Source organism: Panthera leo, chromosome B4 (assembly GCF_018350215.1).
Source record: "Panthera leo isolate Ple1 chromosome B4, P.leo_Ple1_pat1.1, whole genome shotgun sequence".
In the NCBI taxonomy this organism is placed as follows: domain Eukaryota; kingdom Metazoa; phylum Chordata; class Mammalia; order Carnivora; family Felidae; genus Panthera; species Panthera leo.
Genome location: NC_056685.1, coordinates 4,669,159 through 4,740,414, shown reverse-complemented (window position 1 = coordinate 4,740,414; position 71,256 = coordinate 4,669,159). Strand labels below are relative to the sequence as shown.

Here is a 71,256-nt window from a genome sequence, read left to right as displayed (position 1 = left end):
AAAAAATCCCAGGTAAAAACAAAGAGAATTTGCCACTGGCAGTTTTGTCCAGAAATGTCAAAGGTGGTTCTTCAAACTGAAATGAAAAAAACACTAGACTATAATCCCAATCCAGATGAAGAATATGTATTAGTAAAGGCAACAACATAGGAATATATAAAATGTAGTAGAGGGGCACATGGATGCCTCAGTCGGTTAAGCCTCCAACTCTTGATCTTGGCTCAGGTCATGATCTCACATTTCAAGAGACTGAGTCCCACATCAGGCTCTGTGCTGGCAGCATGAAGCCTGTTTGAGATTCTCTCTCTGTCCCTCCCTCTCTCTCTCTCTCTCTCTCTCTTTCAAAATTAACAAACTTAAAAAAATAGTGGATATGTATTTTAGTTTTTAACTTTTTTCTACTATGTGATTTAAAATATCATTGCTCATATCAATACTTATAAAACTTTTAATGGGCATATGATGCATAAAGATACAATTTGCATCACAGAAACAGCAAACAAAAGGTGAGATAAGAAACTTTATTGGAGCAAAGTTTTTATACACTATTGCAATTAAGTTGGTATTAATCTGAACTAGATTGTCTTAAATTAAGATGTCAATTATAATCTCCACAGCAATACTAAAAAAAAAAACCTTCAAAAATATACTAAAATAAATAAAAAAGAATTTGAATGGTGCACTATAAAATATCTATTTAACATATAAAAAGGCAGTCATGCGAAAATAAAGGCTCAAAAAAGAAATAAACATATAGAAAATAGCCAGATGGCAAGCAAAAAGCCCACTTTATCAGTAATTACATGAACTATAATGGATTAAACATTAAAAAAGGCATAGATTGTCAGATGGATTAAGAAAACATTATACAATAATTATACAATAATTATACAATAATAAACTGTTTACAAGAGATACATCTAAGATTAAAAGACACAAATAGGTTTAAAGTAAAAGGATGGGAAAAGATATCCTATGCAAAAAGTAACCAAAAGTGAGATGGAGTGAATAGTATAACTAAGATCAGACAAAGTAAACTTTAAGAGAAAAATTGTTGCTAGAGACAAAGAAGGTCATTTTATAATGATAATAGTGTCATCTCATCAAGAATATATAACAACTGGGGGACCTGAATAGCTCAGTCGGTTAAGCATCTGACTTTGGCTCCGGTCATGATCTTGTGGTTCATGGGTTCAAGCTCCACCTCAGGCTCTGTGCTGACAGCTCTGAGCCTGGAGCCTGCTTCAGACTCTGTGTGTCCCTCCCTCTCTGTCCCTCCCCTGCTCATACTCTATCTCTCAAAAATAAATAAACATTAAAAAATATAACATATAACACCTGCAAACATATGCATCAAACAAGAGGGCACGAAAACAAATAAAGCAAAACCTGATAGAATTGAAGGGAAAGCAGACAAGTCAACAAATTCAAGAATGATAGTTGGAGGCTTCAACATCCTACTTTCAATAATGGATGGGACAGTTAGAAAATCGACAAGGGACTGGAAGACTTAACCAGCACTATTAATCAATTGTACCTAATAGACATCTAGGAAACAATTCACCCAAAGCCAGCAGAATACACATTCTTCTCAGGTGCTCCAGATAGATCATATGCTATGTGATAAAAGAAGGTTCAATAATTTTGAAAGGATTGAAATCATAGAAAGTATTTTCTGCAGTCACAATGGCAGGACCTTTGGGAAATACACAAACGTGTGGAAAATGAACATGAGGTTTTTTGCTTTTTGAACAACACATGGGTAAATAGCCAATTGGTCAAAAAAATAAATTATATCAGATATTATACAGGAGGCATAATTACTAACCTTATAAAAGTAAAGAAGATTATAAGGTAATACTATATAAGAAACCTACAGCAAGTGAAGAGATTAAATCAGTAATTAACTTTGCAGTAACAAAAGTGCAGACCCAGAAGTCCTCACTGACAGATTCTATCCAACATTTAGAGAAGAATTAACACCAAGATTTTACAAAATCTCCCCCCTAAAAATGTAAAACAAGGGAACACTTCCAACATCATTTTATAAGTTTCCTATCATCCTGATACCAGAGGTAGAAAACATAAGCAGAAGACTGAAGACCAACATCTCTCATAAATACAGATTCAAAAATATTCTATAAATTTTATATAGTCCCAATAGTTTATTTTTGCTTTTGTTTCTCTTGAAACCTCAGGAGACCTGAGGAGAAAGGAGGTCATGACCAATGTCGGAGAAATTACTGTTTTGCTCTCTTCTAGGATTTTCATGGCTTCAGGTCTCACATTTAGACACTTAATCTATTATGAATTTTTGTGTATGGTGTAAGAAAGCTGTCTAGTTTGATTCTTTTGCATGTAGTTGTCCAGTTTTCCCAGCACGATTAGTTGAGGAAACTGTCTTTTTCCCATTGCTTATTCTTGCCTCCTTTATCAAAGATTAATTGACTATCTAATCACACGTTTGTTTCTGGGCTCTCTATTCTGTTCCATTGATCTGTGTGTCTATTTATGTGCCAGTACCATGCTGTTTTGATTACTACAGCTTTGTAATATAGCTTGAAATCCAGAATCATGAAGCCTCGAGTTTTGCATTTTATTTGAGAGAGACAGAGACAGACACAGAAATAGAGAGAGAGAGAATCTAAGCAGGTTCCACTCTTACCATGGATCCCAATGTGAGGCTCAATCCCATGACCCTGGGGTCATGACCTGAGCCAAAAACAAGAGTCGGATGCTCAACCAACTGAGCCACCCAGATGCCCTTTGCTTTTCTTTTTTTAAGATTGCTTTGGCTATTTAGGGTCCTTTGTGGTTCTATACAAATTTTAGGATTGTTCTATTTCTGTGAAAAAATGCTGTTGGTATTTTGATTGCCTTGGGTATTGTGGGCATTTTAACAATATTTGTCCTCCCAATCCATGAGCATAGAATGTCTTTCCATTTATTTGTGTCCTCTTCAATTTCTTTCATCAATGTTTATGGTTTTCAGAGTATAGGTCTTTCACTTTGGTTAAGTTTACTCCTAGGTATTTTATTATTTTTGGTGCAAGCATAAATGGGATTTTTTTTCTTAATTTCTTTTTTTGCATCTTCATTATTGGTGTATAGAATGCAGTGAATTTCTGTATTTTGAATTTATATCCTGCAACCTTACTGTATTCATTTGATCATTTATACTGTTTTTTTTTTTTTTTTGGTTGAATCTTTCAGGTCTCCTACATATAGTATCATGTCATCTGAAGATAGTGAAAGTTATACCTCTTATTCACCAGTTTGAATATTAATGGAATAAAATACTAAAACTATATGAGAATCACAATAAGTACAAAAAAGTGACAAAATCCAACATACTTTCATGATAAAAGAATTTTTTAAAATTTGAACAGAAGGGAACATCTCCAATCTAATAGACAATATCTATAGAAATCCTTTCTAATATAATACCTACTAGTAAGAGACTATTTTACCACTACGATCAAGAATAAGACAGGATGTCTGTTCTCACCAATTCTCTTCAACATTGAACTGGAAGTTACAGCAAGGACAAATACACAAGTGAATGGGGGTGGGGGTGGGTAACACACCTATATTGAAAAGGAAGAGGTAAAAGCATGATCTTGTATGTAAAATTCCTAGAGAGTGCACGTCTGCACCAGAACTATTCAAACTGATCAATGAGTTCAGCAAGGATGCAGGATATAAGATCAATATACAAAAATCAATTGTATTTCTAAATGCTAGCAGTGAATAATCCCAGACAGACAGCTTTCACAAGGAGACCCCTCCAGGAACAAAGGAACTGGTGGGCACTATTTCTCTACCCTACCCTTCAGCATAAACATAGAGCCACTGGTGGGAACCAGCACAGAGCCAACCCTCACTACCTAACTTGCTTACAGCAAGCCTTGCCACCCCCATGCTCCAATGGAACAGCCCCTTCCAGTCACATTTCCCTCAACCCCAGAGCAGTGGGTCTCCTCCTCCAGAAGACTGACCCATACCTTGTCCACACCACCTTTCCTAGTGAAGGAGTTTTGCAGAGCCTCATTTGGTGGTGGTGGCAAAAGGTCTCCTTTCACAAACAGACCAGAGGACACCTAGTTATAATGCACCACATTCAGGCCAGGGACTAAACACTGCCCACAACAGGCAATGCAGATGACTGACCTGAATTATAAAACAGGTGGGACAAATCAGCAGAGCACACACAGCACATAGCAGAGACACTCCCTGTAGTGACAGGCCCTGGGGAACAAGGGAAACTACATAGCAGGGCACTATAGAACCTCTTCTTCATAAGGCCATTACCCTCAAGCACAGGAGATGTAGCTGAATTCCTAACACACAGCAACAAGCACAGAAACTTAGACAAAATGAGAAGACAGAGAAATTCATCCCAAATGAAAGAACAGGACAGGGCCACCACCAGAGATCTAAGAGAAACAGACCTAACTAACATGCATGCCTGATAGAGAATTTAAAGTAATGATCATAGGATATTCACCAGACTTGAGAAAAGAGTGGAAGACACAGGTGAGACACTTAACAGAGAGAGAGAGGGCTCAATAAATGAAATGAGAAACACACTAGATGGAATGAACAGCAGGCTGGAAGAAGCAGGGGAATGCATTAATACCCTAGAAGACAGAGTAATGGAAAGTCATCAAGCTGAACAAGAGATAAAAAATGAATTATGCGAAATGAAATTAGACTTAGGGAACTCATATTATAGGAGTCCCAGAAGAAGAAGAAGAGAGAAAGGGGGCAGAATATTTATTTGAAGAAATAATAGCTGGAAACTTCCCTAATCTGGGGAAGGAAACAGATATCCGGATCCAGGAGGCACAGAGAACCCCTAACAAAATCAACAAAAGCGGACCCACGCCAAGATACCTTGTCATTAAATTGGCAAAATGTAGGGATATGGAAAAACATTTTTTTATAGCAAGACAAAAGAAGACAGTGACTTACACAGGAAAACCCTTGAAGCTAGTGGGGGATTTTTTAGCAGAAACCTTCCAGGTCAGAAGGGAGTGGCATGATATATTCAAAATGCTGAATGAGAAAAAACTGCAGCCAAGAATACTCTATCTGGCAAGATATCATTCAGAATAGAAGAGAGGATAAAATGTTTCTTAGACAAGCAAAAACTAAAGACATTCATGACCACTAAACCAGCTCTGTAAGTAATAGTAAAGGGGGCTCTTTGAGTGGAAAGGGGAGACCAAAAGTGATAGTATAAAGGTAGGAAACTAAGTAAAAATGAATATTTCTGTAAAAAATGTAAAAATATTGTCAAAAAACTCACAAAATAAAAAGGTTATAAAATATAACAACATACACCTAAAACGTGGGGAGGAGAGCAGTAAAGAATGGGTTCAAACTTAAATGACCATCAACTGAATATAGACTGCTATATGCAGAACAGGTTGCATACAAACTTATCAGTAACCATATATCAAAAATTACTAATAAATATAAATAATAAAGAGAAATAAATCTAAATATATCAACCTCTAAATTCAGCAAACCATGAAAGACAGACAAGAAAGGATCAGAGAAAATCTTCAGAAACAACCACAAAACAACTAGTCAAATGACAGTAAATACATACCTATCAATAATTATTTTGAATCTAAATGGACTAAATGCTCCAATCAAAAGACATAAGATAGAATGGATAAAGAAAAAAAAAACCAAACCCAAGACCCATCTATATGCTTCCTACAAGAGATAATTTTACATCTAAAGACACCTGCAGATTGAAAGTGAGGGGATGGGGAAAAAAAAAAGAGCATGAGGGGAATGGAGAAACATCTACCATGCAAATGGTTGTCAAAAGAAGCTAGGGCAGCAATACTTATATCAGACAAAATAGACTTTAAAATAAAGACTATTAACAGAGACAAGGACTATATAATAATGAAGGGGGCCATGCAAGAAAGTATAAGAAGTATAAAATTTTATGCACTCAACATAGGAACACATAAATATATAAAAAAGTTAATAACAAATGTAAAGGCACTAATTTATAATATACAGTAATAGTAGGGGACTTGAATATCCCACTTACATCAATGGACAGGTCATCTAAACAGAAAATAAACAAAGAAAGAATGACTTTGAATGACACATTGCACCAGATGGATTTAACAAATATATTCAGAACATTCTATCCTAAACAGAATACACATTCTTTTCAAGTCCACATGAAACATTTTCCAGAATAGATTGCATATTAGCCCACAAAACAAGCCTCAATAATTTCAAGAAGATCGAAGTCACACCATGCATCTTTTCTGATCACAACACTATGAAACTGGAAATCAACCATAGGAAAAAATCTGGAAAGACCACAAGTACATGGAGATTAAATCACATGCTACTAAACAACGAATGGTTCAACCTGGAAATTAAAGAAGAAATAATGTGGGGTGCCTGGGTGGCTCAGTCGGTTAAGCATCTGACTCTTGATTTCAGCTCAGGTCATTTTCTCATGGTTCATGAGTTCAAGCCCCACATTGGGCTCTGTGCTGAGAGTGTAGACCCTGCTTTGAATTTTCTGTCTCCCTCTCTCTCTGCCTCTCCTCCACTAGCGTGCGCTCTCTCTCTCTCTCTCAAAATAAACTTAAAAAAATAAAGAAGAAATAAAGTACATGAAAACAAATGGAAATGAAAACACAATGGTCCAAATCCTTTGGTATACACCAAAAGCAGTTCTAAGAAGGAACTTTATAGCAATACAGGTCTACCTCCAGCAGCAAGAAAAATCTCAAACAACCTAAACTTACACCTAAAGGAGGTAGAAAAAAAAACATACAAAACCTAAAACCAGCAGAAGGAAGGAAACAATGAAGATTGGAGCAGAAATAAATGATATAGAAACTAAAAACCCAATAGAAGAGATCAATGAAACCAGGAGCCAGTTCTTCAAAAAAAATCAATAAAAGTGACAAACCTCTAGCCAGACTTACCAAGAGAAAGAAAGGACTCAATTAAAATCACAAATGACAGAGGAGAAATAACAACCAACACAACAGAAATACAAACAGTTATAAGAAGACATTACAAAAAACCATATGCCAACAAATTGGACAATGTAGAAGAAATGGATAAAATCCTAGAAACATGTAAACTACCAAAACTGAAACAGAAAGAAATAGAAAAGTTGAACAGACTGATAACCAGCAATAAAATTGAATCAGGAATCAAAAAAAACCTCCCCACAAACAAAAGTCCAGGACCAGATGGCTTCACAGGCAAATTCTACCAAACATTTAAAGAAGAGTTATTACCTAATGTTCTCAAACCATTCCAAAAAAAAATAGAAAAGAAAACCTCCAAATGTATTCTATGAAGCCAGCATTACTCTGATACCAAAGTCATATAAGGACACTACTAAAAAAGAACTACAGGCCAATACCCATGATGCACACAGATCCAAAAATCCTCAACAAAACACCACAGATCAAAGCCAACAATACATTTTAACAAGCATATACCGCAGTCAGTGGGATGCAAGTGTGGCTCAATATTTGCAGATCAATCAATGTAATATATCACATATTACAAGAAAGGAGAGGTACCATATGATCAGTTCAATAGATGCAGAAAATGCATTTGACAAAGTATAACATCTATTCATGATAAAAACCCTCAACCAAGTAGGTGTAGAAGAAACATACCTCAACATAATAAAGGCCATACATGAATAACCGACAGCTAATATCATCCTAAATGGTGAAAACCTGAGAGTTTTTTCCCTAAAGTTAGGAACAAAACAAGGATGCCCACTGTTTAAAAATTTTTTTTTAATGTTTATTTATTTTTGAGAGAGGAAGAGAGAGACAGAGTGTAAGCAGGGGAGGGGCAGAGAGAAAGGGAGACACATAATCCAAAGCAAGATCCAGGCTCTGAGCTGTCAGCACAGAGCCCAACTCAGGGCTCGAACTCATGAACTGTGAGATCATGACCAAAGCTGAAATCAGACATTTAACTGGCTGAGCCACCCAGGTGCCCCAAGGATGCCCACTCTTAACACTTTTATTCACCATAGTGCTGGAAGCCCTAGCCACAGCAATCAGAAAACAAAAAGAAGTAAGAGGCATCTAAATCAGTAAGGAAGAACTAAAACTTTCATTATTTACAGAACAAATGGTACTATATACAGAAAACCCAAAAGACTCCACCAAAAAACTCCCAGAACTGATAAATACAGTAAAGTCTCAGGATACAAAATCAACATACAGAAATCTGTTACAATTCTACACATCAATAATGAAGCCATAGAGGAGAAAATAAGGAATCAGCCCATCTACAATTGCACCAAAAATAATGACACGTAGGAGTAAACCTAACCAAAGAGGTGAAATATCTGTACTCTGAAAACTATAAAACATTATTGAAAGAAATAGAAGATGACACAAAGAAATGAAAAGACGTTCCATGCTCTTGGATGGGAGGGACAAGTATTGCTAAAATGTTTTCACGACCCAAAGCAATCTATACACTTGACGCAATCTCTGTCAAAATACCAGCAGCATTTTTCTCAGAATTAGAACAAACAATCCTAAAATTTGTTTGTAACTGCAAAAGTCCCCAGATAGCCAAAGCTATCTTGAAAAAGCAAAGCAAAGCTGGAGGCATCAGAATTCCCAGACTTCAAGTTCTATCGTAAATCTGTAGTAATCAAAACAGTATGGTACTGGCATAAAAAGAGAGACATAGATCAATGAAACAGAATAGAAAACCCAGAAAGGAACTTAGACCCATAAAGTCAATTAATGTTTTACAACTCGGACGAGAATATCCAATTGCAAAAAGACAGTTTCCTCAACAAATGAGGTTGGAAAAACTGAACAGCTACATGCAAAAGAATGAGACTAGACTACTCTCTTCCATTCTCTGCAAAAATAAACTCAAAATGGATTAACGACCTAAATGTGAACCATGAAATCTCTTCCTAGAAGAGAATACAGCCCGTAACTTCTTCGACATTAGCTGCAGCAACTTTTTTCTAGATATGTCTCCTGAGGCAAGGGAAATAAAAGCAAAAATAAGCTATTGGGACCCCATCAAAATAAAAAACTTCTGCACCGCCAAGGAAACAATAAAAAAAAAACAAAAAACACTAAAAGGCAACCTACTGAATAGGAGAAGGTATTTGCAAATGACATATCTCGTGAAGTGTCACTATCCAAAATGTATTATAAACGTATAAACTCAACAAAAACCAAATAATTAAAAATTGGGAAGACCACATGAACAGAAATTCCTCCAAAGAAAACATCGGGGCGAGCAAGAGACACACGAAAAGATGTTCAACATCACTCATCATCAGGGAAATGCATATCAAACCCACTATGAGATGGCACCTCGCACTTGTCAGGATGGCTAAAATCAACAACACAAGGAACAACAGGTGCTGGCGAGGATGTGGAGAAAGCAGTGTTGGTGGGAATGCAAACTGGTGCTGCCACTGTGGAGCGGAGTGAACAGGATGGAGTTAAAAATAGAACTACCTTATGATCCAGCAATCATACTACTAGGCATTCACCCAAATACAAAAATACTAATTCAAAGGGATACATGCACCCTTATGCTTATAACAGCAGTATTTACGATAGGCAAAATATGGAAGGACAGCAGAATAGAAGGAACTGGTTTCTGGAAACTTTTGGAGCAGAGCCACTTGCCAGCCAGACTGCCAGCCTGCCTCTTCCTGTCAGGGGGAGGGTAAAAAAAATAGTCTTGGGGTGATCGTGTTTTGGGGATTCTTCGTACTCTAATATATTTGGTAAATGTCTCCCTAGCCCAGAATGCCAGTGGGAAGTACGCTGTATTTCTATGCTACAGGCTCCAAGAACAAAGTATTTGTTAAATAGATGAGTCATAAGAAAACATAAGTCCATTCTCAGGAATTTAACCATGACTCAGAGGAAATGTATTCAGATGAAACCAAAGAATCCTACCTGGAGAAATAAAAGTGAATAAATGAAAAGGTATCACATTCATTCCTGAGTATCAGGTTAAATTCAGAGGGATGAAGTCATTCCTGCACTGGGCACCCTAAAGCAAGAGTCTTTTAAAGCTTTATGTGACTGCTGGCCCGACCCATTGCTTTTGCTTATGCAGAAAGGGAGGGGAAATCACTCCCTTAGGCTTTGTCGGGGATCTCTGATGCTTCAGGCTAACATGGTGTGAACTTTGCTCAGGTGGGTGCTCCTTCTCCTGGGTGGCAACATAATCCTAATATTTACCTGACACCCTTAACCCTTACCATTTGGAAGAATGAGCGAACGAGAGCGCTAACATCTTAAAAAGGAAAAGGTAGACTTACCCTACCAAGTTATAAAACCTACAATCTGCTGTATGGTTTTAAAAGTTATGAAGGTAGTATGTTTTATAGTCAACATGAAAAGCAGAGAAAAGTAGAAAGAACACATCGCCCCCTCAAAAACTATTCCCACCCGTTACTGTTAATAGGCTGGTTTGAGATTTTTTCCCCTATAATTTGGTATTATTTTAAAATACAGATGTAATCATATAATCTTCACATTTTTGGTTTTGATTTTTAACCTAATCTTATAATTTTTCAAGTTATTTTATATTGGCTCCAAACATTTTTAAAGATCCCTTAGTATAAATCACTTGCCCATTACTTTGTGTTGAAATGTAACAACTTTTTACTGTAATAATCATGCAGTGAATATCTTATTCTATATTTGCTATTTTTAAAGTTTGAGAAAGAAAGAAAGTGGGAAAGAGAGAGAGCATGGCGCATAGCAGGGGAGGGGCAGAGAGAGAGAGAGAGAGAGAGAGAGAGAGAGAGAGAGAGAGGGAGGGAGAGAGAATCCCAAGCAGGCTCTGTGCTGATGCAGAACCAGATGTGGGGCTCAAACTCACAAACCATGAGATCATGACCTGAGCCAAAATCAAGAGTCAGGTGTTTAACCAACTGAGCCATCCAGGTGTCCCTGGTATTTTTAGTAGATTCCCAGATATCAGACATTGGGTGTGAAGTTTCTAAAGACTCTCTTGATATGTAATGCCAAGTTGATTTTTAGAAGTTTCCTAATTTAGGGCACCTGGTTGGCACAGTCTAGAGCACGCAACTCTGGATCTTGGGGTCCTGAGTTCAAGCCCCACCTTGGTCATGGAGCTTACTTTAAAAGTTTCCTACTTTATACATCTGCCAGCAGAACTGTAAAGTGAAGGCTTCATAATAGGTTTCTCTAACTTTCTACTTAATATTAAATATTGTCATTTAATAGTTAAAATTAGAATTAAATTACCCTTCATTAGGATACATAATTTGTTAATTCTTGTGTTTGCTTCACGCAGTTGTGATTCTGAAGCGGGAATAGTCTGCGTACATTATGGCTGACTAATTTTGTAACCTCTTCAGTGAAGCTTCGTTAACTCCACCGAGGCTTTGGACCCAGACTAACCTGAGCTATAATCGCAGCTCTGACCCTTACTATGTGTGACCCTGGGAAAGTCAACATGTCAGAATCCTGCTGGGTAGGGTTTCATGAGTGTTAACAGCAGCGTTCGGAAAGCAATTAGCGCATAGTGAACATTCAATCCGTGTTTGATCCAGTACAACCACAACCCAACACCACAGTCTGTTTTAGGTTTACCATTTGTGAGTTTGTTCTTTAATTGTTTGCTACAGCTAATAATGTACTAAATAAACCAACCATTTATCTATTTTCTACACTTATTTTCTCAATTTTTTAGTTTTTATTTTGTTTTGGAAGCTGGGCAATTTAGCCTCTAGCTACTAATGGGACAGATATGTTTGGCCTAGACTTCTGTCAATACTTCATATTATACTTTCTATTTTTTTGGCATTTAAAAACACTTCATTCAGTATGCCTTACGTATTTCTTTGGCGAATTCGGGGACAAAGATGTTTATTTTTAATTGTGAAGTATTTCAAACATACAAAAATAGAAATATTGATATTTATGTACTTACATGAAGATTAAAAAGATGCTAATTTTATGTTGTATTTAAGATACCCCTCCATTCTTAGAACTAAAATTGTACAAAGTACTTCTCCTCTTCTAGGGAAACATTATCTTGAAATGGAGGGGTTATCATTCCTCTGCGTATTCCTGTTCTTTTGGGGCATACATGAAAGTGTGTTTTTACACAATGGCATCATACTGATAATATTCTTGTATTCTTGCCCGTCCCTTTTTTACTCAAACTTTAGAAGCAGTTTTGGGGTGCTTGGCTGGCTCAGTTGGTAGAGTCTGGGACTCTTGACCTCAGGGTTGTGTGTTCAAGCCCCACATTGGGTGTAGAGATTAAAAATAAAATGTTTTTTAAAATTTGAAAACATTTATGGGGCGCCTGGGTGGCTCAGTCAGTTAAGCGTCTGACTTCAGCTAAGGTCATGATCTCACGGTTCGTGGGTTCGAGCCCCGGGTCAGGCTATGTGCTGACAGCTCAGAGCCTGGAGCCTGCTTCGGATTCTGCGTCTCCCTCTCTCTCTGGTCCTCTCCCACCAGTGCTCTCTCTCTAAATAAATAAATACTTTTTAAAGACATTTAAACACTGTTAAAATATATATCCAGGTTGATGCATGTAAATGTTTGTTTTATTAATAAACTATTTTATTTATTTATTTTATTTATTTTATTTATATATTTATATATGTAAATATTTATATTTATATATTTATATTTATATATATTATATTATTTATTTTATTTATTAATAAAATAACACAATTCATTCGTTCCCTTACAATTAGATGGCTTCTAGATTTTCTGTTGAAAACAGTGCCACAGTGCAGATTTCTGCACATCTCTCACAGCACACTTGGCAGAGAGGCAGAAGTGCGTCACCATAGGGTGTGTATAGAGTGACCATATAATTTACCCTGTGGCCCAGGACACTCGGGAGATGAAAGGAAGGCTTACTAATAATTATTCCGGGACAAGAGGCTGAAGCCAGGAGTTTCCCCAAAGAGCCTTAGGTGTGTGCCTCTTCGATTTCCTAGGCTTTGTTAGAGTGGTGATACCATTTGGCCCTCCTACTAGTTATGTACAGGAGTTCGTGTTTCCTCACAGCCTCACTGACCCTCCTTATTGTCAGACTTTAAACTTTTAAACCCAGCCGAATGGGCATAAAGTGGCATCTCACTGGCATATCAAATGATTTCTTTCTCTGTGACTTGCCCATCCATATACTTGATTGGCTTATCTCTTTCTCCTGGATCTGTAGAACGTCATTATGTTATACCACGGATCAATCTTGTTGACTACATGGATTGCAACTATCTTCTTTCTAACTGTGGTTTACCTTCTCTGTTTATGGGGTCTTTTGTCATACAAAAGCTTTTTATTTGACTGCAATACGTTTCACGACCAATATTTTCCTTTAGGCTTTGTGCGTTTTGTGTCTTAAGAAATTCTTCCCGGGTGGCTCAGTCAGTTAGGTCGCCAACTTCAGCTCAGGTCATGATCTCATGGTTCATGAGTTCGAGCCCCGTGTCAGACTCTGTGCTGACAGCTCAGAGCCTGGAGCCTTCTTCAGAATCTGTGACTCCCCCTCTCTCTCTGTCCCCTCCCCAGCTCATGCTCTGTCTCTGTCTCTCAAAAAATAAACAAACATTAAAAAAAAAGAAATTCTTCCCTATCATAGTGTCAGGACAGTTTTTTTTTTTTTTTTCTATGTTATACTCACGTTGTTGTTTTTCACACTTGGCTTTTTAATCTGGAGTTAATTTTCATGTGTGATGTGATTTTATGTTTCTTCACATAGACATCTGACTCAATACAATTTATTAAATACGTCAGTCTTTCCCATGGATGCTCCCTCTACTGAACACCAGGTTCCCTCATGTAAGTGAATCTGTTTCTGGAAAGTTCTTTTACATTCCACATTATCATGCTGTTTTATTACCGACTTAATTGCCACTTCACAGAAAGTTATCTGGCAGGCAATCTAACTCTTTAAGGCTTCTTAGTTCATGATGTGTGAGAGTCCCTAATGCACCATTTTCCAAATAGCTGTCTTATTTCAAAGGAAAAAAGTTATGATCTTATAAAAGGACATTTATGTTAAAAATGTAGTGGTTAGTTTAAAAAATACCTACTTAAAAAAGAGGCGATCAGTAAATATTTGCTAAATGAATAGAACTTTTATTATATCATAGAGAGTCTTCCCATAGATTTGAAAGATAATCAGACACTCGTAATGAAGTGAGTATACAGGGAACATACCTCAACATAATGAAGGCCACATGTGACACGCCTACAGCTAACATATACTCAACACTGAAAAGCCAAAAGGTTTTTCTCTCAGATTAGAAACAAGGATGCTCATCTCTTGCCACTTTTATTTAAAGTAGTATTGGAAGTCCTAGCCAGAACGAATAGGCAAGAAAAGTAAAAGGCATTTTCAGATGACACGATACGAAAACCATAAAGTATTCCACAGAAAATCTGCTAGAATGCATCCAGTACAGTTTCAAGATACAAAATCATTCTACAGCAATCTGTTGCATTTCTATACACAAATGACAAACTATCAGAAAAAAAAACTAAACAATCCCATTTACAATTCCATCAAAAAGAATACCAAGGAATAAATTGAACTAAGGAGGTGAAAGACCTGTAGACCGAAAATTATGACACTTATGAGATAAGCTGAGAAAGAAAGACACAAATAGATGGAAAGGTATTTCATACTCATGGACTGAAGGATATCATCAGAATGTCCATCCTCCCCAAAGCAATCCATAGCTTCAGTGCAATTGCTATTAAAATTCCAGTGGCATCATTTCACAGAAATAGAACAAGCCTCATATGGGTCTGAAACCAAAAAAGGACCCTGAAGAGTCAATGCAGCCTTAAGGAACAACAACAAAGGGGGAGGTATCACACTTCCTGACTTCAAACTATATTACACAATCCGTGGTCATTAAAACGCTATAAAATTAGCATGAAGACAAACACGTAGAGGGATCGCTGGGAAGATGGCAGAGCAGGAGGACCCTGAGCTCACCTTGTTTCATGGATACAACTAGAGGACACTCACATTAGTGTGTATCACCCACAAAAGGACCCAAAGACTGGCAAACCAAACTCCACAACTAAATGTAGAGAAGGGTCCACATCAAGAGGGTAGGGAAGGGCAGGGATGGGTGGGGAGCTAGACAGACCCCAGGGACTATCCGTGGGAGGGAGGGCCCCACAGGTGCAGAGAAGGTGCACTGTCAAACTGGACTTAAAACATGGGATTTTAAAAATAAGCAGGCTGGATCAAGGCGAGCCCAGAGAGCAGGAGGCAACTGAGTGCCCACCCTTAAAGAGGCAGCACAACAAACACCCTGTAGAGATGTAGACAAGAAGCAGCAGTTTGAAAATTTCTTGGGGCATACAGAAGGGAGAGTTACTTACTAATCTCAGAGCAACTCCCAGAGAGGCAGAGATCCTTGGGGGATTCTCCAGGAACAAAGGAGCTGGCAGGAGCTCCCTCCTTCTCCCATCCCCCACAGCACCTCCTACCATAAACACACAGCCACCTATGGGACCCGGTGTTCCCTGCACTCACTATACAACTTGTTCACACCACGGGAAATGCACGCTTCGGCAGATCCAACCCTCCCACCCCCAGCCAGGCCTGTCTCATTCCCAGTGTAGCAGGGCCCCTCCTGCAGAGGACCAGTGGCGTGCAGTATGTCACAACACTGCCCTGCCAGCCCGTGCGTGTTGATGATCTGCCCTCTAAAACACTCTTGGCCAGAGGCCATCCAGGATGGCTCACAGGCCTGGCAGTGTGCGAAAGCTCCAACAAGGGCCAACACCACTATACCGTGATTCCTGCCCCGGGGAGAGGGAAAGGTGAACACACATAGCAGTCAGACTGGGGCCCAGCAGTGTGTTAATGGCAGACATCTGGTCTGACTAGAGGCCCCGCACACCAACGAAAGCTTCCCAGGGGACAACACAGGAAAAGCACCCTGGAGTTTAATGCCACTGCATCTCGGGCTAATGCCTGGTCTGACTCAACTCAAGCCCACGGCAGCCCCAGACTGACCCACTAACACCACAGGGACCAAACACTGCTCACAACAGGCAAAGAGAGCCACTGCAGACAACCAGGCTGGAGGAAAAAGTGGCCCAACCACAAGCAGGGTAACACAACACACCTAAGAGACACCCTAGAAGTACCAGGTCCTGGTGCACAGGGGATACTACACTTTAGGGGACCATAGCACCTCTTCTTCATAACGCCATTGCTTTCAAGAATAGGGAGATGTAACTGAATTTCCTGACATATAGAAACAGACATAAAGAGAAAGAGGAGACACAGCAACAAGTCCCAGATGCAAGAAAAAGAAAAATCACAGCAAGAGACCTAAGTGAAATGGAGACAAGTAATATGATAGAGACTTTGAAGTAATGGTCATAAAGATCCTCACTGGACTTGAGAAAAGCGTGGTGAACCTGATGAGACCCATAATAAAGAGATAAAAAGAACCAACCAGAGACAAAGAACACAATACATGAAATTAAAATTCACCAGGTGGAATAAACAGTAGACAAGAGGGAGCAGAATAATGAATCAGCGACCTGGAGGACAGAGTGATGGAAAATATTCAAGCTGAGCAAGTAAGAGAAAAAACATTATGCAAAGTGACAATAGACTTAGGGAACTCAGTGACACCATCAAACATGATAACATTCACATTATAGGGATCCCAGAAGAAGAAGAGAGAGTAAAGGGGACAGAAAAATTACTTGAAGAAATAACAGCTGAAAAGAGTACCAATATGGGGAAGGAAACAGAAATCCAGATCTAGGAGGCCCAGAGAGCCTGCAACATAATCAACCCAAAAAGGTCCACACCAAGACATATGGTACTTAAAATGGCAAAAAGTAGTAATAAAGAAATAAATCTTAAAAGCAGCAAGAGAAGGGCACCTGGGTGGCTCAGTCGGTTAGGCATCTGACTCCGGCTCAGGTCATGATCTCACAGTTCGTGGGTTTGAGCCCCACGTAGGGCTCTGTGCTGACAGCTCAAAGCCTGGAGTCTGCTTCAGATTCTGTGTCTCCCTCTGTCTCTCTGCCCCTACCCATCTTATACTCTCTCTCAAAAATAAATAAACACTAAAAAAAAATTTTTTTTAAAAAGCAGCAAGAGAAAAGATGACAGTTACATATGAAGGAAACCCTATAAGTCTATCAGTGGATCTTTCAACAGAAAGTTGGCAGGCCAGAAGGGAGTGGCATGATATATTTGAAGTGCCGAAAGGGAAAATCTGCGGCCAAGAATACTGTATCCAAAGGCTATCATTGAGCATAGAGGAAGAGATAAAGAGTTTCCCAGAAACACAAAAGTTAAAGGAATTTACCAACACTAAACCAGCTGTGCAAGAAATGTTAAAGGCGACTCTGAGTGGAAAGAACATAAACAGGAGTAAGAAAAGTAGGAAGGATCACGGCAGGAAAATTAAGTATATCCATAAGAATCAGTCAAGAGACTCACAAAATAAAAGGATGTAAAGTATGATGCCATATACTTAAAACATGGGGATGGGAGGGAGAACAGTAACGAATGGGTTCTCTTTTCTATAAGTTGTACCAAAACATCTACTTAACTTCTTTCATTTATACCATTCCTTTAAATTAAGGAATTTGGTACATCTCCCCAAAAAAGAACAGGTTCAAACTTAAGTGACCATCAACTTAATATATACTACTATATGCAGAAGATATTATATGCAAACCTAATGGTATCCCCAATTCAAAAACCAGAAATAGATGTGTAATAATAAAGAGGAAGGAAGCCAATTATATAACTAAAGGAAGCCACTTTATTATGAAACAAGAGAGCAAGGGAAGAAAGGGACAGAGAAGACCTTTGGAAACAAGTAACGAAAGGCAATAAATACATAGTTATCAAGAATTACTTTGAATGTTAATGGATTAAGTGCTCCAATCAAAAGACATAGGGTGATGGAATGGATAAAAAGTAAGATTCACACATATGCTGCCTACAAGTGACTCAATTCTGACCTAAACATCCATGCAGAGTGAAAGGGAAGTGATGGAGAAGCGTTTATCATGCATGGGATGTGAAAAGAATATGGGGTAGCAATACTTATACCAGACAAAATAGACTTTAAAACAAAGACTATAACCAAGAGACAAAGAAGGACACTCTCTATATAATCATCCAGGGAACAAGCCAACAGGAACACATAACAATTGTGAATATTTATGCACCCAACATGGAAGAACCCAAATACATAAAGCAGCTAGTGGCAAACATAAAGGAACTAATCTATAGTAATACAATACTAGTACTTGATGTTAACGTCCCATTTACATCAACGGACTGATCATCCAAACAGAAAAGCAACAAGGAAACCGTGGCTTTGAATGGCACATTGCACCAGATGGATTTAACAGATATATTCAGAACATGCCATCTTAAAAGAGGAGAATACGCATTCTTTCAAGTGCACATGAATAGTCTCTAGGGTAGACCATGTTAGGCCACAAAACAAGCCTCAACAGATTTCAAAAGACAAAAGTCATATTATGCGTCTTTTCTGACCATAGTGACCAACATTATGAAGCTAGAAATCAACCACAGGGAAAAAGTAATGGAAAGAGAATACATGGAAAATAAACAACGTGCTACTAACCAAAAAATGATACAACCAAGGAATCAAAGAAGAAATAAAAAATACATGGAAACAAATATAAATGAAAACACAACAGTTGAAAACTTTTGGGATACAGACAAAGTGGTTCTAAGAGGGAGATTTATAACAATGCAGGCCTACCTTAAGAAGCAAGAAAAATCTCAAACAACCTAACATTACATCCAAAGGAGCTAGAAAAAGAACAAACGGAACACAAAAGTAGCAGGATGAAGGAAATAATAAGGATTAGAGCAGAAATAAATGAAATGGAAACTAAAAAGACAAAAGAACAAATCAATGAAACCAGAAGCTGGTTTGTTGAATAGACCAACAAAATTGATAATCCTTTAGCCAGACTCGTAAAAAAAAAGAAAAGACTTAAATATACAACATCAGAAATGAAAGAGAATTAACAACCAATACCACAAAATACAAACGATTATAAGAGAATATCATAAAAAACTATTGACCAACAAATCAGACAACCTAGAAGAAATGGATAAATTCCTAGAAACATATAACCTGCCAAAATCGAAACAGGAAGAAAATTTGAACAGACTGATTACCAGCAATGAAATTGAATCAGTAATCAAAAAACTCCCGACAAACAAAGTCATGACAAGATGGCTTCACTGGAGAATTCTATCAAACATTCAATTAGTTAATTAATTAATTTTAAGAAAGTAGTTTCTTTTAAGTTTATTTATTTGGGGAGAGACAGAGACAGCTTGAGTGGGGGAGGGGCAGAGAGAGAGAGAGAGAGAATCCCAAGCAGCCTCTGCACTGCCAGCTCGGAGCCTGATGCATGGCTCAAACCCCTGAGATCATAACCTGAACCAAAGCCGAGAGCTGGATGCTCAACTGGCTGAGTCACCAAGGTGCCCCTCTATAAAACATTTAAAAGAAGAGTTATTACCTATTTTTGACACTATTCCAAATAATTGAAGAGGGAGGAAAACTTCCAAATTCAACCTATGAGGCCAGCATTACTCTGTTACCAAAACCAGATAAAGATACCACCAAAAAAAGAGAAGTAGAGGCTAATATCTGATGAACATTGATGTAAAAATCCTCAACAAAATACTAGCAAACCAAATCCATTAAAACACCCAGAAAGTCATTCACCACGATCATGTGGGATTTATTTCCAGGTGCCAAGTGGCTCAGTATGTGCAAATCAATCAACATGCTACATCACATCACATCAACAAGAGAAAAGATAAAAACCATATGACATTTCAATAGACGCTGAAAATGCACAACATTCATTCATGATGAAAACCCTCCACAAAGCAGGCTTAGAGGGAATATACCTCAATACAATAAAGGCCATGTTTGAAAAACTCACAGCTAATAATGTACTCAATGGTGAGAAACTGAGAGCTTTTCCCCTAAGGCCAGGGACAAGACAACGATACCCACTCAAAACATTTATTCACCATCATATTGGAAGTCCTAGCCACAGCAATCACACAAGAAAAAGAAATAAAAGGAATACAAATTGTAAGGAAGAAGTAAAATTTGCACTATTTGCAGATGGCATGAAAGTATATACAGAAAATTTTAAAGACTCCACCAAAACACCACTAGAACTGGTCAATGAATTCAGTAAAGTCTCAGGATACAAAATCAACGTACAGAAATCCATTACATTTTTATACATGATAGAATGAAGCTGCAGAAAGAGAAATTAAGAAAACAATCATATTCATAATAGCACCAAAAATAATAAAACACCTAGGAATAAACTCAAAGAGGTGAAAGACCTACCACTCTGAAAACTATAAAACACTGATGAGAGAAATTAAAGATGATGCAAAGAAATGGAAAGACATCCCACGCTCATAGGTTGGAGTAACAAATATCGTTTCGATGACTCTACCATCCAAAGCAATCTATAGATTCAACACAATCCCTATCAAAATATCAGCAGCATTTTTCACAGAGCTAGAACAAACAACCCTAAAACTTGTATGCAACCACCAAAGACTCTGAATATCCAAAGGCAAAGAAAAGCGAAGCTAGAGGTATCACAATTCCTGACTTCAAGTTTTATTACAAAGCTGTAGGAATCAAGACAGTATGGTAACTGGCATAAAAACAGCCATGTACATTAATACAGAGAATACAAAATCCAGAAATAATCCCATAACTATATGGTCAATTAATCTCCAACAAAGCAGGAAAGAATAACTGATGGAAAAAAGATAATTTTCAGTAAATGATGTTGGGAAAACTGGACAGCTAGCTACATGCAGAAGAATGAAACTGAATCACTTTCTTATACCATATACAAAAATAAATTCAAAATGGATAAAAAAAAAAAAAAAACCTAAACGTGATACCATAAAAATCATAGAAGAGAGCACAGGCAGCACACACAGCAATGTGTGTGACATTGGATGAAACAATATTTTTCTAGATTATGTCTCCTGCAGCATGGGAAATAAAAGCAAATATAAACTAATGGAACCACATCAAATAAACGCTTTTGCACTGCAAGGGAAACAAGCAATACAACTAAAAGGCAACCTACCGAATAGAAGATATTTGTAAATGACATATCTGATAATGGGTTAGTATACAAAACATATAAGAAACTGATACAACTCAACACCAAAAAAAAAAAAAAAATTCAATTAAAAATGGGCAGAAGTCATAAACATCCATTTTTCCAAAGAATACATGCAGATGGCCAACAGACACATGAAAAGATGCTCAACGTCACTCATCACCAGAGAAATGCAAATCAAAACCACTATGAGATATCACCTCACACCAATCAGAATGGCTAAAATAAAAAAACGCAATAAATAACAAATGTCCATCTGGAGAAATAGGAAGCCCTGTGCACGGTTGGTGGGAATGCAAACTGGTGCATTCACTGTGGAAAACAGTATGGAGATTTCTCAAAAAGTTAAAAATAGATGTACTCTATGATCCAGCAATCACATTACTGGGTACTTACCCCCCAAATACAAAAACACTAATTCAAAGGGATACATGTATCTGCATGCTTATAGTAGCATTGTTTACAACAGCCAAGTTATGGAAGCAGCCCAAGTATTTGTAGATAGATGAATCGATAAATATATGGTATATATACACAGTGGAATATTATTTAGCCATAAAACGAGTGAAATCTTGCCATTTTCAACAACATGAATGGGTTAGAGAGTATGATGCTAAACAAAATAAAAGAGAAAGGCAATATCATATGCTTTCACTTATATGCAGTATTTAAGAAACAAATGAACAAAGGAAATGAGAGAAAGACAAATCAAGAAACAGATTCTTAACTGCAGAGAACCAATGGTTGCCAGAGACGACTGGGTGGGGGATGGGTGAAATAGGCGAAGGGGATCAAGAGTACACTTATCGTGGTGAACACCGAGTAATGTACAGAACTGCTGAGTCACCGTATTCTACACCTGAGACTAGTATATCGCTGTATGTTAACTACACTGGAATTTAACAAAATAGACGCATAAATTGATGGAACAGAACGGCACGCCCAGAAATAAGTCCGTGAGTGTATATGGTGAATCAATTCACAAGAAATGAGCCGAGACCATACCATGGGCAACGGACAGTCTCTTGGACAAATGGTGTTGGGGAAACTGGATAACTACATGCAAAAGAATGAAACTGGACCACTCTTGTAAAATACACAAAAACCAACTCAAAATAGGTTAAAAACTTGGACCTAAGACCTGAAACATAAAACTGCTAGAAGAAAATGAGCGGTAAGTTCCTGGACATTGATTTTGGTGATTTCTTTTTTCTTTTTTTTTTTTGGATTTCACACCACAAGCAAAGGTAACAAAAGCAAAGACAAACAACTGGAACTACATCAAAGTAAAAAGCTTCTGGGGCGCCTGGGTGGCTCAGTCGGTTAAGTGTCCAAATCTTGGTTTTGCCTCGGGTTGTGATCTCATGGTTTTATGAGTTTGAGTCCTGCCATCAGGCTCTGCACTGACGGTGCAGAATCCCCACTGCTTGGGATTCTGTGTCTCCCTGTCTCTCTGCCCTTCTCCCACTTGCATTATCACTGTCTGTCTCAAAATAAATAAACTTTTTTTTAAAAAAAAGTAAAACTTCTGCACAGTAAAGGAAACCATCAGCAAAATAAAAAGCCAACCTATTGGATGAGAGAAAACTATTTGCAAATCATAGATCTGATAAGGAGTTAATACCCAAAATATATAAAGAACTCCTACAACTCAATAGCAAACAAATGAGCTGATTAAAACACGGGCAGAGGACCTGAACAGTCACTTTTCCAAAGGTGACATACAATTGGCCAACAGGTACACGAAAACATGCTCGACATCATTAATCATCAAAATCACAATGGGATATCACTCCACACCTGTTAGAATAGCTATTAACAAAAAACCCCAAGAAATAACAAGCATTGGTGAGGACGCAGAGGAAAGGGAACACCGCACTGTGGCACAGCCATCATGGGAAACAATATGGAGGTTCCTCAAAAAAATAAAAAATAGAACTACCACTTCTGGGTATTCATATGAAGAAAACGAAGACCCTAATTTGATGTGGTGGTTTCTTCCAACATGAGGCTGTTTTATCTACATTGATAAGCTGGCGTAGCCAACTTTGTTTTCTTTGCTAGATCTTCTGGACCTTGCTGCTTCACCACGCAGGTTTTTGTTCGGGAGACGGGCAACCCAGGTCTGCGAGTTTTTCTTCTGCGGCTTCCTCACCTCTCTGTGCGATTGAGGAGTCAGGGCCTTGCTCTGGATGAGGCTTTGGCTTAAGGGAATGTGTCTGGTTCACTCTTTCATCTAGACCAAACTTTGTATCAACAATAAGGCTGTTTGCTTTCTTATCATTCCTGTATTTGCTGGAGTAGCACTTTCAGTTTCCTTGAAGAAATTTTCCTGGGGTGCCTGGGTGGCTCAGTTGGTTGAGCGTCCGACTTAGGCTCAGGTCATGATCTCGCGGTCTGTGAGTTCAAGCCCTCGAGATGGGCTCTGTGCTGACAGCTTGGAGCCTGGAGTCTGCTTTGGATTCTGTGTCTCCCTCTCTCTGCCCCTCCCCCACGTGCACTCTCTCAGAAATAAACGTTAAAAAAAAAAAAAAAAAGAACAGAACTTTTCCTTTGCCTTCACAAGTTGGCTAATTGTTTGTTGCAAGAGGCCTAGCTTTCAGCCCGTCTTGGTTTTCGACATGCTTTCCCCACTAAGCTCACTCATGTCTAGCTTTTCATTTAAAGTGAGAGATGTGCGACTCTTCCTTTCACTTGAGCAGGTAGAGGCCATCGTAGGGATGTTGATTGGCCTGATGTCAACATTATTGCATCTGAGGGAATAGAGAGGCCCGAGATGGGGAGACTGAGGGAAACAGCCTGTCAGTGGAGCACACAGCATTTATCAAGTAAGTTTGAGGTCTTCCATGGGTGTGGTTCACGGAGCCTCCAAACAATACAACAGTAACATCGAGGATTATTGATCATAGATCACCATGATACTGAAAACATTTGAAATACTGCAAAAGTTACCAAAAAGTGACACTGAGACACAAAGTGAGCAAATGCTGTTGGAAAAATGGTGCTGATAGATGCTTGCCACAGGCTTGTCACAAATTCCAATTTGTTAAGAAAAAAAAAGGCAAGATTTGCAAAGTGCAATAAAGTGAAATGCAATAAAATGAGTATGCTTGTATGCAATAAAAGGAAATTAACACAAAGATAGATAAGTTACTATTTAATAATATTTTAAAGAAATTTATTTTAACTTGGAGGAAAATTAACTTAGATTCTAACCGCCGCAAAAAATTCCAGACTTAAATACTTACCAGCAGAACAGAACAAAAATAACATACCTGCTCTGGCCCTTGCCAGGGAAGTACATTCCGAATATGAAGAGGGAACACTCTCAGAGTATGTGTATCTGAATATATAAACACTTAAAGCTCTTCTGTAATACTGAAATCAAGCAACAGAAGGAAAAATTTACAAAATAAGCTAATGAGGAAATATCTGCTAACGTTTAACAAATAAGTAGTAGGTACGTACACAAACAAAAATATATGGTTTATAAATATATATGGCTTACACAAATATACAGTCTATACTAAGACCTAGAAGAGACTTTGCCAAGGAATAAAAGTCAAAGAAAATACAAACATACAAACAAGGCATCATCATAGGAAAAAACATAACATCCCGCAGCAAACAGATTTTTTAAACGTACGGTTAACACAGAATGCAAGAAACTGGCAAGAAAAATGCAAAAGCCTAATTATGGTACGCAAAGGGGTGCAAAGCCACTCTAATAGGCTTGAGATGTCACTCGCAAGGCTGGGGCTGTGACTCCCCAGCAGCTCTGGTCAGACCGACAAGGTTCAGCCTCCACTCATTGCGTGCCTGTGGTCTGGACCGGAGGAACATTCGAGTCGTCCAAGCGAGAGATCAGACCTTCCGCACTCCAGTAGTCCTCCTGTATTTCCGCATCAGGTAATTTCTGGTATTTTTACTTTCCAGCCCAAGCTAACTTCTACAGGTAGGCTCAGCACAGGTCAGACCGGGTGAGAAATCTCGTGACCAGGCCGCAGGGAACTTGGACAAAATTAAACCTGCCGCATCGCGCAACTGCCTTTTGTAAAAGCAAAGCAAAGCACAAGGGCTCATTCAGTTGTCCGCCTGGACTTATTAGGAAACCGGCTCTTTCCCGCCGCGAGGCTCGGAAAGGCGCGCCTGCTGGGTCCTCCCGAACCTAAGCGATTCAGGTGACAGACACGGGGAGCGTCCCCGCTCCGGCAGGAAGCCCGACTCGGCGTCCCAAGCGCGGAGCGGCCCTGGGGCGCCGCGGGGGCTGCAGCCGAAGCCGGGTCGGGAGCACCAGCGGGGCGCGCACGGACTCCCCGGCGCCAGGCCGCGGCGGAACTACAACTCCCGTGGTCCCTCGGGCGGACGCCGCGCCCCGTAGGCCCGCCCAGCCAGCGGAGCCCCGCCCAGGTCGCGGGCGCCCGAGCCGCCGGAGTGTGCGGGCGGGCGCGCGGCGGCGAGCGAGCGGGCGGGCGGGCGTGCGGCATGGAGCCCCGCGCGGCGGACGGCTGCTTCCTGGGCGACGTGGGTACGTGCGGGCGCGGGCGGCGTGGGTGCGGGGGGCGCGGGGACCGCGGGGCTGTTCCCGGCCGGACAGGTGCGTGGGAGGACGCCGGCAGGGGCGTTTCGGTGGGCCCAGGTTGGAGCGCCGCCGTGTCCTCACGGGGAGCGAGGTCGGTAACCCCAAGCATCTCAGGCGCTCTCTGCGTCCGGCCTCTTGGCCCCGGTCAGCCAGTCGCGGGACTTCCCAACCTCAGACCCATCGGCGCACCTTGGGGAAGGCGCAGGGAGGGGTGGGCATGGTCATCCCTAAGTTCAGAGCACCCAGAGTTGCCTCTGGGGGACCGCTCCTAGGGCATCCCCGCAGAGCCCGGTGTGGGAGCCGGAACATCTTCCAGGGGCCCTGTGGGAAGGTCGTGTCGCACTGTCATTAGCATCCTACAGGTCTATCCGGCTGTGACCGAAGGCGTGTGCCCCAGAAGGAAGATAATGCCCTTGTGACAGGTCAGCCCATGTTTAAAAAAAAAAAAAAAAAAGCCATCTCGGTTCTTCCTACCATTCAGGCTACGGGGGAATAAAATGGATCCGAGGGCAAAGGGACATTCTGTGGGGAAGGAGACTTCCCTACGAAGTAAATACTACAGCAGATGAAGTGACCCGAGAAAGCACTTAGAAAGCCTGGAAGCAAAAAACCAAAACCAACCAACCAACCAAAACTAAAGTACTTTGACACTGGTAAAAACAGTGCCAATAAAAGTGAGACATCTTAAGGGTAAATTTGGCGTAAGGGGACTTGAAGTCATAGCAAGGCAGATATTTGAATGGGTCCTGGAAAATAGCCACCTTGAACATGATCAAAGACATTTAGTAAACATCTGCTTTTACTTGGCATTCCACCGCAGGCGGGTGCAAGACTTTGACCCCTCCAGTGCCATCTGTGTTTGGCTCAGTTAAAATAAGCGAAGAATGGCTGACCAGGGCCACGTGGACACGTTTTCATGCTTGTGTTCATTGTGTTCATTAATAGCGCAGCCTTCACTTTTCTGAGCATAGTTTAAGGAATCTTTAAGAGAAGAGCTTGCTCAACCAATGGGTTTTACAGCTTCTGGGGTTCATGGATGTTTTTGACTGTCATTGTTTATTTCCTCTAAAAATAGGTTCCTGACATTTTCATTCTCAGCATTAACGGATAAGCTGAATGTATTGAATCCAGAACACCGCTATCCCAGCAGAGGCAATGGCCCACTGTAGGGACTATAACCCATTTTAACTTTCTGATCTGAAATTGTAGATGTGTGGTATATATACTTCAAAGCACGTAGATTTTTCCTTTTTTTTTTTTTTTTAATAGAACGTCTCACAGAGGTAAAGATTATACTTATTAAGGCCATATTGTAAAGCTCTGCAGAGAATTTAGGGCAAGCCACCTCCTAAGTGAATCCTATATTTATAACTTAGCCAATGTAATACAGGTGGTTACGGACCCAAGGGCAAGCATCCTTTTGCGAAGTGGAAAAAGGGATCCTGTGTTCAGGATCTGTACTCAAGAGCTGTATTCGAGAGGCTCGCAGACAATGACAAAAGGGTACCTTAAGGATTTGAGGTTCTAAGCAAGGTGAGCTGGTTTTTTTTTCTGTCATCCTTAGCCGTGAACTCTAAACACAGCTCGCTGCCATCGGGGGGGATCGCTACCATCTGGAGAGAGAAAGGAGAGACGGTTTCTGGGACCCTGAGAAGAGCCTGGTGCTGCTTAGGTTATGTGCCAGTGCTGGTCACAAGCCCAGAGGCAGCTGCAATACACTTATTATTGATAATTTAGAGGTACGGTGGAGTTCACACAGCTAGAAAGAGGCAAGGCTGAGGTTTTAAACCCTGGCGGGGCTTTCCTGGGTTGCTGGTTTTATGCTAAAAGGCTCACACCCTTCACATCAAGTACATTCATCTGTAATCAGTTTGTAGGGCTACTTGGATTGCTAGGCTGGGTGGATAAGCCACGTCCTGCTGTGGGTTTCTCAGGGGACACGGAAAGCTTTTACTGCCTACCTCCCATCTCCACTTGTTACTATATGGCCTTTCCCGCCGTGAGACATGTGTCTGCTTGTGGGGTCCACGATCAGAAGCACAGCTTGGTCTGCATCCCCGTGCCTGGGAACCTACACAGGCACAGCTTGGAAATATTTTGGGTTCAGTTCCAGACCACCACAGTAAGTGGATGTTGCAATAGAATCACATGAATTTTGGGGGGTTCCCAATGCATATAAAAGTTATGTTTACACTGGCCTGTCGAGTGTGCGATCCTCTGAAAACAAACCTTAACTGTAAAAGTGCTTTAGTGCAAAGAATGCTAACTGTCATCTGATCGTCTTGCTGGTGGAGGGTCCTGCCTCGATGGTGATGGCTGCTGATTTAGCAGGGTGGTGAAAGTTGGGGTGGCTGTGGCAGTTTCTTAAAATAAGATAACGAACTTGGCCGCGTTGCTGGACTCTTGCCTTCACAAACTTTTTCTGGAGCAGGTGATGCTGTTTGATAGCACTTTATCCCCAGAAGTTCTTTCAAAATTGCAGTCTTTTCAAACCTTGCTGCTGCCTGGTCAGCGGAGTTTATGTTATATTCTAAATCCTTTGCTGTCATTTCAACAGTCTTCACCAGGAGTAGATTCCATCTCAAGAAACCACTTTCTTTGTTCCTCCGTGAGAAGCAACTTCTGTTCAAGTTTTGTCAGGAGATTATAGCCATTATTCCACTTTACGGCCCCACTGCTGATTCTGGTCTGCTCTCTCTTTCCATCTCATCTGCAGTGACTCCCTCCACTGAGGTCATGAGCCCCTCAAAGTCATCCACGAGGGCTGGAACCAACGTCTCCCAACTCCTGTTATCCTGTGAATGTTGATATTTTGGCCTCTTCCCATGAATTATGAAAGTTCTTAATGGCATCTGGAGTGGTGAATCCTTTCCAGAAGGTTTTCAGTTTTCTTTGCCCAGATCCATCAGAGGAATCACTGTGGTAGCTATAGCCTTATGGAATGTATTTCTTAAATAATAAGACTTGAAAGTTGAAATGACTCCTTGATCCATGGGCTGCAGAATGACGTCGTGTTAGTAGGTATGGAACCATGAATCTCGTTCATCTCCATCGGAGCTCTTGGGTGACCAGGCACATTATTAACGAATATTTTGGAAGGAATCTTTTTCCAAGGAGTAAGTCTCCACAGTGGGCCTAAAGTAGTCAGTAAACCATGTTGCAAACATATGTGCTGTCACCTGGGCTTTGTCGTTCCATTTATAGAGCTCAGGTAGAGTAGATGTAGCCTAATTCTTAAGGGCCTTGGGATTTTTGAAATGGTCAGCGAGCACTGGCTTCACCTGAAAGTCACCAGCGTCATTAACCCCAGCAAGAGAGTCAGGCTGACTCCTCTCTAGCTATGAAAGTCCTAGATGGCGTCTTCTCCCAATAGAAGGCTGCTTCATCTCCACCGATCACCTGTTTGGCATAGCCACCTTCGTTAATTTTCTTCGCTACATCTTCTGGATAGCCTGCTGCAGCTTTGACATCAGCACTTGCTGCATCATCCTGTGCCTCCATGTTTTAGAGCTGTCCTCTTTCCTCAGACCTCACAAACCAACCTCTGCCAGCCTCCAGTTTTTCTTATACAGCTTCCTCACCTTTCAGCCTCCATGGAATTGAGGAGAGGTGGGGCCTCGCCCTAGGTTAGGCTCTGGCTTAAGGGAATGTTGTGGCTGCTTTGATCTTCTGTCCAGACCATCTGAACTTTTCTCCAGATCAGCTGTAAGTCGGTTTCATTTTCTTATCCACGTGTTCGCTGGAGTAGCACTTTTAATTTTCTTCAAGAAAATTTTGCATTCACACCTTGGCTGTGGGGGTCAAGAAGTCTAGCTTTCAGCCCGTCTTCGCCTCCAACACGCCTCCCTTACCGAACTTAATCATTTCTAGCTTTTGATTTAAAGTGAGGGATGTAGGACTCTTCCCTTCACTTGAAGACCCAGAGGCCGTCGTAGGCTTATTAATTGGTCGTAATTTCAGTGTGGTGGTCTTAGGGAATAGGGAGGCTGGGGAAAAGAGCTGGTTGGTGGAGAAGTTGGAACACAACGTTTGTCGATTCAGTTCACCATCTTACGTGGGCACGGTTCATGGCATCCTGAAACATCACCATGCTAACAAAGATTATTGGTCACAGATCACCATGACAGATGTAGTGAAGTTTGAAATATTGCAAGAATTAGCAAAGCATGACAGACACAAAGTGAGCAAACGCTGCTGGAAAAATTGCAACACGGGATTGCCACAAGCTTTCAATTCGGAAAAAAACGCAATTATCCACAAAGTGCAAGAAATGGAAGGTGCACTGGCTTTCCTGAGCTGCATGTCCCTTTTTTGCTATATGATCCAGGGCCTCGCCCTGCCCTCCTCTTTTGAAGGTTGCAACCCCTCGTCCTACCTGTGGGGTTTTGCTTCTTCCAGTGTGACTCTGGAATGATAGCCACTTTTCACTAACCCCCAAGACAGGTGTGCCCATGCCTGGTAGTCACTGCTAAACATACATACTGGGGGGTCCCCTTCTTGGAGTGGTAAATAGAAAGTTCCACAAGCTTGGCTTTTATATTTTGTGAGAATCAAATCTGAGTTTCAGCTCTCCTTTTGCTCCATCCTCCACCCCCCACCACTCATACGATCAAGTCCCCATTTCATGGGGTCACAGGCTCTTTGGCTAGCGGACAAGATAGGTAGGCACGATGGGGGAGGAGGGGTATTATAAATGGACCGCGTTTACTGAGCACTTTGTGCCAGGCCCCACACTAGGTGCTTTCACTCACTATAATCTACTGAATTTTCATAACCCACCAATGAATAAACTATTATCATCATCCCCATGTACAGGTGCAGAGACAGTCAAGGGAAGCTACGTCCCACAGAAGCTGATAAGTGGCTGAGCCAAGTTTCAGATGTAGCAGAGCTTAGTCCCTGTGCTGTCCCTGTGGTGTCCTTGCCACGGGCTGGTGGGGACAGGGAGGCAGGCTGACAGGACACAGACGAGATGCTAACCCAGGGTGGGTAGGGGCAGAGGTGGGGCAAGTCCTCCTGGAAGAAATAAGCACTGGATTGCAGTGTGGAGAGGTACAAGCAGAACTCATCCAGGGTGATGGGAAAAGGTGGGAGTGAGGTGAGGAGATGGGGGGAGAAAAGGGCCTTCATTCAGAGGGAGAGGTATTGTCTAAAGCAGTGGTTCTCAAAGTGCAGTCCCCAGGCCCCAGCGTCAACATCAGCATCATGTGGGAACTTATTAGAGACGCAGATTCTCAGGCACCAAGACCTGCTGACTCTGGGGTGGGGCTCAGCAGTCCATTCTCATAGCCCCCAGGTGGCACTGTTGGACGCTCAGGTGTGAGGGCCACTGGTTAAAGGGATCAGGAGGTCAGAACACTTTTTGTATAGCCAAAGGGAGTGATGGGGAGGGGTGAGCCAGTGTAGGAGAGAGAATTTTACTCCCATTTTGGGATCAGAGCAGTGCCTTGATCAATTACAGGTTTGTTGAATGTATACATTGAGGTTGGAATGAATGTAAAAATAGTTTTAGTTTGAGATGAATAAAAATGAGGATAATCTACCAAACTCAGGAGAGTCCCAGTAGCACTTGAAGGACTTTTATAGCTGTAAACGTTTATATTAAGAGGAAACAGCTCAAATCAATATCCTTCCACCTTAAGACACCGGAAATAGAAAACTAGAGCTGAAGGAGGTAGAAGGGAAAAAATAATAAAGATTAGACAGGACATCCATGAAAACTGGAGCTGAAGGAGGTAGAAGGGGAAAAACAAAGATTAGACAGGACATCCGTGAAACAGGGAATAGAAAAAACAACATAGAAAGCCAACAAAACCAAAAGTTCTCTGGAAAGAGCAATGAAATCGACAAACCCCAAGGAAAAAGATGCAGATCACTAAGATCAAGGAGGAGAGGGATGACGTTACTCTAGCCCTTCTAGAAACGAGGACCACAGAGGGACAGTGTGAACGGTGGCATGTCAGTCTGCCAGGGCTGCTGTGACAAAATGCCACTGGGTGGCCTGCACAGTGCACGTTCATTTTCTCACAGCTCTGGAGGTTGGAAGTCCAAGATCAGGGGCTCAGCCGGGCTGGTTTTTGCTGAGGCCCCTCCACCCCTTGGCTTACAGATGGCCACTTTCTAACTGTGTCCTCACATGGCCCTTCCTCTGTTCAGGCCCATCCCAGGTGTCTGTGTCCTAATCTCCCCTCACGAAGACTCCACTTAGATGGGTTTAGGGCCGGCTCTAATGACCTCACCTTGACTTCATTACTTCTGAAACCGTGCAGACTCCAAGCACAGTCACATTCAGAGGTATATAGGGTTCAGGCTTTGCTTACGAATTTTGGGGACAAAATTCAGTCCATAACCAATTGTAGGCCAACAGATTAGAGGATGTACACGAAGTGGAGAAATTCCAATAAAGACACAAACTACCAAAATTGGCAAAAAATAGACACCAAAACTGACTCAACAAAAAAAAAAAAAAATAGAAACTCTGAATAGACCTGTAGCAAATGAAGATCTGGAATTAGGAATTAAAGCTTATAGCAAAGGAAAGCCCAGACCCAGAGATCTTCCCAGATGAACTTGACCCAACATTTAAAGATTCAATACCAGTGCTTTCCAATTTTTGGAAGAGACAATAATTTCCTGACTCATTCTATGGAGCCGGAAAAACCAGATAAAAACATCAATCATAAGACAAATGACTTACGAGTGTAGATATAAGAGTCCTGAGAACACTGGCAAACCAAACATGCTATGGCATCATGACCAAGGGGATTTATGCCAGAAATACATAGTTGGCTTAACATCTGAGAGTCCGTTAATGTACTAACCACTTCCACAATTAAGGAAGGCCGGCAGGAGCACTGCACTAGATGCAGAAAAAGCATTGAACAAAAATCCAACGCCATCTGGTGATTAGAAACAACAAGAACAACAACAACTAGAAAGGGAGGTGAATGTCCTCCACCTGATAAAGGCCACCTGTGAAAAAGTCACAGCTAAGCTCATCCCTGACGTGAAAGTCGACGAATAAGGCCAGGACGTGCTCTTACCGCTTCTGTTCAGCATCGAGCTGGAAGTCCGAGCCAGGGCAGTGAGGCCGGAAAGAGAAGAGGCATCCAGATTGGAAAGGAGGTGGTGAAACTACTTCCGTTAGCAGGTGACATGATTTTTACACGTACAAAGTCCTGAGGAACCTGTTAAAGTGGAGTAAAAGGTGGTCCCCACTTTCAAGGCACTCCTGGGCAAGGATGGGGTGGAGAGGGCGTCAAGCTGTAAATGAGGGTGTGCGCGCGAGTGTCGTGGAAGAAGGGGAGACTTCAAACGGGTGCAGGTACGGCAAGTGACAGGAGACTCTAACGGGAGATTCTCCCGTCCCGGCGCTCCAGTCTGCAGAGGTGGGGGATCCCAGGCGGAGAGGCAGGTGTGGAAGGGCGGGGGGCACGGAGCAGCTACAGGTGGCACTGGAGAGGGGTCAGTGGGGGGGGGGTGGAAGGGCTCAAAGAGGTGAGCAGGGCCCAGGTCGCCACCCCCGACAGGCCGTGCCAACGAGTATGACCTCCACGCTCTGGCAGTGGGGATGACCCGAGCATTTTGAGGAGCGTTTCGGCCAACTCTGTGATCCTGCATCGGGTGCTGGGTTTCATGAAGCGTCCTTGCGACCCTGCCATGGTCTCCTGACCTGGGTACACGTGTCCCCGGGTCTCAGCACTGGGTCTGCCTTCCTTTCCAGGTTTCTGGGTGGAGCGCACCCCTGTGCACGAGGCTGCCCAGCGTGGCGAGACCCTGCAGCTGCAGCAGCTGATTGAGAGTGGGGCCTGTGTCAACCAGGTCACCGTGGACTCCATCACGCCCCTGCACGCGGCCAGCCTGCAGGGCCAGGCGCAGTGTGTTCAGCTGCTGCTGGCCGCCGGGGCCCAGGTGAGGGGCCCTTTGGGACAGACCCCCGGGGACGGGAATGGATGGAGCGCGTATGGAGGGAGGGGAAATACTAAGAGGCTCGGGATTCGAGTTGCAAAATGCACAGAAAGTAGAGAAACCACGGGAGAGGGGAAGGAAGCCTCCAGCGTGGGGTGTAGTGGAGGCCAACAGAGGAGCTGGCTCTGGGGCAGCAGTGGTCACGGCTGGGCTGCCGGGAGGGCACGGGTGGCCAAAGAGCGGGCGGTTCTAGTTTCTCGCGAGGGAGACGTCTGTGAGGGCTGGAGGCCGTGGCCGAAGAGCCACTGCCTGGGTCCAAGAGCAGGATTCTAAGCGCAAGATCGGGATCTGCTTCCCTGCGCACCTGCTCCTGCTTGCGGGCTGGCTTGAGCCTCCAGCCGTCACCGCGAGCAGAGTCGCTGGGCGGAGGGCAGCGGCAGCAGCGGGCCAGGAGCCCGGAGCGTGGGCTGCAGCCTCCGGGCCGAACGCACCCAGGAGCTTGGCTGTGAGGGCGCTCCCGCAGGAAGCGGACCGAGCTGTCGCGCGTACCCACGCAGCAGCTGAAGTCTGAGCACAGCCCGCCAGCCTGGGGGTCGGCTTTCCCCTCCGGGTCATTTCCCGGCTAGAGGGGGCACGATAAGCAGCTCCGGGCAGCCCTAAGCCGGAATTAAAACGCCCTTTTTACATCCTGCCTTCGTCACCTTGTAGTCTTGGGGGGGAGGGGGGCCTAGGGGACGGGTAGGAGGTGGCAGGAGTGAGGCCGAGTTGACCCTGTCCCAAGAGAAGAGCCCGGAAAAGGGCCCCTCCCGCACTTGGTGGGCTCAGAGGCGCTGCCAGCCCGTCTCCCTTTGTCCTTGAACGCCCTTGCCTGGGACGGCACCATGGCACACGCTGCAAAACTACTGCTAATAAGGGTCTTTGCAGAGATGAATAGGTGTCAGGATGAGGAAGCGAGTTGTGTGGGCTTTTCCCCTCCACCCTGACGCTCGTTTCTTTCTCCCCACCAGGTGGACGCCCGCAACATCGACGGCAGCACACCCCTCTGCGATGCCTGTGCCTCCGGCAGCATCGAGTGTGTGAAGCTCTTGCTCTCCTACGGGGCCAAGGTCAACCCCCCTCTGTACACGGCGTCCCCGTTGCACGAGGCCTGCATGAGCGGTGAGTCCGCGCCAGCAAAGCGAGCACTGTAGCGGAAGCCGTCAGCCGGCCGAGGTTCCCCACCTGCCCCCATTCGGTTTCTGGAGCTCGGGTACCCGGCCGTGGAAATCCTCAGCTTTTCCTCCTGGAGACCCTTCCCCGCCAGGAGCAGGGGCCATGGTTTCTAGGGTAGGATTCTACTTCTTAGCTGGGTCTCCAGGGCCTTTCAGATACTAACGCTGGAAATCAGCCTACCCTGTGGTGGCTCACTTGGTCTTCACCGTCTTCTGCCCTGTGGACCCCTGTTGTATTTCGAGGGGACCCAGCACGGGCCGAGGACAGGGCGCTCATCCTGGGGGCTCGGGGAACAGGTGGGATTTCAGCCACCCTGCAAGAAGGAGGTTTCAGAGGAAGAGGAAGGCCACTCCAAGCGAGAGAAAGTGACTTGTCCAGGCTCACTGGACCGGAAGCTCCCAGGAGAGGGGTGACAGAGAAGACGAAATTCAGGGCGAGACCGGCAGGTGGGAGATCTTTAAATGACACACTAAGGAGTTTGGATTCTACTCTTCTGAGCGAAGTTTGCAAACGTGTGGCCAATATTTTGATTGGCCGGCACAGTGCCGGCCAGTGTTGTGTTCGGGTGTCTGAGACGCCACTTGCACTCAAGTCAAGAGAACGTGGTACGGTTCCAAGGGCACTTTATGAAACCCAGGACCCTGCTAGGATCACAGAGTTGGTCCCAACGCTCCTCAAAATCCTTGGGTCATCCTCACTGCTGGACGGGCCTACCAGTCATACTCGTTGGCCTGTCGGGGGTGGCGACCTGGGCCCTGCTCACCTCTTTGAGCCCTCCTCCACCACCGGCCCCTCTCCGGTGCCACCTGTAGCTGCTCCGTGCCCCCCGCCCTTCCACACCTGCCTCTCTGCCTGGGATCCCCCACCTCTGCAGACTGGAGCGCCGGGACGGGAGAATCTCCTGTTAGAGGTTACGTGCTCCACCTGGTCTGTAGAGTCCTCTCATGCTCTGGGCTAAGGGTCTGGAATTTTCTCTGGTCATTACTTTCTGTCTTTCCTGGTAGAGGGGGATGGGGAGACCGTTTTGAATTTCTGTCCCGCTGTTAGGCAGATGGGGAGGGGGGCAGAGAGCTTTTCTTATATCTGCCGTGTAATTGCTTTAAGCTCAAAATAATCCTTATGCTAAAGAAGCAGATTTTGGGGGTGGCATAGCTGCTGCTCTTCCATAGAGGAGCGATGGGGCTGGGGTATCCTGACGTGGAGAGAGGAGTTGGAGCCCAGGCAGGGTGGATTCATTTAGAAACCTTTAGGGGAAGAGTCAGCAGGATTTAGTACGGGGGACAGGACTACGCAGTGGTCCAGACATCCCCAAGAGAGTGGCCAGCAGAGGGCTGTAGGGAAGAGGCTGGATTTCAGGGCCACACGTGGAAAACTTGGCCGCTGCTGACGATGAAGCATGAATAAGTGAGGAGAGAGGATGGAGCCTGGGACAGAATGAACCTCCACCCAAACCCAGTTAAAGATGCCGGGAAAGAGGCAGAAAAACACCTGCCAGGGAGAAGGCTGGGGGACCTCCGAGGTCAGGAAGCTTCGGGAAGCTCCTCCAGGGGGCTCGGACTCGGGCTGCCAGTAGCTTCAGCTTATCACCTCCAGGCCTGGTGCTCCCGACGCCACTTAGGAGACCCCGGAGGTGGGGAGCACCTTCCTGCTGAGGAGCCGAGTCTGGCTGCTCAGAGGTGCTGTTCCCAAACCTAATGCTCTCCCACGAGAGGCTCACCCGTGCCCTCTGTCCCTCGTGCCGCCAGGCAGGGCCGGGGGAACCGTGCACGCCCAGAAAGCACAACGTTCTGGCTCCGCAAGGCAACTTGGGGTTGTGACCCACTTTCAGTTGGGGTGCGGTTCTGGTTCCCCGTTCTCCCCCAGCAGGCAGGCGTGGGCTTACCTGTTCAGCTGTGCTTCTCTCAGGCTTATTTCAGATGTGTATGCTCATTAACGGTCCTCATCCTTTTCCGCTTGCTTTAAGGAAGTTCCGAATGCGTGAGGCTTCTTATTGACGTGGGGGCCAATCTGGAAGCACACGACTGCCACTTCGGGACCCCTCTTCACGTCGCCTGCGCCCGGGAGCATCTGGACTGCGTCAAAGTGCTGCTTAACGCAGGTGTGCTGGCGCCTGCTGCCGCTGGCGTGTCGGTATTTATGCCGCGCAGGCGTGGTGGGCTTACACCCGTGGTGCTCGATGTGGGGTGTTGCATTTATACGCGTGCTCCTCAGTGCAGCTGTGTTGTGTTTACTCCTGCTCTTCAGGGCAGGTGTGCAAGTCCATTGGCTTTTATGGCTGCTCTCCTCAGGGCAGGTGTGTCCTGTTTCTGCCTGCCCTGCTCGGTGCAGGGGTGTTGGTGATCGTATCCGCCCTGCTCGGCACAGGTGTTCTGTTTACCTGCACCGTGCGCTGGCCGTGCGCTGGGCGGTGGACTCAGACCAGGTTGGAAGTTGGCTCTCCCTCTTGCCAGCCGAGACTGTGGGCCTCAGTTTCTATACCTATACAACTGGAAAAGGAAACCTTATTTTGGAGGGTTGTCCGAAGGATTTGTGATCATGTTTCTGCAGGGCCTGATGCTGAGTGCATGCTAATCGTTATTTTTGGTGGCCTCGGGGCCATCCCCAATACCTGCCTAATTCGATCGCCATCTAAATTTTTTTTAATGTTTATTTATTATTGAGTGAGATAGAGTGTGAGTGGGGGAGGGGCAGAGAGAGAACGGGAGACACAGAATCCCAAGCAGGCTCCAGGCTCCGAGCTGTCAGCACAAGCCCAACAGGGGGCTCAAACCCACAACCCACGAGCTGTGAGATCATGACCTGAGCCGAGGTCGGACACTCAACCAACTAAGCCATCCAGGCGCCCCGGGTGCCTTCTAAATCAGAAAGAGATGGGGATCCGAGGGAAATGGAGCTGGCAGCATGTGGAATCCAGATCCTTGTCGGGTGTTCAAAAAAGGATAGGGAGGCTCCCAGGATGCAAAATAAAAAACAAGATGGAAAACAACCCAGTGAAGTGGAGGTTGGCTTCGGGACCTGTCTACCACAGGAGTTTGCAAATGTAGCCAAACTGGGTATTGGGAAGGAGTTTTCATTATGAACCCAACTTAAATATTTTGTTGGAAAATTTTAGCTCAGCCATGCTGGGTGCAGCTTAGGATAAAAAAACAAAACTGGTCAGGAATAGAAAGCTTACCAGTTCTCTCCGGAGGACGGTCGTTTGAGCTTAGGTTGTATGTACTTTTCTATTTGTGAGTCTTGCTCACTTTAATGTGCACTTTTAAGTCTTGAGCAAAAAGGATTCATTTTGTATAAGGTTTGCCATTGGGGTCGTTTTTATTTATATATAAAAAAAATTTTTTTCAATGTTTATTTTTGAGAGAGAGAGAGAGAGGGTGAGCAGGGGAGGGGCAGAGAGAGAGGGAGACACAGAATCTGAAACAGGCTCCAGGCTCCGAGCTGTCAGCACAGAGCCTGACGCGGGGCTTGAACTCATGAACTGTGATATCATGACTTGAGCCAAAGTCGGCTGCTTAACCGACTGAGCCCCCCAGGTGCCCCACGCTTTTACTTTTTATATAGTGAAAGAATGTCTAGATGAGAAGCAGCCCTAGATCTTCTGGCCAATTCACTCAGCTTTTCTATCAGCCTAGGGTACCTGCCGGGCATTACTTCCGAACTTTTGAAATAGTTTTCTGGTCCATAGCCATCTGCAGAGCGCGTGGTACCTGTGTGCTCAGTACACCTCAGCGCCCGTCCTTTTTTCCTTCCTCTCCTTGTGGCTGTAGGGGGAAGGATAAGACTCGGGGTTTGAACCCCAACATCCTTTCTGCACAAAGTCCTAACTTAATGGAAATGGTTCCTCATGTGTAAGCAATGGAAAACCCACTGTAGGGGCTGCGAGGACCAGAAGGAGGCAGCTTTCGAGGCCAGTTTGTCCTGAGGGTCAGCAAGATCATCGAGCCCTCACATTCCCTGAAATTTGGAGGTCTCCTGTCCAAAGTGTTCACTTGATCCTATGCCCGGGGCCCCTAACGGCGTTACAATGGCTGCATCAGGGTCGGGCTGAAATCCAAATACTTTTTGCTCAGGAGGCTTCTGGAGGCTTCTGGTAGCTTTCTGAGAAGAGTGAAAAACCACTTGTCCAGATGCCTGCCTAACCCTTCCCTCTTGTGTCCAAGAGGAACCTGCGCCCAAATTGGAACCTGGGTCCAAACCGAATCCGGGCCCTTCTTCCAGACTCAGCCGAATTCTGATTGGGTGGGGCCCAGATTATTTGAACCAATTACTGGGGCTGGGGAGAGGGATTAGCCAATCAGGACCCACACCCAAGGCTGGAGCCTAGGTCATCCCACCCCCACCCTAATAGCACGCGGCCACTGCAGGCTGTCAGCGCGGTGGGGCTGGCTGGTCAGAGTGGGAGGGCGGCTGTGGGGTTCACGCCGGTCTCAAGCAGGGGTTCCCCAGATGCGCCAGTGGTGGCCGCCACCACCAGGCCGTCAGCTCTGGGCTTGACTGCAGCTCTCCTGTGACAGCTCCTCCTCCCTAGATCAAATGGATTCTTTTCAAAGAAAACGTTTTCAGCTGCAGGAAACCTCAAGCATACAGAAAAAGTAGGGAGGGCAGCACGTGGGTTGCTCTTAAAGTAGCCATTCTTCACGTTGGTGGGGGGGGGGGGGGCAGGCCCCTTGGAAAGCCCAGTGGAAGCGGCATCTCTGGAAAGCAGGTGCCCCCCGACCCACGGGGTGGGCACCGGATGGCCCAGCTGCAGGTTAGTTGTGCAGAGGAGGGGGCGGGTGAAGGTGCAGCGTGGGGAAGTAATAGCGACGCTTAACAGCTGCCACAGGATTTAGCTCCGCAGGAAGTGGTCAGAAGGAGTGATGGGTGTTACAGGGCCAGGTACTGAGCTGCTTGGCTTTAATGTCCCTGAACCGGCTCCGTCCCCCTCTTTCCCTCTCCCTGTCTCCTCCTCCCCCTCTCTCCTCCTCCCCCTCTCTCCTCCTCCCCCCTCTCTCCTCCTCCCCCTCTCTCCTCCTCCCCCCCTCTCCTCCTCCCCCCTCTCTCCTCCTCCCCCTCTCTCCTCCTCCCCCCTCTCTCCTCCTCCCCCCTCTCTCCTCCTCCCCCCTCTCTCCTCCTCCCCCTTCCTCTCCCTCCCTCTCCCCCTTTCTCCCATTCCTGTCTTTCCCTCTCTTTCTCCCCCTCCCATCTCTCTTCTCCCCTCCCCCTTTCTCCCCCTCCCTCCTCCTATCCTCTTCCCCTCCCTCTTCCCCTCTCCCTCCCTCCTCCTCCCCCCTACCCCATCCCTCTTTCTCCCTTTCTCCCCTGCCCCCCTCCCTCTCTCTCTTTCTCAGTTCAAGGCACATTATCATCATCAGTTCCCACGAAGCCACCTTCTTCCCCTTCCCTCTTTCCTCTACCCTGCCCCCATTCTAACGTGAATGTGTATGTGCTTCATCTGTGTTTTTGTAAGACACTCATTACGGGTTGGGACATGTATTTTTAATCGACCTAAGTGGTGCTGTGTTACAGAGTTTGCCTTTTTGCTGTTTTTTGTCCTGCTCTGTAGTTTCAAGCCCCCCACCCCCATGTACTCTGTTTGCCCAGGGGTGTGGCTCCCCAGCTGCAGAGCATGCCGGACCCCTCCTAGTCTCCCCGTCCAAAGGAGCCCAGCGCACGGTGTAAAAAGGTCCTGTTTTGTACCTTGGTATGCCACCTGGTGGAAAGAGTCACCGTCCGAGGCCTGGAATCCTGAGAAGCCCTAGTAAGCGGGATGGAAGGGAGGTGTGAGTTGTACAGCCACCCCTAGCCATAGTGTTCTCCTTGACCTTGAGAGGAGCTTGACCGCCTGGGCCCCCTTCTCTCTTGCTATAAGTAGAGACAGTCTCTTTCCTCCGCACTTGGCAAGATTATTGTGACAGTTAATGACCTGCGAGACAGCTGCCTGCACTTCAGATCGTTAGACTTTACAGTTTATTTTTCGTTGCAAGTTTGCATCTAGCGTCCAGACCTGCCTTTGCTTTATGACCGCGGAACTATGCGAGTCTGTATTCTGCCGGGCAGGTATTGGAAGAGCGCCCTCAGGTGGTGGAGCGGGTGCACGGTGCGGGGATGTTTTTTGAACCGACTGCCCTTTAGTACTATTTTTACCATGCATAGCTGTTGAATTAAATAGCTAGGTAATGTAGTCTTCTTCCTGAGGGATTTTTTTTTTTTTTTTTCCCCGTACCTGACTTGGGAGTTTGGGCTGTGGGCAGTGGAGAGCATTACTTGTATTGTCTCATTGCGGTGCTTGGGGATTAAAACTATTTTAAGTCAGAAATCCGAATTACCCACTATTTTCAGTGGGACAGGAAATCTAATAGCCTTACACCCCTTATTTCCTATTTTGGGCCTCTAAATTTATCATTACATGGAGACAGGCTGGTGATATGATTTCTTTAAACCCCACTTTGCTGATATTTTGTGACTGTGACTTGAATCTATTTTGGGGGGATAGCTTCAGTGATGCTGGACTATTTGCTTGGCTTCTTTAAAATTCTTCTGGCCACCTGGGTGGCTCAGTTGGTTAAGCGTCTGACTTTGGCTCAGGCCATGATCTCCATTTGTGAGTTTGAGCCTCACATTGGGCTCTGTGCTGACAGGTGGGAGGCTGGAGCCTGTTTCGGATCCTCTGTCCTACTTTCTCTGTGTTCCTGCTCATGCTGTCCCCAGAATAAATAAATATTTAATAAAATAAAATAAAATAAAATGTTTTTCTCCTACCCCCCTTTCTCTTATAACCTCCTTATCCATTAGGTGCAGACTTCAAAGAAGTTGGTATTTTCTTAAAAAAAAAAATTCCAAGGCTGTAGGAGATCCCCTTGCATAGAATTGGCGATGGCTGTGCCCTAAGAATGACGCCTTACACAAATCATAGTTTTAGCAAAATCTTTACTTTTTAAAGCATCTAAAACTACTGTAATTAGCTACTACTTGTTCACCTCTTTCTGGATGTCTACTATTGTCCCCAAAACAGATGGATTCACAAGTGAGACACCTCATCTCTTACCTGAACTGGTGGATGATGTTTGGGGAACATTACCTGTTTTCCCTTTGAGCTTCTCTTTTGTGAAAGATGTTTATGTTTAAGGACTCTTCATCCATTCATGCAGCACACGTTGTTAGCGCCCCTGCCCTGCGCCCGTCGTGCGCGTGTGGGAACCATCAGAGAGCCTCAGGACCAGTGGGGACGGACTGCATAGGGTCTTAGAACTGCTTCTGACTCACAGAGGAGTTTTCTGTTTTATCTATCTTCTTTTTGCTTCTGTTTCCAATTATATTACTTTCTTACCGTGATCTGTGTTTAGCTCTCTTGCCATAAGAAAAAACGTTAATTACCGCATTTGGATCTTGAAGATGATTTTGAGTGGGGCGCCTGGGTGGCTCAGTCAGTTAAGTGTCCAACTCTGTACTTTGGCTCAGTCATGATCTCACAGTTCGTGGGATGGAGTCCCTGAGTCTGGCTCTGCACTGACGTCACGGAGCCTGCTTGGGATTCTCTTTTACTCTCTCTCTGCCCTCCCCTCCTTGTGCATGCACTCTCACTCAAAATTCTCTTTTAGTGTTTATTCATTTTTGAGAGAGAGAGAGCAAGCACAATCGGGAGAGGAGCAGAGAGAGAGAGGGAGACCCAGAATCTGAAGCAGGTTCCAGGCTCTGAGCTGTCAGCACAGAGCCTGATGCAGGGCTCGAACCCATGAACCAGGAAATCATGGCCTGAGCTGGAGTCAGATGTTCAATCAACTGAGCCCCCCGGGCACACCTCTCTCTGAAAATAAGTAATAAACAAATATTAAGAAAAAGAAGACAGGTGGAAGGCTCCATGGTCTTGTAGACAAAAAGATTTTGAAAAGGCTGTGGCAGAGTCTGTCTGGATTTTCTCTCCTGGGGGATCGCTTCTGTGCACTGTGCTGAACGAGAAGGTACCGGTCGGGGTTTCTCCTGGCTGTGCGTACCCTCCTCAGTGATACCGTTCCTTGCTTTGGACCCACAGGGGCCAATGTGAACGCAGCGAAGCTTCACGAGACAGCCCTGCATCACGCAGCCAAGGTGAAGAACGTCGACCTCATTGAGATGCTCGTCGAGTTCGGAGGCAACATCTACGCGCGAGACAACCGGGGCAAGAAGCCGTCTGACTACACGTGGAGTAGCAGTGCACCCGCCAAGCGCCTCGAGTTCTACGAAAGTGAGTAGAACTCACTTTCCTGTTGTTGTTGTTTGAGTGGTGCTTGCTTGTTTGGAATTGCACGAATCCGCTGTGCAGGAAGCTTTGTCCCAGATGGTCTGTCCAGCCCTGTACAAGGCAGTCAGCTGTACTGATCCCTGTGAGCAGCCCTCGCTCGCCCTTCAGGGGACAAGGGACAAGTGATCGGGAAAAAGGACAAGACTTCTCTGGGTACAGATTTTTAAATGAGTTCACACCACCTTACAACCACATGAGGCTTTCAAACACCTCTTGCTTGCGGTGGGGGGGGGGGGCGGGAAATGATTTATTCAAATTTTTGTCGGCCCCACCCAACCAAACTCCAAAAGAATTTAGAGGCAAGTACCATCCACATCTGTCAAATGTTTCCTGGAAGACAGTTTTCCTGCATCCAAATAATCTGGAGATAAAGGAACATGGGAAAATGAATTTCTCCAGGACTTGTTTTTTCTCTCTCAAAGAACGTATTTCATGAATCTGCAGAAGTTGAGAATATTGTGTTTGGCTTATTTATATTTTTATCAAGCAGATATTTGCATCAAACATGGGGGTTTTTTAAATATTTTTTTTAAGTTTATTTATTTTGAGAGAGAGCGAGCAGAGGGGAGGGGCAGAGTGAGGGGGAAAGAGAGAGAATCCCACGTAGGCTCCACCGCTCAGCGTGGAACCCAGTGTGGGGCTTGATCTCGTGACCGTGAGATCATGACCTGAGCCGAAATCAAGAGTCGGACACTTAATGGACTGAGCCATCCAGGCACCTCTCTACTTGGTTGTAAAGAATCGAATTGTTCTAGGGGCACCTGGGTGGCTCAGTCCGTTAAGCGGACTTCAGCTCAGGTCCTGACTTCAGCTCAGGTCATGATCTCACAGTCCGTGGGCTCGAGCCCCACATCAGGCTCTGGGCTGACAGCTCAGAGCCTGGAGCCTGCTTCTTATTCTGTCCCCCTCTCTTCCTGCCCCTCCCCTGCTTGCACACACATTCTCTCTTTCTCTTTCAAAAATAAACATGGAAAAGATTTTTAAAAAATTAAAAAAAAAGAATCAAATCGTTCTAAAAGGCAGTTGTGAGGCCAGACTCTGCACATGTTCTGGCACCTCAGCTCCAGGGGCCTCCAGGTCCTTTCCATCTTTGGCCCTGGTTTGCTGGCCAGCTAGCGACAGGCTTCGTCTCTGGTCCTGAAGGCCTGACCCTCAGCACTGGGATGTGCATGCACAGACGGTTTCAGCCGGAGCAGTTTTGTGACACGTGTCACTTCTCGTCGGGTGCCTTGGCCCTGCCGTACACGGTGCTGAGAGCCTGGACCCACAGGAGCTGGTGGCCAGGCCCCTGCCCAGCACTAGCCCTCGCCCTGGCCCTCATTTGTCTGCAAGTTTGAGAAACGAGCCTAGTAGCCTTAGATTAGTCCTTGGCTGACAAATCTGTGTGTCAACTTACGACTTTATAGAAAAGAGGAAAAACCTCCCCAGGATCCCACAAAATGAAACCCCAGCTCACATCACCCGTATCCCATTTCCTGATCTTCCTTCCTAGGTCCCGTCCGTCCGTCCTGGTAGCCATCCAGGGAAAGCATGCAGGGCTGGCCTATTTCCGGTTCCACCTCGGTATTTGCTAAGTTGAAGGATGTTATGCTATTTCCTTAGGCTGACCTCATGTGCTTCCTGTTCCCTTTCAGAAACCCCTCTGTCCCTGGCACAGCTCTGCAGGGTGAGCTTGCGGAAGGCCACTGGCGTCCGAGGACTGGAGAAAATCAGCAAGTTGAACATCCCTCCCCGGCTCATCGATTACCTTTCCTACAACTGAGCTGCAGGCGCGCGAGGCAGGAGCCGGCTGGGGGCCCCCTGGCCTCTCCGAGCCCAACGCTGGGCCGCTTGGCCCTGCCTCGTCTGCGGCCGTTCCACTGCTGTAGATAGAGCAACGCTCCCAGAGGCTGTGCCGGCTGGCCTGCTTTGTCTTCTCTGCAGACTCCTGGACAGTGTTGCCAAGGCACTGAGAAGGCCCTGCCTGGTCCCGGCCGTCCGGCGCTCTCAGGAAGGGCTCTGCAGGGAGCGCAGGGGAGGGCCAGGCGGGGCCGGGCACCGGGGTGGCCCTGGGCATCTGGAGGGAGGAGCCTGAGCTACAGAGGTCAGGGTCGGTCCCGACCCTGTGGCCTAGGACAGCTGCTTTGGTGATATCCTGCCGCTCGGATGCTCTTTTCTGGAGCTGCGGTTGGCACTTTCCAGGGCCCACCTGTGCCCAGCTGCACCCGTCACTCAGGGGGCTCTACACGGATCTCGGTCGGGGAAGGGCTCGGGCCGTTTATTCCCCACAACCAGCACAGTGCTTCTTGGGACCTTTTCGGGCCCCAACTCTTAAAAAGCTTATGTGGGGATAAGACGCTTGCAGAGCGTATATAGGCTGTAGCGCTTGGGTGCTGTCAGTGGGTCTCTACCACAGGTGACGTGTTCCAGGAGTTGTTCCAGGCGCGGAGCGCCAGCCGACTTTAGGGATGAGGTCTCCTCTGTTCCTGCTGTTGCCGACTGAAACCTTCTCCTACCCTGAATTTTGCTCACTCCTTTGAAGCTCTGAAGTCGGTAGAAGAGGTCGCCAGCGCCCAGTGGGTACTCACAACCACCGATTCGTGCATTTTGCAGCCACTTACGGGACATCTGTTACGTTTCAGGAGTTGTCGGAGTGCTTTGAACCGGTGGGAATCAGGCTCCCGGTCCAAGGCAGTGAAGGAATCTGTTCCTGTAGTGCTAGAAACAACGAATTCCACCCTGTAGGCAGGAGGTGAACTCACTGATATTCGGATTGCATTTGTCTAAGATTCTGTCTCCTAATTGAAAAACCAAAACCAGGGAGTTAAACTAGAGGATGTTTGTACAATTAGCTCATGTGTATCTAGTTTCTGAGGGAACGGGGAAGACACCCTCCTGTGAGTCATGCCCGAAGCCGGCGTCCCCAGAAACGCGAATGTCCCCAGGCGCTTCCGGGAAGGCCTGCCCAACAGAAGGAGCCTGGATTGCTGGGCTGCATGACCGACCCGCGGGGTCTCTTCACGGTTCCTCGTGGGGCCCACATCTGGGGAGAGTTTCACGGCTGCCGCAGGTATTTTCTGTCTGCGCTGTTTGAGCTGAGAATGAGCCACTCCCGTTCCGTTAGAGTCTGAGATCCGAGTTGGGGGTAAATCCGTGTTTTTGCATGTGCCAGTAACGACAGCGACAAACAAAGCACCGGGATCTGCCCGGGCATCTCTGGAACAGAAGCTTGCCCCTAGCAGTGAACGCCGACGACACTTCCTCACGCGGCACACTGAGTGCAGGGTCAGACCCCACACCCACTGCTCAATAAAAATCGTTTGGGTCCATCCTTATGTTCCCGTGGCCCTTGTGTTGGGAGCAGAAACGCGGGACGGGCTTCGCCCTGTCGAGAGGGGCTGCTGTCGTCTTCTCGTGTTTTGGAAGGTCACGTGATGGGGCCTTGCCACCCCCAGATTCATTCCTTTCTGCCTCTCCTTGTCTCCTAGTGCTGATGTACCGCCCTCAGGTGGGGACACGCTGCCCCGGGGGATCAGATGACTAAGATTTTAGGGCCTCCTGTCCCTCCCCCACTCCCCCGCCCCCGGCTTTAGTGAGATGTAATCGACACGGAACCCACCCGAACCCTTAGTTAGGGCTGTGACCGTAGATGCATCTCTGCCCCTCGGAGCCCCGGCCTCCCCCACTGCAGCGGAAGGATGGAGGCTGACATCGATCATTAGAAGGACATCGGTGACCAACTCCTCAATCTTACACATTTGAAAGTGTGTTCACTCCTATGTTCTTGTGAAGCTGAAAAATAAGGTGATTAAAAGATGCCTTGAAAAGTATAAAGTGCTCCCCAAACATAAAAGTTACATGTTTGTGTCTGTACTGTGGTTTTGTTGATGTCTGTAGACTTTACAGCCGTGTAAATGATTCTCTTCTGACCCTGGGATGGTCCTGGCTTATTTCAAGATAGTCCTGACTTAGGATGGTCCGGACTTATTTCATAGATCAGAAAGAGCGCTCAGTTTACATCATATATATATACATATACATATAATTTTTTTTTTTTTAAAGAGTGTTTTGAGAGCACAAGTGGGAGAGGGGCAGAGAAAGTGAGAGAGAATCCCAAGTAGGTTCTCGCTGCCAGCACAGAGCCCAGCATGGGGCTCAAACTCACGAAGCCATGAGATCATGACCTGAGCCAAAACCAAGAGTCAGACTTAACTGATTGAGGCACCCAGGTGCCCCTCTCAGTTTACATTTTAAAACTCGATGTGTCGCTGACAGATTTGGAGAGACATTTGCAGCACAGATAACAAATGACTGGTAATCAAAATATATAAAGACCTAGAAATCATTAAGAAAAGGATTCATAACCCAACAGATGAAGGAAAACAGGCAAAGACTCTGGACAAGAAATTTATGAAAGAGAAACCTCGAATGTCCCCTGAAGGGAAAGGGTGGTTAGTAATGATCAAGGAAATGCAAATTAGTAAATACTTAATTCAACAAAAGGATATCAATATATAGCATCTTCCTGATTAAAATTAAAAGGTCTGATAGTTTATGTGGATGGGGCATAAGGGGGACACAGCTAATGGGGATGTCAGTTGAAGTGTGTATTTTGAAGGGTAGTAGATGATACTGAGCCCCATTAGAAGTGCATACCACACGTGCTCAGTATTTCTCCTTTTATAAACGTGCGTTAAACTCAGGCATATGCTGCAGAGACGTGTATGAGGAAGTTTACGCAGCAGTGTTGGTAACAGTGAAAGACCCCGTTAGAAGGGGTAAGGTGGAGAGTATATTCCTACAATGCCTATGTTCTGTTAAGGTGAAGGTGAATTAGAGTTAAATGTTTTCACTAATAGACTAATCTAAATGCTAATAGATTTAAGACTTAGAATGGGAGATGGAAAAAAAGTTGTGCACCTTATTTATGTGCAGTATGGATCCATTCATATCCTGAGTATCTAAGGATACCTGTGTGTATAGTCAATGCACACCATCACGGAGCCAGTGTCATGCTGGGGGCTCGTCCGGGCGAGGAAGGGACGTGTGACTTGGGAACAGGCGCAAAGGGAGTGTCATCTCTTTGTGACATTTAATTTCTTAAAAAAAGTTATAAGCAAACACAGAATTCTATTTGTTCAGGTTGGGCAGCAAACAGGTAACATGGGTGTATTCTCTATGTGTTTTGGTGTTTTGTGTTTTTTCATAATAACAATGTAAGGCCCAGAGGAGGAACAAATGGCAAAAATGTCTTTTAAGAAAAGAGGAAGAGATCCCTGCCACTGTTATAAAGTGGACTCTGTTTAAGGATACTTTTCAGCTTGGGGCACGCACCTGGGTGGCTCAGTCGGTTGAGCGTCCGACTTCGGTTCAGGTCATGATCTCACGGTCTGAGTTCGAGCCCTGCGTCGAGCCCTGTGCTGATGGCTCAGAGCCTGGAGCCTGCTTCGGATTCTGTGTCTCCCTCGCTCTCTGCCTCTCTCCAGCTCATGCTCTGTCTCTGTCTCTCGCTCTCAAAAAATAAACATAGAAAAAAAATTAAAAAAAAAATACTTTTCAGCTTCATACCGGCTACGAGGTCCTATTTTGGTTGGGAGACCTTACGTTTCACAACAGTTGCTAACACTCGTTCACCGCCCGTATTTTTGGGCAGGGAAACAGGTTGTAGCTACTTTCTTAGGTAAACTAGACTCCGAAAGCCCTGAGCGTGCCATGTGGCTCCCGGGGCCTGCCCGCCTCTCATCTGAGGTTTTAGCCCTTAGTCGATTGTGAACCTTCTAGATGTGGCTCTGGGCAATGCTCCCAGCCACAAATCCTCCTCTTTGGAGAGATGGGAGCCTGAGGACCTGGTTCACTAGGAAGACCCATCTTCAGGCTCCGGGGCGCTGCCGGCCCCCCCACAGGTTGAAGCGAGGGGAGGTGCACTGTCCTGCCCCTCTCTGGGCCCCCTCCTGTCACGACGGAAGGACGAGGCGTCGCCTCCTTTCCTCCTCCCCGCTCTGATGTTCGCGCTCACCGAAATGCCGCACGTGGCATCCCGTCCTTACTTCGGGATGAGTCTGCGCAAAGCTTCGAAGTTGTTGGGGACAAAAAGAATGCCTTTCGTAGCACGTCCCCTTTCCCTCCTGGGTTGCTTGGCCGTGCTTTCTGTCCGGGGGCAGCAAGCCACCCTTACTTTCAAGCCGCCGCGCTCCGTTACTCATGAACGTGGGCCTAACGCGGGCCCTGCACACAAGGCCCCCTGTGTGCTCACGTCGTGAGCCGCCGTCCGTCCCACAGCCGTCAGGAGGGCCAGCAGGCTGGCGGCTGTCCCGGCCTCGGGGCGGCTCTGTAGCCTTTATTCTTCTCCCTGTAATGGCCCAGAAAACACCTCCAGCCCTGGGGCTTTGCTTTCTCTCTTTCCTCCGTGTGGGCACCTCATGGCATTGACAGCAGAGCCCCATTATGTTGGTGTGAAAGTCTTGTGATCTCCGGCAGTTTGAATGAAACCGTGTCTTAAGTGGGTCCAATCTAAACAAGGCGCCTCCTATAAGCCTAATGTCTCAGAACCATAAATCAAGGGAGAGAAGATTCATGAGAGGTCTCCCCCACCCCACCCCCCCCACCCCCAAGCACACACTTACTTCTTTATATGAAATTTTCCTTTCCAGCAGCTGGTCTGCAGGTGTGTGGTTCTGGGGACCCAGACGTCAGAGCAGAGAGAGAAGGTGAAGCTGAACCCTGGGCCAGGTTGTGCGATTACTTCGGCTTCCTGCTCTCTGCGTGATCGATGCAGGAAACCCCCGATGCTTCTTGCTGTTAATGCAAATCCTGAGACTCATTCTGCTGCGTTAGAGACAGAGTGCCAGATGGGACAAGAGGCAGGAACGTTGTCTCAAACCTCGGTTCACTTTCCCCGTGCAGCCAGCCAGCCTGCCCGCCCGCTAGCCTACCCTCCCTCTAGCCACCCATCCAGCCCTCCCTCCCTCCCTCCCTCCATGCACTCAGTTTCCCCTCCTGCCCTCTCTCCACCCATCCAGCCAGCCAGCCAGCCATCCCTCCTCCCTCCCTCCATACATTTATCCTTTGTTCCTTTCTTTTTATTTACTTTAAAACAGTTGTTTCATTTTAGGTTCTCTGCTGGTCACTAAGGATTAAAAAAAAAAATCCATAAAAACGAAGCTTGGCCCTGAAGGATTTCAGGGACCATTTCTCGGGGAGGAGACACGGGAGCAAGTGCTGTGTCCAGAAACGTGGTGGTTGGAGCATGAGCCTCACACAGGACGAAGAGCTAACTCTGCTCTTGGCAGAGGAGGGAAGCGGGATGCCCGGGATTCGGCTCCTGGGTCTTGGGTTAATCAGTGCAACTGCGTTCACTTTTATATTCACGGTGCTGTGTAGTTTACAAAGCCTTATAAAATGGCCATTACTGGCTGTACGTTTCTGTGGTAAATGACTCATTGTTAGGTTTTTTTCTTTTGGTGGCGGTGAGTGGGGGATGGAAGTCAGAGGGGTCCCTTGCTTCTTTTAAAAAAACAAAGAGGGGGCGCCTGGAGGGCTCAGTCAGCTAAGTGTTCTACTTTGACTCAGGTCATGATCTCACAGTTTATGAGTTCGAGCCCCACGTCGGGCTCTGTGCTGAAAGCTCGGAGCCTGGAGCCTGCTTCGGATCCTGTGTCTCCCTCTCTCTCTGCCCCTCTCCCTCTCACACTGTCTCCTTCTCTCCAAATAATGGACGTTAAAACAAAGAGTATACAATTTTATTCAAGGAACATAGCAACAATATGCTTTGATTCCATATACCAGACTGGAAATGGAAGAAGGGCAGGCAAGGGAAACCAGCTGTCCTTTGTGGCATCAGCGGAGGGGACACCAGCCAGCGCCGTGTGGGGATGGGAACTTTCCACTCAGAGCAGGTTGACAGTAGGGTGCAGCTTTGGATGCCTATGGCGCCGACCAGAGCGATGTTATCTGAACGCCTGGATGACATCCGCCTCTCCCCGCCCCCGCTGTCCCACCAACGAGCAATTCCCAGACCTGAGAGCTGCACCTGAAGGGCTCGGGGGGCCTTCCCCAGACAGTCTGACCTTGTCCGCGGATCACGCCTGTGCAGCCCTACAATAGGGCAGCATAATAACTAAGCCTCAATGAAGCCAACTGACATTTCTAGTGACGAGGAGACTGTGGCCCAAGACGGGGGCCCTCGGTTCTTATTTTGAACATGTTCCTTCACAGAAACAAATATTACAGGTTCCCAGGCCAGCAGCCTCCAAGCACGTATCCCTTCACATTCTAGAAACACTTAACTGTGATGGTTAGGACATTCTGCGGGCTTCTGTCCGGGTCCCGGAGGAATGAAACCCAGAGTAAGGCAGCCGGCCAGCTGCAAACACAGGTTCCTGCTGGGGGCTGTCGGGAACGGGCAACCATGTCCCGTAAGCACGTATGATGGAGTCCAAAGGACAGATGGTCAAGAAACGTGACTGCATCTACTCGAGCCCAGCAAAACAAAACATGATTTCCAAGATAGGCTTCCGATTTGTATGGACCATGAGAAAAAGCAGGAAGAGGTGGAGGGGCGGGGAAACTTTCCTGGGATGCTAGAGGGGCTGTGGGAACCTGGAAAGGTTTTACAAGTTTGTACCATCGGGTGGTTCCTTCTCATCACAGGTGCACTTCCAGATCTATTGTGTGTCACCAGAGAGGCCAGTCTGAGCCAACAATGGCAGGGGGAGAGTGAGAAAGATTTGAAAAAAGCTTCTCAAGCTACTGGGCAAAAGTCAGGTGAGAAAGTGACAATGTTGGGGCGCCTGGGTGGGTCACTCAGGTAAGCCTCTGACTCATGGTTTCAGCTCAGGGCATGACCTCACAGTTCATGAGTTTGAGCCCCACATCAGACTCTACGCTGACAGTGTGGAGCCTGCTTGGGATTCTCTGTCTCCCTCTCTCTGCCCTTCACCTCCACCCCCTCCCTACTCTCTCAAAGTAAATACACATTAAAAAGATTATAAAGAAAGCAACAATATATAGGTTAGAGATAATCAGAAATCTGGCCCAGCATAGCCTAGTTACTACCTGGAAAAATATTCACGGACAGGACACTTGAGGGTAGATGGTGAGAAAGGGATTCTATGAGGCGTGTGAGGGTTAATTTTATGTGTCACCCTGATGGGGCCAAGGGACGCCCAGGTAGCTGGAAGGTTATTTTCCTATTATTTCCAGTTATTATTTCCAGGCACATGCGTGAGGGTGTTTTCACAAGAGATGAGCACTGTGTTTGCAAGACTGGGTAAAGCAGGCGGCCGTCGGCAAGGTAGGCATTGCCCACTCAGCTGAGGGCCTACGTACAACAGAGAGGTGGGGGAAGGGAGAATTTGCCCTCCCTGCCTGAGCTGGGCCATCGCTTTTGTCCTGCTCTCAGACCAGGACTTACACGACAGGTTCCCTTGCTTCTCAGGCTTTTGCGCTTGGACTGAATCACACCAGCGGCTTCTGGGTTCTCCAGCCACAGATGGGAGACGGTGGGACTTCTCAGTCTCCATAACCACGTGAGCCGACTCTGATAATAAACCCTTATACCTGCATGTATCTCTCTATATCCCGTTAGTTCTAGTTCCCTGGAGAACCCTGGCTACCACAACGACTGAGTGGTTCGCAAATCTCGCTGTCATAACTCAACGTGGTGATCCCGTTTGACCTTGAACCTAGGACCCATCATTTGCTATGCACCAGTGTTGTTTAGATTTGGCATTTGTGAAGATACAGCCTATTACCTCCTGAGCTTTTTGTCAGGGCGGTAATGTAGGAAAGCAGCTAGGCTGGGATTTCCGGGGCTCAGGGTCAGACGGAGCTGAAACGTCAAATCCCGCACCCCGATTTACCAGGGGGGCGGCAACGGTGGTCATGCAACCTTCCTGATCTATTCCAGTCGCTCTCAGCGCGGATCAGTCACCTGGAGGGCTTGTTCAAACAGATCGCGGAGCCCCACTCCCAGAGTTTCTGACTCGGTGGGTCTGGGGTGGGGCCTGAGCTACATTTCTAGTAAGTTCCAGGGCTGCTGCTGCTGGTGGGGGTATCGGGAGAAGCCACACTGTGAGGCCACTGCCCTCGTCTGCTGCAGTCCGCCCTTCACCAGACTGTGTCGTTTTACTTTCTAGCCCGGGTGTAAGGAAATGTCCTTGAAGCCTCATTTGTTAGGGAAACACGGAGTTTTGAGACTCCGCACCCAGCCAGGCTGTTTCCCATGTGGACCCTGCTCCTTGCTTCCTGGAGGAACCGCTTGGACCACATTTCTTTCTTTCCTTCTTTCTCTTCCTTCTCCTTCTCTTTTTCTCTCCCTTCCTTCCTTCCTCTCTCTCTCTCTTTTCTCTTTCTTTCTCTCTCTCTTTCTTAAAATATATTATTTTTTTTAATGTTTATTTTTGAGAGAGACAGAGACAGAATGTGAGTGGGTTAGGGGCAGAGAGAGAGGGACACACAGAATCCGAAGCAGGCTCCAGGCTCTGAGCTGTCAGCACAGAGCCCGACGCGGGGCTTGAACCCACGAACCGCGAGATCATGACCTGAGCCTCCCCAGGCACCCCAGGGACCAGGTTTCTAAGGCTGAGGCCCCGGAGACGCGCTCTGCAGGCCTTGACTGTAAGGCACACGGTGGTGTTGTCCCCCGTGCCGCCCTCTGCTTAGGCGTCCAGCTGTGGCCCAGCCGCCCGGTGAATGTGGTGCCGACAGAGGAGGGCACATTACCTGACACTAGCTGCAAACCATTTTCCTCAGGCCACTCTGGCCACTGAAGGAAATGATTGATGAACGGAAGGGGCCCCGCGACGTCAGATAAATCTCTGTCTTACCAGTGAGTAAGCCCTTGCCCCGCAAAGCGGGGTTCTTTGGTGTTTCTTCTACTTCCGAGCAAGTCAAGGCCCTTTGGAAAGCCGGCCCTCCGCAGCTTTGTGAGGTCAAGGGGACGAATCCTGCCATCTTTCTGCACCGAAACACGGAAAACAAAGACGCAGCTTAGGGGGACAGTGCTGCCCACCAGAAGGTCACCTTGAGACAGCGTCTCTCCGTGAGATACCCGCTCATATCGGGAAGCGGCCACATCCAAGCACATGGCAGGACGGGGAGGGCCTCTCACTTTTGGGAATTTGCCAGACTGTGTCCTGGGCCGCACCCTATTTCCTTGGGAGGCCCTTTGGCCCAAGCTGGGACATCTGGTCCCCTTAGGAAATCAGGATGCCCCCCTGGGCTTGTGGCGGGCTCCCCGGGGGACACGGGGAAGGCCGCTGCCTGGGGTCGGGATGATTTCCTGCAGGGAGGGAATGGGACAGCAGCCCAAGGTGAGGGACAGGAAAGCTGAGGCTTTTAGGAGCGTTTAGGGTGTATTCGACCACAAGGAGACCCCCAGAATCAAAGTGGGGGGCGTCGGGGTGGCTCAGTGGGTTGAGCATCTGACTTTGGCTCAGGTCATGATCTCGGGGTTCCTGAGTTCAAGCCCTGCGTCGGGCTCTGTGCTGACAGCTCGGAGCCTGACGCCTGCTTCGGATTCTGTGTCTCCCCCTCTCTCTCTCTCTCAAAAATAAACATTAAAAAAAAAATTTTTTTTTAACTGTGTTCTCTCAGGGAACAGGGAGTTGAGCTGCAGGCAGGCCCCAGGTCATCTAACCCCCGGCCCTAGACCATCGCAGGTGGTCCCCTGGGCAGAGGGCCACTGTGACGCCCCCATACGACAGTGTCCAGGGGAGGAAGCGACATCATCTCTTTTCTGTTGTTCTCTTGTGGGAGGGGGAAGCATTCCCTAAATCTCCCCAGCCGACATCCCTTGTCTTTCTACAGCGCCCCCCCTCTCCGCCCCACTCAGCAGACACGGGGTAGATTTGAATTCACGTCCAACCCTGAACCAATCGCCAACAAGGAGCCACTGAGATTTGTTCACACTATCACTGGGGGGAGTGGGTGTCGGGGGTCCACGGGGACCCCCGTGAAGAGAGCGCAGGGAATAGAGAAAAAGACCACCTTCCGTGGCACAGGACACGTGAGGTGCTGATCCGTGAATAAGGAGGAGGAGATGGCTGGGCTGTAAATGCCAGGGGAAGGAGCGCAGGGGAGTTTTATTCCGGGGACGGATTTCAGTCAGGGAGTGATAAGAGCAGAAACACGCATGCATATTCTGGAATGTTCTGGAAGATGGGCAGCAAGCAGCGAAGGGGGCCGCGGGGTCTGTGAGAGGTATGAGAGGGAGGGAGAAAAGTGAGGAGGGTGGTGCCTGTCAATCCGGACTACCGTCCTCTGGATGGGTGACCAACAGGGTAAGTGTGGGGCCTGGTGAATCCAAGCCTCAGCTCCTGGGAAAATGAGATGCCGTATAAAATAACATAAAGGGATGGAGAAATGGGGCAGGCTGCCCTGCGGCCACTCCCTCACCCACCTGAGGACCCTGGTTCCCAGTCACCTGACAGGGGCGCTCTAAGGTCACGCATCTGACCTTGCCGCTCAGAGCCGGGAGGCAGAGGCAGTGAAACAGCCAAGTCAAGAATGAAAAGACTTACGGACCTCGGAACTGGTGGAAATGAGGGCCGGGGAGCCTGGGTCCCGCCCGTGTGCTAACGGCCTAACTCCCCACTCAGCCTGTAGCATCAACAGAGCCGAGATTCCCAGAGTACAGAACTTCCTTTCTCCCCGCAGGGGCCAGCTTGTCCTTGCTGGCACTCAAAAGCTCGAGGGGATCCTTGGCTCTCTGACCTTGGCCAAGCTGGGAAGGTTCTCTCTCCTTTTATGTAACCGAAATAGCGACAGGAAGAGAGTCCCCGCAATCTTTATTTGGGGGAGTTAGCCCCCTGAAAGCAGTCCCACTATTTCCACATGTTTCCAGCATCGAGCTCAGCCTAGCGGCTCATTCTCTCCTGTAAAAACCCTGGTGTCCAGTCTCGTCACCCTTGTGAGTCGGTTCCTCAGGGGAGAAGGAATGGGACCGTCCTCTTGAAAGCCTGAGAGTTCCACTCTGAGCCTTCTCCAAGGCTCCATTCTTCAGTCTCTGTAGTGGTCAGGGGAGCCAGCTGCTGTAACAAATAGTCCCAAGCCCCAGGGGTATAATACGATATAGTTTACGTTTTCTCCATGGCACTGGGGACGTGGGTTGGTGGGAGGGCTCTGCTCCCTGTGGTCAACACGTAGGGCCTTGGGATTCTCTGAATCTCTTCCCACAGATACGGGAAGAAAGGACATGTGGAAGACACCTTCTCCCCCACCTCAGCCGGGGCGGGTGGGGGGGGAGATGCCCGCCACTGCCACTTATAGCCTACTGGGGAGAACAGGTTCCCCCTCGATGGAGCGGGGCTGAGAATGTAGCATAGCTCTCTGGTGGGGAGTTTGCAAGCATGGATACTGGCGAACAGCTAGCCAGAGTCTGCCACTGTGCCCAGGTCATGCGCATGTATTGAGACATGCCAAACGCATCCTCCTCCTAGAATTTCCCTCGGTGGTGGTGGGCCAGATTCAGCTCATGGGCCATAGTTGGCCAACCCCTGCTGTCAAAGCTTAAATATGCCAGAGCCAAAGTTTTTCAACTTTCTTGACTTTTCCCACGTGGTCCCAAGATGGCTGCCACAGCTCCAACCACCATGTCCTTGTTCCAGGCAGGAAAAAAAAGCAAGGAGCAGGGACAAAGCGGGGTCTGCCAGCTACATAAGGCTTGTTTATTGGAGGCCCCGCCCAATAGCTTCAGTTTTTTAAAAAAACTGAAAAACTAAAAAAAAAATGTTTTAATGTTTATTTTTGAGAGAGAGAGACGAATGTGAGCAGGGGAGGGGCAGAGAGAGAGGGAGACACAGAATCCAGGCTCTGATCTGTCAACACAGAGCCCAACATGGGGCTTGAACTCACGAACTGTGAGATCATGACCTGAGCCCAAGTTGGACGTTTAACCTACTGAGCCACCCCAGCGTCCCTAATAGCTTCTATTTAATGAAGATATTAACGAAGAAAGACGAACAGATAGTTAAGGGGTGACTTAGATGAATAAAACTTATAAGAAAACAAATAACAGATGTTAAATAGCACCCAGCAGTTCCTACCCCTGCTGCTTGTTTTTTGGAAACAACCCTCCAAGGATCTGTCCATAAAGCCTCCCCCGTTCACTCATTTCAGGTCACGAACTTCACTCCGTGCTGAAGTCCTCAGAGGAGGGTACAACCTTCACAGTGTAACGCTGCAAAAAGACTTCTGGAACTTTCTGATCCTTGTCGAAAACAAGAGGCCACACAAGTCAACAACTCCTGTCCAGCTGCGTGGGGAACGAGAAGGCGGAGGCCGGGGAGCAAGGATGTGGTGTGGGGCTGCCCACAGTGACCGTGGGCAGCTGGAGGTGGCAGCTGGAGGCTCCCGGCCTCGGGGACAGGACCGACGGCCCGCGGTGGGTGCCTGGGACTCTGTCCGGGGAAGCAGATTCCATGACGTCTCTGGGCCGTCATTTCTAATGCTCCCTCTTCCAAAAGCATTTTATGACAGGGTGGGAGTTCTCGAGCCCCAGGTTTTGCTCTGTTTTTCTGCAAGAGTCTCCAAACTGCAGCAGAGACCCTGCGGACACTCTTGGTCCCGAGGCACGGAGTGCTGCAGAGAGTGCCTGACATGCACACCCAGGGAGGCCCATGTCCCTGGGGACGAAAGTGTCATAGTCTCTTCCATTCTCTTTCCCAGCATCCCTTTCTCCTCTGCAGAATGGGCGCCTTCTTTTGAGTGACTGGTGACAAGGACAGGACGAGAAGTTAGCATTAGAACCCGGGAGGGCTGGTAGGGAAGAGGAGGGGACTGCCATGCCCCCCGCCAGCCTGTCCCCTTGGTCGAGTGACGGCCCTAGGCGGTGGTTTGCGTCCCCTGGTTTTTACATATTTTTAGTGACTCTGACACCCATCTGGGCCCCTCCCTTCTCTTTCTGGCACTTTCTCGTCCAGCTTCCATGTTTTCTAGTGCGTGGCTCAGACCCTGTCCGTGCAGCTGGTGGTTCTGGAAGGAGATTCGTGCTGGATATCTGTGGCTTTGGGACTGGAATCTGTGTCTCCCACCGTAATCGGTACCCGCCCCCCCCCCCCCCCCGCCAGACATCCATGTGAACACGAGGAGGCGTCTGGCCAGCTGCAAACCCCACGCGGCCTTCTCTGCCTCTCCGTCTCGCTGTGAAAATGAGCTCAGACTGTGTGGAAGGCTCGCCAGCTCAGAGCTAAACTCCTCGGTTTTCAGGGCTTCAGCTCATGTGGGGCCTTTTCGGAATCTTCATAAATTCTCTCCGACCGAAGACGCGCTCCCTCTCTGGGCTTCCGCCTGTGTTACTTACAGCCGCACTCAAAGCACCTGACACTTCTGTGACAGTCTGATCAGACGCCATTCTAATAATTAATTCATGAGCTTGTGGAGTTGCCCAAACCGTAGGTGCCCTGAGGGTGGCGACCGGGTCCTGGCTCTCATCAGCCATAATCCTGGTGACCTGCCTGGGTGTGCCTCAGGATGGCGTGTCCCGTCCCCGGGGGGCCCACAGTGCGGGGGAGGGGTGCTGCCGCGCCCTCCCCGTCTCTCCGGTGCATACTGGGCACTGAGGAAAGAGCCCGAACATCTCAGGACTTTATTTTGTTATCATTTCCACGTAGACACTGAGCCACGAGTAGCACGACTGCAGGAGAAGCCCCCTGGAGACGCCGAGAGGTCCGAGAGCGGACAGCTTGGCTAGGCCATTTCTGGGGTCAGTGGCTAAAGAGAGGGGGCTGCCTGATAGCGGAGTTTGAGCTTCAGCTGCAGCGTGGCGTGAACAGGTGATGACGTCCCTGCCCTGAGCTTGTTGACCAGACAAGGCAGGAAGCCTTCCATGGAGATTTCCAGAACCTGCCAGAAAGAAGTAGCCTTCTGGCCAAGATGTCGGCCACCACCAGCTTCACCCCCACAGCGGACAGAAGTTCAACTGCCCTTAGGGCTTTCTGACCTTTGAACCAGTAGTGATCGGCACGTCCTGGCCTCACGACCAGTCTGCAGAACCTTGTCCTCAAGCCGGAGTCTGTAACAACCGGAGACAAAGCTGGGTGGCTTCTATGTCAGAGACTAGCCCTGCCATGCAGGGTGGTCAGTGATGGGCCAGCTCCTGGAGGATCAATGGAGGAGATCGCTCGCGATTTTTCTGGAACCTTCTGTGAAGGTTCTCTCTCCCAAGGCCGGTCCTCCCTCTCTCCCAGGGAGAGAAGGCTTCCTCCTCCGTCCCCTGTATCTCCCAAGGGAGTGTATGTGCCCTGGTCTGGCCGCCTGTCCTGAGCTCTAGCCGCCTCACCATCCGGTGCTGAGGGGGCCCTGCTACCTGAGGCAGGGACTGGCCACCACCACCAGAGGGCGTCTGCCCGTCTTTGGACAAGTCAGGATTTGCTCTGAGAGGACAGGGAAGCTTTTGAATCATGGGCCTTTGCTCTATCCTTGGGACTAAAGGAAACATGTCTACTTTTTCTGCAAATAACAACGACGATGATGATTTGTCTTCATCAGCTTGGGCCGCCTTAGCCACAGACGTTTATTCCTCGCGGTTCTGGAGGCTGCAAGTTCAAGACCAAAGTGCCGGCAGATTTGATTCCTGGTGAGAGCTCTCTTCCCGGCATGCAGATGGCAGCCTTCTTGCCATGTCCTCACACGGTGGTGAGAGTCAGCTCTGGTCCCTCTTATAAAGACACGAATCCTCCCACAACCTGATTCCTTCTCACTATTATGAAGCTTCCATTTCTCTCTTATTTTTTTTAAAGTTTATTTATTCTGAAAAATTCCCGTAGAGTTAACACAGCATTGTATTGGTTTCAGATGGGCAATATAGTGATTCAACAATTCTATGCACTACTCAGTGCTCATCGCGAGGAGTGTGCTCTTAGTCCCCACCACCTGCTTGCTGTCCCTCCCTCCCCCTGGTGACCATCAGTGTGTCCTCTGTATTGAAGAGCCTGGTTTTTCCGGTCTTTTTCTTTGCTTCGTTTCTTAAATTCCACATGAGTAAAATCATACGGTATTTGTCTTTCTCCGACCGGCTTATTTCACTTAGTATTATCCTCTCCAGATCCATCCGTGTTGTTGCCAATGGCAAGACTCCATTCTTCTTTAAGGCTGATCTTCCACTGTGTATTCACAGCACATCTTCTTTATCTGTTCATCTGTCGATGGGCCCTTTTGGCCGCTTCCACAAATTGGCTATTGTATGTAATGCTGCTATACACATAGGGGTGCATGGATCTTGTCGAATTAGTGTTTTTGTTTTCTTTGGGTAAATACCCACTAATGGGGTTACTGGATCTTATAGCAATCCTATTTTTTTAATCTTTTTAAAAAAACTTTATTTTGAGAGAGAGAGAAAGAGAGAGTATGAGAGAGTGCACGCACGCACGAGGTGGGGGAGGGGCAGAGAGGGAGGGAGACAGAGAATCCCAAGCAGGCTCCATGGTGTCAGCACAGAGCCCAAGGGGCTCGATACCACAAATGGTGAGATCACCACCTGAGCTGAAGTCAAGAGTCGGACGCTTAACCAGCTGAACCACCCAAGCACCCACCCCTAGTAACTCTATTTTTAATTTTTTGAAGAACCTCCCTTCTGTCTTCCAGAGTGGCTGCACCAGTCTGCATTCCCACTAACAGTGCAGGAGGGTTCCCCTTTCTCCACATCCTCTCCAATACCTGTTGTCTGTGTTGTTTCTTTTAGCCATTCTGACAGGTGTGAGATGATATCTCATTGTCGTTTTGACTGTCATTTCCCTGATGATGAGTGATGTCGAGCACCTTTTCGTGTGCGTGTTGGCCATCTTTTTGGAGACATGTCTGTTCATGTCTTCTGCCCATTTTTAATTGAATTATTTGGGTTTTTTTTTCTGATATTGAGTTCTATAAGTTCTTAATATATTTTGGACATTAACCCCTTAGCAGATGTATCATTTGCAAATATCTTCTCCCATTTGGTAGGTTGTCTTTTTGTTTTGTTGATGCTCCCCTTTCCTATGCAGAAGCTTTTTATTTTGGTATAATCCCAATACTTTAATTTTGCTTTTGTTTTATCTTATTTTGCTAATTTTGCTTGCTATAGGCGATATACCTAGAAACATGTTTCTATGGCTAATTTCAAAAACAAATTGCCGCCTACGTTTTCTTCTAGGAATTTTATGGTTTCAGGTCTCACATTTAGGTCTTTAATCCATGTTGAGTTTATTTTTGTATATAGTGTAAGGAAGCGGTTCAGTTTCATTCTTTTGCATGTAGCTGTCCAGTTTTCTCAACACTATTTGTTGAGGAGACTGTCTTTTTTCCCACTGCGTATCCTTGCCTCCTTCGTCATAATGGACCGTGTAAGCTCTATTCTGTCCTACTGATCTATGTGTCTATTCTTGTGCCGGTACCATTTTTGATTACTATAGCTTAGTAGTATATCTTGAAATCTGGTATTGTAATACCTCCAGTTTTGTTATTTTTCAAGATTTCTTTGGCTATTCTGGGTCTTCTGTGGTTGCATACAAATCTGAGGATTCTTTGTTCTAGTTCTGTGAAAAATGCTGCTGGTATTTTGATAGGGATTGCATTAAATCTGTAGATTACTTTGGGTAGTACGGACATTTTAACAATGTTTGTTCTTCCAATCCATGAACATGGAATATCTTTCCATTTGTTTGTGCCCTCTTCAGTTTTTTTTTCATCAGCATTTTGCAGTTTTCAGCATACAGGTCTTTTGCTTCCTTGGTTAAGTTTACTCCTGAGTATTTCGTTATTTCTGGTACAACTGTCGAGGCAATTGTTTTCTTAATTTCTCTTTCTGCTACTTAGTGATTAGTGTGTAGAAATGCAACAGATTTCTGTATACTGATTTTGTATCCTTGAGCCCTCATTTCTTGAGCATGCACGATGTGTGCCCAAAGCTATCCCAGGTAAGTGTGCCTGTCTTGTTTTCAGATGAGAGAAGGTTCTGAGAAGTTAAACCATTTACTCAAGATTACATTGTAAGGAAGAGACGGCAGGTGGAGAGCAACCTGGGTGTACCTTCTAGTTTCTTCTTGTTGCTTTGTCGCCTGTGGAGATGGCTTGCGTGCCCCACAGTCCATCTGCCCAACCCTCTGAGTTTTCCTGTCTCAACGCTAAGTGTCCCCCTTCCCTTCATCACTTCTTCAGACGACTTCACCTTTCTGGCTGCATGGCCTGACCTCGCTCCCTCAAATGACTGCCCTGCGTCAGAGAACAAATGAACTTCTTGCAAACAGGTGAGAATGTGTTAATCGTGTTCCTTATCTCTGGAAATAGAATTTTACTTTATTTATTTAAAAAAATTTTTTTTAATGTTTATTTTTGAGAGACAGAGACAGAGCATGAGGGAGGGAGGGGCAGGGAAAGAGAGGGAGACATAGAATCCAAAACAGGATCCAGGCTCTGAGCTGTCAGCACAGAGCTCGACAGGGGCTTGAACTCGGGAACGGCAAGATCGTGACCTGAGCCGAAGTCGGATGCTTAACCAACTGAGCACCTAGGCACCCCTAGAACTCTTTTTTTTTTTTTTTTTTAACATTTATTCCTTTTTTGAGAGGCAGAGAGAGACAGTGTGAGCAGGGGAAGGACAGAGAGAGGGACACACACAGAATCTGAAGCAGGCTCTAGGCTCTGAGCTGTCAGCACAGAGCCCAACGCGGGGCTTGAACTCATGAACTGTGAGATCATGACCTGAGCCGAAGTCAGATGCTTAACCAACTGAGCCACCCAGGCACCCCTATAATTTTACTTTAATAAGAGCTTTCTGGAGGCATGTCACGTTGAGGCCCACATTATGAGTGTTGTGAGCCCTACACACTTTTGCTCTCATGGTCTCTGCCTCCGTTAAGAAAAAATTTTTAAATTAACCACTGTATTGGTACAAAGATGAATTTAATCCAGGCTGGGCTCATTATTATATATTCATTATTATTATATTCATGTTTTCTTCTCATTTTAAAAGAGCTCGACGTTACAAGTATTGTGGGCCTGAAGCACTGTCCCTACTGTGCACAGAGACCAGGTGGCCCTGTGTGTCTTAACCCTTGATACTGAATAGGAAGTTAGTCACTGGGATGGTGGCTAAGAGGCTGTTCTAGAATTCTGTAACTGCTGAAGACAGAACCAAAGGGGAGGTTCTGGAGGTTAGCTTTTTTTAAAAAAATGTTTTAATGTTTTATTTTTGAGAGAGAGAAAGACAGCGTGTGAGCAGGGGGTGGGGAGGGGCAGAGAGAGAGGGAGGCACAGAATCCAAAGCAGGCCCCAGGCTCTGTCTCAGCTGTCAGCACAGAGCCCGACATGGGGCTCAAACCCACGAACTGTGAGATCATGACCTGAGCTGAAGTCGGACACTTAACTGAGCCACACAGGTGCCCCTGGAGGTTAGCTTTTTAATGTCACCGTTTTGCTCCTATAAGCTTGGGGTCCCCCACGTGTCCTCAGCTTTCATAAAGGAGCCAAGGGTTCGGCCCAAAATATTGGCCAGCCATGGGTAGGACACACATTTATAGCCTGAGTCTTACTCTCAATTAAGGCTTCCTTAGCGTAAGGCCAGTGACCCACAGGGGTGAAAGGTGCCGGTTGGTTGGGGCAAAGTGGCACTTGCACTATGGGTCCCCAGCCTGGCCTTTTGTGTTTGGCCACATGGGGGCACCAATGAGCCACCCTGCTGCCCTCCCTGCCCAGGCCTAGTTTTGCCCAGGGAATCTCTGTGGCTCTCACCTGCCTCCTCTGTAAGAGAGAGGCCTTTCACTGGGTCCCCAGCCTGTCCGCAGCGTCCTCGGGCCCTCACGACCTTTGCCTTCTCTCACCTGCCTCCCAGGGTGGCTGCCAGGCCCTCTGCACCTGGAAACTAGAACCTTCCACCTTCCTGCTGTTCTAAGGCTTAGGGGTACGGGCAGAAAATGGGAGGAGGGCCGAGCCCCAGTTGCAAATTCCACGGTCTCATCCAACAACTCATCTCCCAACAAGAGCTCTGCCTTAGCCTTGCTCAGAGACCGTTGCAATGAGAAATGCTGATTGTTGCTTTTTAATGGCAGTGCCTTCACGGTGCTGTGAATGCCCTTGTACTTGAACATTTCCGTGTCTCCAGCACGGGGCCCAGGGGCTGGCAGCAGCAGCCCCCCACAGCAGTGGCGCACAAGAGGGGGTGTTGGTGAAGAAAACAGAGTTCTAGGCCCTGTTCCTGAGACTGATTCCCTAGGCCTGGGGTGGGGCCAGAAATCGCCATTCTCCCAACCAGCTGGCCAGGTGAAATAAGGCCGTAGAAATGTTGTTGAAAGAACAATTTTCATTAGTGGGTGTTCTTTATTTTTTCTTCTTCTACCCTTTCTTTTTTTGTTTCTTTTTGTTTTAAATCGTATCTCAGTGCCTTGGAATTCTGGCATATGGAGGATGTAAAAATAGCCTCATTGCGAGCCAGCATTTCCAGTCTCCTGTTTAGTCTGGGGCCGCACACATCCCCGCCCCCTCCACCCCCATCGGCCCTGGGGGGAGGCCTGCGTCCCGCCCCTCAACGACCCCAGGCACCAGGGGTCACTCCAGAACACGGACCGAGTACTCGCATTAAGGGCTCCCCGCGTCTTCCTGTCTGTCCCTGTCCCGCTCACCTGAGGGACCTCACAGAGCCAGGACGCTGCGCGCCTCCTGCCCACCGCCCCCCACCCCTGCGGCGCATCTGCTCCCCCAACGCCGGGGTTCCAAACCAGCCCTAACACCAGCACAAAACAAAGGGGGACAAGTTAAAAAATGTATCTTGACCTCAAAGCCCAGAGCTGGGTTCACTTCCAAAGCACCAGTAAGGAGAGGGTCTGCCTGGGGAAGTGGGGGAAGGCGCCGCAGGAGGGACAGTCCCCGTGGGGCAGGGCTGGGAGGGGGCCTGCAGAGTTGGGGGGGAGGGTCGGGGAGTGAGCGGGCCTGGGCCTCCCCTGGTGCGGCGGGGACTGCGCTCTGGCCCTTGGCCTCCTTTGGGAAGGGAGCGCCCCTTTCTTTGCTCACCTTTCCAGGAGGCAGGGCGGTCCGGCCCTAGCACACCTGGAGCCCGAGGGGTCCCCGCAGGAGGGGAGGCGCGGGACCCCTTCCTGGGGCCTGGAGCTGGCCCCCCCACCCCCCGCAGACTGGGCCGGTACCCCTGCCACCCAGGAGAGGAAGGCGTCACTCACCCGCTCGTGCGTCCAGGCTTTGAGCATCTCCTGAACACTCGCTCTGTTCCAGGCTCTTTCTTAGCCTGGCAGGTGGCCCTGCAGGTGTGGGGCTGGAAAGACTTGGTCTCTAGGCTCGGGCTCCTGTGTCCCCTCTGCTGCGAGACCGCCCAGCCCGGAGCTGGAGCCTTGACCGCAGCCGCGACCGTGGCGGGGCCTGCACCCAGAGCTCGCCCGCCAGCCTGGGGCCCATGCTCCGGAGAGGAAAATCCAGCCCCTCCCACAACCTGTGCGGAAATGCAGCTGTGTGTGGTCTCACGGAGCCGGCGGAGCCCTAATTCTGCCCACCTGAGCCCTCCAGGAAATCAGCCTCCAGCACATGGCCCTCCATAGCTTTTGTCCCCCTCCTTTTGAACACCAGACACCGCGTAAGGCTCAGGCCGGCACGTCCCTCCTCCCTGACCCGAGTATGAGAAGGGGGGCCAGCCTCCCGAGCATTACCCTTGCACGGCCCTGCCATTCTGCACATTGTTTAACCTTCTAAGCTTCATTGCCTCATCAGGAACGCGAGGGTAATTGCCGTTCTTACCTCCGCAATCTCAAGAGGCTCATTATTATTCGATTTTCATTTTATGGTGGTCTCACAAAACACCAGGTGTGGCGCTCAGCGTTTTACGCGTGCTCAGACTGTCTCTACAGAGTAGGTGTTACCAGGATGGCCAGTTTGCTAGTGAGGGAGCAGAGGTCCAGAGAAAGTAAAGCATGTGTGCAAAGTCACATATCTAGTAGAGGTGGAGTTGGGATTCCATCCTGGATGTTGGTGGGACTCCAGAGCCCCACCCTGCCGCACCCCTCGGCCTCCCTGAGGCCCGCTTGACGTAGAACATCGTGTCCGTTTAAGGTGTACAACTGAGGCCCGCAGTAGCCATGGCCCCGTTCCACCTTGCGGTGCGGAAAAGACGGTCAGCCACCAAGGGCCCCTGCTTTATGGCACCTTGGCCTTCCCTTCAAAGCAGAATGCCGAGTCCTGCCCTGCCCTGCCCTCCCCCTCCCGCCCTTGGGCGATGGGGCGAGGTCACTGTGCTGGTTCAGTTGCGTGACCACCGTCCAGCATCGGGGCGAGGATCTCGCTCTGAAGCATAGCACTCTTCCTCCCTTCAGAAATCCTCCTTCTGGCTCCAGCCCTGTCTCCAGAGGTCAAGGCTCCTTCTTGCCTTGACGTCTCAAAGTTGTTGGGTTTCCACTGGGCCCTCTTCTTCTACTTCTTCTCCTTCTTCTTTTTTTAAACTGTTTTTTGAAGTTTATTTATTTATTTTGGGGGGAGAGGGAGAGAGAGAGAGAATCCCAAGCAGGCTCTGCACTGTCAGCACAGAGCCCAGTGTGGGGCTTGAACTCACATACTGTGAGATCATGACCTGAGCTGAAACCGAGAGTCGAATGCTTAATGGACTGAGCCACCCAGGGGCCCCCCTGGGCCCTCTTCTAATGTCATGTATGTGAGGGCCGCCCTCTCCCCCAGGCGTTGGCCGAGTCTTCCTGTCTGTAGTCTCACCAAGCCCCCTTGACATCCTGCTGAGGACCTTTGGTCCTCAGAGCAAACCCCAATGTCCTTGGCCTGTTATTCGAGGTCCTGCCGCCTGCCCCGACTTGCCTGTCCAGCCCTCCCTGTCCCAGCTGCCTGCAGCCACCTGCATCCCTGTCTGCCGCCCCAGCCAGCCCATGCATCGGCCGCAGGGCCCGCACCCTTCCCCACCAGCTGGGGAGCTCCCACTCCCTCTGCCCCGCACCCCCCACCCCCAACCTCCCTGGGTCAGTGACTTCCGCCTGAGTACCTTCTTGTCCACAGGGAAAATTGTGGAAAGCTGACAGTGACTATCTTGCAGGTGAGAGGATCCAAACTAAAGATGTAAAGGATTTTCCGTCAACCCCCAAGAAAATCCACAGGAGAATCCAGACTGGAGCCCAGTCCCGTGGGGTCCCGGGTGGGGCTGTTTAGGGAGCCATAGGGCCTCCCTGCCTGCGTCCCCACCAGTGCACTGAGAAGGAGCCCAAAGAGGACTGTCCCCAAATCCCAAATCACGGGCAAACATCTCCTACTGAGAAAACTTACCTTCTCCCTCCCTTCCCAGGCTCCTGTATCCGGATAGAGGGAGGGAATGCGTTCAAATGAAAAAACAAAACATGTTCCCCCAATCCCTAAACACCCTTTATATTAGAGTTATCTGAAGGATTAAGTAACAGAGATGGGGGGGAGACCACACAGTTTTACCCCCAGGCTCATGTGTCAGACATACACCTGGTCCCGAGGGGAGAAACCCAACCATGAGAAGAGAGCAGAGGGCAAGCAGACGGAAACTTGGCGAGAGCACGCAGGCTATTTGTAGCGGCAGCCAGACCAGGAAAACCGAGCCGGTGTGAGCAGAAATGGCTAGAAGGGGAGGCTTTTCCAAGAACTTACAGAGGGACCTCCTTCCAAGGGGCTGCGGGCCTCTGCAGACATGATCTCATCGCCCCCTCCCCCCACGGCCTCCGGGGGTACCTGGGGGTCTCTGCCCGGTCCCAAAGCCAAAGAAAACTCAAACCATCCCCTTCTAAAGACGCCTGGATCTGATGTTTGCTCACCGACAGCAGAGGGACCGCAAGGTTCCCCCGACAGCCGATACAACAGAAGTCTCCTCGAGCTTCAAGAGTCCTTAAGAACACTTGAGATCTCTCAGGACAAAAATGACTGGAAAACAACAACAACAACAACCACCCTGCAGTTATTCAAAGAAGAGAATTGCGTCATTCTGTGCCAAGGGGGTTGATGGTCTCAATGGCTTTGGTGGGAAGAGAGAGAGGAGGACTCAGTGTATCAGGTGAGGAAGCCTAGGAAAAAACAGGACCAACGGGACACACAGGATACACAGAAGAACTCATTCTTGCCATTAAGGACGTGAGAAATCCCACCATCTGCAGGCTGGACGCCATAGTTCCGCTTCAAACCCAAGGGCCAGGCTTGGGAAACAGCGTCCCTCTGAGGGTGGGACAAAGTGGATGTCTCAGCTCGGAGAGCTAATTCTCCTTGCCTCTACCTCTTGTTCCATTCTCGCCCTCAGGATTGATGATGCCCCCCCATGCCCATCCCCCCCGTGGGGGAAGGCTCCTCCCACACTCCGAGCACCCATTCAAATGCTAAACCGCCCTGAGACTTCCACCAGAAAAATAATCCTTCCCAGCTCTCCGGGACCTCCCTTAGGAGGTCAAGGTCACACATAGGATGTGTCAATGTGTGACCTATGTGTCAAGGTCACACAGAATCAACCACGCCCCGGCCGTGCGGGGGGTGGGGGGGGGCGGGGAATGCCCAGTGCTGTGGGTAGAGAGCGTTTGGGGGATCGACTAAGCAACGTTTGGGGGCCTCGTCTATGCTGTCAGCACTTTGCTAGATGCTGGAGGACACAGAGGTGAGCCAGGGCCAGGCTCGATGGGTAAGGGGCAGATCCTGTGTCGTGGTGGGGAGCAGACGTGCTAAATGAGTGTCACAGCGTGTTCAGAAGAAGAGAAGTTTGGTGGCCGTGGGCTCTCCAGCAAGGCTTGGTGGGGCCATCCATGGGGTGCCAACCACGAGCCGGCTCTGTGTATCGATCCCTCTACCCCATCGTGTTCAGTCTGTACCATACCTGTGGCCGAGGGGCGGGGGAGCTTAGCAGAACCTCCCACTCACAGAGCTCAGCCCGTACCGGGCACTGGATTCCAGGAGGTTCTTGAGCCAATGGTTGACGATGACGTTCGTTGTAGGAGGGCTGTTCAGGAGACTGAAGCCATGGGAGAAAAGTAATTTATTGTCAGGTGCTGAGTATATGACCAAGGGAACCAGATCCAGACCCCAGGACCCCAGGGACTAGGAGCCCAGGCAGACGGCCCAGCCTGGACCCGGTTGTGCCTCTGAGTGGCCGTGTGTCCTTGGCACAGTCACGGATTCCGCAGCTATTGATTGTAGGATTGAGGTAAGAAGATCTACTTCAGAGGGCTGTTGGGAGGACGAAATGATGTGATACATACGCACTTGCTTAGCACAGGACTGGCCTATAGAAGTCACTCGATAAATTATTTCACGAGCTTCCTTCTGATGCCGGGTCTGTGAGAGACTTAGTCTCTTGCTTCATCTACCGAGATACCATTTTCTCACCCTCCTTAGTGTTTCTTCTTCCCACAACTTCGGTTTAGGTTACAAAGTCTTGTGAGGTCCATACAAAATGACAGGGACAGGAACCCACCCAAGGAGACAGGCCTATTTCAGTTGCCAACACGATTTACGTTAGAGCCTGGATAGACCTTGCTGACTGTGGCCATTGAATGACACTGGAATAAGTGACCGCAGCCTTTTGGGGACTCACCTTATCTAAACACTTTGAAAAATAATAATGATGTTAGGGCTCAAGATAAAAAAAGAAATGCATAGGGGCGCCTGGTGGCTCAGTCGATCAAGCGTCTGACTTTGGCTCACGTCTTGATCTTACAGTTCACGAGTTCGAGCCCCGCGTCAGGCCCTGTGCTGACCTCTTGGAGCCTGGAACCTGCTTTGGATTCTGTGTCTCCCTCTCTCTCTCTCCCCCTCCCCCACTGACTCTCCCCCCACCCCCCTCAAAGATGAAAAAAAAATTTTTTTAAACATTAAAAAAAAGAAAAATAAATAGCTAAAACATCACAGCCAAGAAGAATGAAAATCAATTGCTATTCAGGCTCCTATTTGAATCTCAGTTATGATAAATATCTGCTTACTTAACAAAGATTCTGTATCTTGCAGTGGGTTATTACAGGAGAGGACTGATGGCATCTGAGCCCCGGCTGTGAAACACTAGCAGTTTATCCTTTAGGGACATAACGAAAGCAGAACCCTTACCCAAGCCAGCCAGGACTGTCCTTGAGCCCCACCTCGTGGACCGCACCCCACTTCGAGCGTCTGTTAATGGTTTGTCCTTGCTTCCCAGCAGCGGTAGGGCAGGGACACCCACGTTCGTGACCATTGGAGGAAGGGGGTCTTTTCCACTGCAGCTGCTGACCTAAAGAAACTCACGGAACGTTAGCAGCCAGGGCCACAGAGACGCCTTTAGCCGGCCGTGGTGTGCAGCTGAAACGCAGTGGACGTGTGTGTACCCTACAGAGAGAAGGACCCGCGGCTCTCAGCCCTCTTTTCCAATGCCCGGGGTTTATTTTGGCTCTGGGCACCAGACCCTCCTGGGGATAGAGGAACCTCGTGGACCAGGGCAGGGAGGAGGCATTTGAAAACCACAGGGTTTGTGATGAGACAGCGCAAAACAAACCTGACCAAAATGCTGAGTTTAGGGTGGGTCGGGCGGGGTGGGTTTCAGGGGACCCCATGACCGTCAGGGGTAGTGTGCAGAGCTGAGCACACCCAGATTCCGAGTTCCTGGCAGACATCGATTTCCTGAGAAATATTCCACAAAGTGATCACACAGCTTTAGCTAAACGGCCCTCATTAGATACCCCCCCATCCCCCCCGCTAACCACAGGCAGCAGCTTTGAGGTTGTTGAATTTGTACATGAACAAATGTTCCTAAAGCCCAGGAGAGGTTCCCATTTGCCTCCCCAGCCCCACCCAGGCTCTCTGGGCTTGTGAGCCTCAGTAATGGCCCCTGCACACACCGGGCCTGCATACGTCCATCCCTGGCATCCCTGGGGACGCCACCAAGCTCTCCGATGGGCTGGAGCCTCACCAGAGTCTATCACCTCTAGCTGCCAAGCCTCCCGGAGCCTGCAGGGAGGTGACAGAGGTGGGACAGAGAGCTGCGGATGTCAGGCTGAGTCTCTGGCGGGGCCCAGTCCTGAAGAAGCATGCTTCCAGGCGGGAGGGACTGTGAACCATCAAGTCCTGTCTTCCCGGCAGTCGTCTCTCAGTTGGCCACCATAATTCTGCTGGAATGGGAGAGGTAACCCCCC

At 47.4% G+C, this 71,256-nt stretch overlaps 2 protein-coding genes across 2 annotated transcripts; both read left to right on the top strand.

Moving 5' to 3' along the window:
• The first annotated feature begins 25,715 nt into the window (after positions 1 to 25,715).
• Positions 25,716 to 46,521, top strand: ASB13 (ankyrin repeat and SOCS box containing 13). Its single transcript, XM_042944760.1, has 6 exons — positions 25,716 to 25,779; positions 33,557 to 33,744; positions 34,749 to 34,899; positions 36,917 to 37,051; positions 42,965 to 43,156; positions 44,848 to 46,521. Exons 1-6 carry the CDS (start codon positions 25,737 to 25,739, stop codon positions 44,973 to 44,975), a joined length of 837 nt encoding a protein of 278 aa, XP_042800694.1. The 5' UTR covers positions 25,716 to 25,736; the 3' UTR covers positions 44,976 to 46,521.
• Positions 46,522 to 52,409: 5,888 nt separating this feature from the next.
• Positions 52,410 to 57,919, top strand: LOC122225492. The gene is made up of 3 exons (XM_042948361.1): positions 52,410 to 52,484; positions 52,629 to 52,719; positions 57,311 to 57,919. The coding sequence occupies exons 1-3, from the start codon at positions 52,436 to 52,438 to the stop codon at positions 57,900 to 57,902; spliced, it is 732 nt and encodes a 243-aa protein (XP_042804295.1). The 5' UTR covers positions 52,410 to 52,435; the 3' UTR covers positions 57,903 to 57,919.
• The last annotated feature ends 13,337 nt before the right edge of the window (positions 57,920 to 71,256 follow it).

Coding starts and splice junctions, on each gene's coding strand:
- LOC122225492 (XM_042948361.1), top strand. CDS start 52,436: ATGAGCACTGTGTTTGCAAGACTGGGTAAAGCAGGCGGCCGTCGGCAA. Junction 52,485..52,628: donor AGCAGGCGGCCGTCGGCAAG/GTAGGCATTGCC, acceptor CTTGCTTCTCAG/GCTTTTGCGCTTGGACTGAA. Junction 52,720..57,310: donor TTCTCAGTCTCCATAACCAC/GTGAGCCGACTC, acceptor CACTCATTTCAG/GTCACGAACTTCACTCCGTG.
- ASB13 (XM_042944760.1), top strand. CDS start 25,737: ATGGAGCCCCGCGCGGCGGACGGCTGCTTCCTGGGCGACGTGG. Junction 33,745..34,748: donor TGCTGGCCGCCGGGGCCCAG/GTGAGGGGCCCT, acceptor TCTCCCCACCAG/GTGGACGCCCGCAACATCGA. Junction 37,052..42,964: donor CAAAGTGCTGCTTAACGCAG/GTGTGCTGGCGC, acceptor TTGGACCCACAG/GGGCCAATGTGAACGCAGCG.